Genomic DNA, 70394 nt, shown 5'->3' with positions numbered 1-70394 from the left:
TGGATGATTTCAGAGAACTATCCACAATGACTCCAAGGTCTCTTTCTTGAGTGGTAACAGCTAATTTAGACCCCATCGTTGTATCTGTATAGTTGGGATTGTGTTTTCCAATGTTGATTCTGTTTTCCACTCCTGAAAAGTCTGACTCAGCCTGGAACATTCAATTTCAGTTCCACCTGGGAGAGACTGGGAGGAGATGAACCAAGAGAGAGAGAACAAATCCAGTGCAAACACTGATCCAGTCTCTATCCCGCCCATAGGGCCCCCCTTGTTCCAGGGAAGCTTTTGGGGGGAGGGAAAGGTCTCTGTGCCCAGGACAGAGCCCCGGCTACACTCCACCCACAGGATCATTCCATTGGTGTTGGTTTTACTACGTCTGTTCCGCTGAAGTGACCCCAGTGACTGAGATGCGTTGGCAGGGTTCTGAGTGGGAGCGGAAGTGGAGTCCTGGAGTGGACACTTACTAGGAGTGGGGAGCTCACAAACTTCAGCTCGTTCTGAAAACCTCAGGTTCACCTTGAGAGCATGGTGAAGGTTCAGGCTCCCTCTGCCAGCCTTTCCTTTACATCCCACCCAATGAACGGTCCCTGCCAGAGCGGGAGTCCATTCCCTCTTGGTGTGACAGAGACTGTGACTACAGAACGGATGTCAGGACTCCTGGGTTCTGTCTGTCATCCTGCCACTCATATTCTCCGTGGCCTTGCCCAAGTCACCTTTTATCTTCTTTTACACAAAGGGCATTTCTCCTGCAGCTGCATTCCTATTAATCCTTATAAGCAAGAGAGCAGGGGGAAATTTGATGAAGAAATACCAAAGAATCTGCAACTTATGTATTAGACACAGAAATACTGCCTACATATGCCTTTGTCCCCTAACACCACGTCAGCACATTAGCAGCTTATTAGACTCATAGACTCATAGACGTTAAGGTCAGAAGGGACCATTATGATCATCTAGTCTGACCTCCTGCACAACGCAGGCCACAGAATCTCACCCATCCACTTCTATAACAAACCCCTAACCTATGTCTGAGTTATTGAAGTCCTCAAATTGTGGTTTGAAGACCTCAAGCTGCAGAGAATCCTCCAGCAAGTGACCCGTGCCCCATGCTGCAGAGGAAGGCGAAAAACCTCCAGGGCCTCTGCCAATCTGCCCTGGGGAAAATTCCTTCCCAACCCCAAATATGGTGATCAGCTAAACCCTGAGCATGTGGGCAAGACTCACCAGCCAGCACCCAGGAAAGAATTCTCTGTAGTAACTCAGATCCCACCCCATCTAACACCCCATCACAGACCACTGGGCATACTTACCTGCTGATAATCAAAGATCAATTGCCACATTAATTGCCAAAATTAGTCTATCCCATCATACCATCCCCTCCATAAACTTATCAAGCTTAGTCTTGAAGCCAGATATGTCTTTTGCCCCCACTACTCCCCTTGGAAGGCTGTTCCAGAACTTCACTCCTCTAAAGGTTAGAAACCTTCCTCTGATTTCAAGTCTAAACTTCCTAGTCTCCAGTTTATATCCATTTGTTCTTGTGTCCACATTGGTACTGAGCTTAAATAATTCATCTCCCTCTCTAATATTTATCCCTCTGATATATTTATAAAGAGCAATCATATCCCCCCTCAGCCTTCTTTTGGTTAGGCTAAACAAGCCAAGCTCTTTGAGTCTCCTTTCATAAGACAGGTTTTCCATTCCTCGGATCATCCTAGTAGCCCGTCTCTGAACCTGTTCCAGTTTGAATTCATCCTTCTTAAACATGGGAGACCAGAATTGCACACAGTATTCCAGATGAGGTCTCACCAGTGCCTTGTATAACGGTACTAACACCTCCTTATCTTTACTGGAAATACCTCGCCTGATGCATCCTAAAACCGCATTAGCTTTTTTAACGGCCATATCACATTGGTGGCTCACAGTCATCCTGTGATCAACCAATACTCCAAGGTCCTTCTCCTCCTCTGTTACTTCCAACCAATGTGTCCCCAATTTATAACTAAAATTCTTGTTATTACTCCCTAAATGCATGACCTTGCACTTTTCACTATTAAATTTCATCCTATTACTATTACTCCAGTTTACAAGGTTATACAGATCTTCCTGTATGATAGCCCGGTCTTTCTCTGTGCTAGCAATACCTCCCAGCTTTGTGTCACCTGCAAACTTTTTAGCACATTCCCACTTTTTGTGCCAAGGTCAGTAATACAAAGATTAAATAAGATTGGTCCCAAAACTGATCCCTGAGGAACTCCACTAGTAACCTCCTTCCAGCCTGACAGTTCACCTTTCAGTACGACCCGTTGTAGTCTCCCCTTTAACCAGTTCCTTCTCCACCTTTTAATTTTCATATTGATCCCCATCTTTTCCAATTTAACTAATAACTCCCCATGTGGAACCGTGTCAAATGCCTTACTGAAATCGAGGTATTGTTATACTTTACCCTAAAATATCCCAACACTCCCCCACTCTCTTCAAAGAATGGCCCAGGCGCCCCTCCATCTCGCACACTGAATGGCAGGGCACTCGGGCTGGAGGCCCTGGCTCCAGTTAACCTGATACCTTTGTTGTGGAGAAATGGCACACGTGAGCAAAGGGGGGATAATAGCATCAGCATTGCAACATTGGTATGCCCCATGGTTTTCCATAATGGCCCAGCAGTCCTAGCTGCCTAGCCCACAATGGTGGCAGACCGGTAAAAACCAAAACTGCTGGGAACCCCACCCCGTGGGGACCTTTTGTAAATATTCAAATTAATGTGATCAGTATTCCAAAATGTTGTTCTTATAAATATGTTCTTGTTTGTGTTTGTATGTATTCCGGCTCAATAAATGCCTATCCTTGTGCCAAGGCCAATTCCCTTACAGTAGCAAAAACCATTGTTAAGGGACTTTATCCCCCAGTTTGGCCTGCCGGCCTCTATTAATAGTAACCAAGGCACCCATTTCACAGGCCAAATCATGCAACAAATTGTTTGTTTGGGGTTCTGCATTAATTATGTCTCTGACATGACTCAGTCACAAGCACCTGGCTGAGGGTGTGGGGGAAGGGTGGGTGTCTGTGCCACTTGAATAGCCCCTGTCCGCAGCTGGTGCAGCCCCCCGGATCAAAGAGCACCCAGAGCGCTCAGGAAAAGCCAGGACTGTGACTTTTTTCCTGGCCATTGAATGTTTAGCCAGAGATGGGACAGTGACAGGTCAGGTATAATTGAAACAACATCCACGTCCCTTCTCTTTATTGACTGTATTGACTGGAATTCTGAGAGGGGAGCAGCCACCGATACGGCTGTTTATGTGTCCACATCCCACCGGTCCCCTGGCTTTCCATTAACATGGTCACTTTGTAAATGCTGCTGCCTTCCTTAGTCTCCTTCCCCCAGTGCCCTGTCCTCCCTCACCAGCGCCTCTCCCATTCTTCCAGGCCTTATACCCCGCCTGAACTTCTCTCCATAGAGTGGAGAATAGTAGCTCATGTTATCTTGGATATACAGATCCAGGATGTAATATGTGGCTGTTACACGTGTTTTTCGTTTCCAATGTCACCACCGCTGAAGTCAGGTGATGAATTGACCCTTCACTTGATGAACACCCTGATTATCCTTGCACGAAGGTGTTTGCTTTTCACGCTGTACACAATCGGATTAATCAGGGGAGGGACCAGCAGAGACATGTAGCCCAGGAGAATCTGAAGGAAGGGAAATGATCTCTTCCCAAATCTGTGTATCACAGACAGGCCGATCTCTGGCGTGTAGAAGAGCAGGACAGCACAGAGGTGGGAAACGCAGGTGTTCAGGGCTCTGAGGCACTCGGCATGGGACACGATGCTAAGTACTGTTTTGAGGATCATCATGTAAGAGAGGAAGATGAGCAGTGAGTCCAACCCCATTGTTAAGAGTTTAGCAAACAATCCGTAGATGCTGTTGACACTGATATCAGAACAAGCCATCTTCATGACCTCCTGGTGCAGGCAGTAGGAATGGGAGAGGACATTGGATCGACAGTAATGGAAACGATCCAGGAACAATGGCAGTGGGAGTATTATAGCCATGCCTCTTAGCACACACACCAGTCCCATCTTGGGTATTCTTGGCAGGGTTAAGATGGAAGCATATCTCAGTGGGTTACAGATAGCGATGAAGCGGTCAAAGGCCATCAACAAGAGCACGGAGGATTCAATGCATTGAAGTGAGTGGATAAAGAACAACTGTGCAAAACAGGCATCAAGGCTGATCTCCCTAGAATTAAACAAGAATACACCCAGTATTGTCGGCATGGTGGCTATTGATATACCCAGCTCTGTGGCGGCCAACATGGAAAGGAAAATGTACATGGGCTCATGGAGGCTGGGATCTGTTTTTATAATGAACAGAATGACTGAATTTCCTACTATCGAAATAACATACATGAAGCAGAAGGGGATAGAAATCCAGAGATGGAAAACTTCCTGCCCATGTTGCCCGGTCAGAAGGAACACTGCAAATTGGAATTCAGTTTCATTGAGAGATGACATAGTGTTCTGGCCAGGCCCTAGGAGTTTTCCCCTTTCCTTCCTAAAAAGAAAAAGTACAGGAGATTAGATGATATTTAAAGAAACATCTTTCTGCTCTCAGTACATGTCTAGAGATGCCCAGAAGTTCAAGGTAGATCAGCAAAAGCATACTCTTGGATTTACACCAGTGATAGGAAGGTAGGCACTGCCAGACTGGACCAGACCTGCAGTTCATCTAGCCCAGTATCCAGTGGCCAATTCCAGATGCTTCAGGGGAAGGTGGAAAAACCCCTGCAATAGGCAGCTATGAGATAACCTGCTCCTAGGAAAGTTTGCCCTTGACACCCACTAGATAGACATATTTTGTAGTGTAAATCAGGAGGCTGTATAGCCCAAAACAAGACTTTCTTTTTTTAAAAAAAATCTGTACTTCTGTAATTGAATGTTCTGGTTACCCATAGACACATCCAGTCCCTCTTTAAATCCTGCTAAGCTCTTGGCCCCATCGATATCTTGTAGCTATGAGTTAGGCAGCCTGTTTGAGAATTGTGTAATTTTAAAATTGTGACCTTCACACAGACACTCTTTCTGGCCCTCCACTTCCAAGTGTGGTCCATTGTATTTTGACATGGGGTAAACACAAGGCTAATGAATGCTGAAAACAGTCATTGTATTTATCTGTCCTGCATTGAAGCTATTTCTAAATATTTCATTGCCCCAATAACTATCCTATTTATTTTCCCCCATCCCGAGAGTCCAAATTATGCCACTACCTCTTTCTAGGACATAGGATAAATTCTTAAGGGCAGGTGTTTAATTCAATAACATTGACTTCACTCCAGATGTACCTGTGTAAATTTGATAAAAACCAACCTCTAATAACTTTCCCTGACAAAATCCTACTGGTGATACACTCTGACCCCCAAGAATCCCTCTAAGAGAAGCTTCTTTTCATCCTCACAGGACCTGCATCTTCCCTCCATGCAAGGGTCTGTAGATATTTGGCAAGATACAAGCTAACACAGTTACTTCAGTTACTTCAGCTGGGGGAGGACGGGATTGGTGACACAAATGGGTGAATACTGAACATACTGGTGTTGCACTAATGTGCCGTTGAGTGTATAAGTTACTTCAGTCATGCTCCTGTAACAGGTGATGAGCATAAATTACATACAACCACAATAACACTCCCCTTTCCTGCACCTCAGCTCTACTCTTTGCTGAAACACTGCCCAGCAGTTCTGTTCTCTCATGACTTTTTCAAAAGTGTTGTACAGGTTTTGCAGAGTTATTGTGTGCACAATCCTGGATGTAAACGTTAGAAACAGCTTCTGGTCAGTTACCAGGAGACAGTATCATACAACTGTTCATTGAACAAAGAATTAAAGCACAAGCCCATTGCAAACAGTATGTGGAGCACTTCTGAAACACTTGGCAAAGCCATTAAGCAGTAAAGTTACCACTGCTTCTTTCTGCAGAGATTCCAGCGATGCTACTGCTGGCTTTCAATATACACGCACGGCATGAAAGTTTTCTTTGTAATATTGTCTTACAATGAAAAAATTTGGTATAATATTTGCACATCTGTACTTTAGTACACACATGTCAACCACAGGCGCTGAACCCACTCAGACCTGCTCGGCAGCACAGCCAACTCACAGTGTACTGTAGCCCAGTGCCCAGTCTGTGGGTGGGAGAATCATGGGATCCTACCCTGTGAGCGGGCAGGCTACAGGGCCTGACATCTGGCACTCATAGATTAGATTGGGGGCAGAGATGTAGGTAGCCCTGTAACTCTGAGAGGTCTCTAGAGGGCAGAAATATTGGAGCCCTCAGCCAGTCAGGAAACAGAAATATGCCCTATCAGGCCACTTACCACAAAGCAACACAGCTCTGAATTCCTGCGTTCACAATCAAGCCAGAGAATAAACCCTTTGAAAATGCATTTGCTAATTAAATTTTCAGGAACAAATAAAGCAGAGGTGATTTGGGAATTGGTCACTGATATTCCGTGGGGTTTCTTCTCACTCAGCCCCTGGCAGTATCGGGCCCAGAGCACACGGCACCTTTAGAAATGGGACCCCTGGTCACTGAGTCACCCCGACAGCCCAGCTAAGTCCTCTGCCTCTGCACAGAACATCTGCAAATGGAAACAGCTCACAGCCTTTCCCCTCACTTCACATTTTAAAGATAGTGAAACCTGACAACGTACCCAATTCCTGCTAGCAGAGGAGCCGCTGACACCAGAGATCTTCACCCTAAAGAACAAGGAGTCATTGGAGAGGTTTCACAGGCAGCAGCTAGTATCTGTTCAGATAGGGAGGCAGTGTCTTTATGAAGCATGTCTGCACATTCCCCTGGGGGCCACTTGGCCATCAGGGAACCTCAGCTGCTTGGCTTCATATGCACCCGCTTTAACCCCGCCACAGCAAATGGCAAACTGCAGGACACCAAATCACAGGGGACATGGCGTGATGCTACTTAATTGGACTGCAGTGCCAGCCCTGCTGCAGGCTCTCTATTCCTGGAATTCAGGCTTGTTATCACTGTTTATATAGTGCCAATTAGTCATATGGCTACCTCAAGGGTGGACAAATGGTTCCAATGATTCTGTGAAAGCTGTGATCTTGCTGAAATAATAATAATAATAATAATAATAATAATAATAATAATATAGGATCAGATTTCTCCCTGGCAGCCCCCTATCCTGCATTACACACCCTGGGTGCAGGTCAGGGAAGTGAAGGGAGATTCTGCAAGGCCCCCCATACAGAAATTACCCTCAGATCCTTGAAGGAAGGGAGGTCCCTTCCCTTCTCCCTGAGGAATGAAAAGGGGGACCCAGAATCCAGGGATCCCCACAGTTATACACAAATCTCAGTGATCCACTGGTAGCTAGGGCCACCCACCCACAATCACTTCCATGCCCAGAGTGTAGCTATAGTGCAACCTTCATTTATGATATGAGGACGAGGCAGATGAAAAGCCTCCAATTTCTCTTGGGGATCCAGGCAGCTGCAGCTGGGCAGCATCATGGCAGCAGAGTTTTCAGAGAACAATGATTCATTTTCTATGAAAATGCTACCCAAAAAAATGAATGAAAAAGAAACATTTTTGTTTCGGTCAAAAAAATGTGTGTGTGTGTGGGACAGCAGGAGGGGAGGAAGTATGAAAACTCAGCCCAAAACTTAGATGAAAAAGAAACATTTTAATTGGGGTCAATTTTTTTGTGTAGGGATAAAAAACTGTTTTCGAGCCCAGCTGTAGCTCCAACTATGAGCCTCTGTCATTCGTGCCACAGGACCAGACCCGTAGGTGGCAGCCTAGCCCCCTATCAGCCTCCCACACTGAGCTGCCCCTGGACATCTCCTATGGTATCTACGCCAGCTCTGTAACAGAGGGATCCCCTGGAAAAGGCCAGTCTGCAGCAGCCCATCCATCAGTGGAAAAATTTAAGAACATAAAAAAGTCCATATTGGGTCACACCAATGCTCCATCTAGCCCAGTGTCCTGTCTTCTGACTGAGGACGGAGCAGATGCTTCAGAAGGAAAAAACAAAATGGGGCAATTATTGAGTCATTCACCCATTTCATCTTCTTCTACATTCGGGCAGTCAGAGGTTTAGAGACACTCAGAGCATGGGGCTGTGTCCCTGAGCATCTTGGCTAACACCTGTTGATGGGTCTATCCTCCATGAACTTATCTAATTCTTTTTTTTTTTTTGGATAGTTATACTTTTGGCCTTCAGAACATCCCCTGGCAAACAGTTCACACAGAGGCGTGTTGTGTGAAAGGGGTCACCAGTTCGAAAGTTTGAGAACCACTGCTCTACAATATATATTTTTGAGATGGGGCAATCGGAACTGCATACAGCATTCCAGATGTGGGCATACCATGGACTGATATAATGGGATTATGATCTTTTCTATTTTATTATCTATCCCTTTCCTAATGATGCCCAACATTACGTTCACTTTTTTGACTGCTGCTGCATTTTGAGTGGATGATTTCAGAGAACTATCCACCATGACTCCAAGATCTCTTTCTTCAGTGGTAACAGCTGATTTAGACTCAATCATTTTATAAGTATAGTTGGGATTATGTTTTCCAATGTGCATTATTTTTCACCTATCAACACTGAATTTCATCTGCCATTTTTTTGCCCAGTCACCCAGTTTTGCAAGATCCTTTTGTAGCTCTTCACAGTCTGTCTGGGTCTTAACTATCTTTAGTAATTTTGTGTCATCTGAAAATTTTGCCACCTCACTGATTACCCCTATTTACAGATCATAGGACTGGTCCCAGAACAGACCCCTGGAACCACAACTATTTACCTCTCTCCATTATGAAAACTCACCATTTATACCTACCATTTGTTTCCTAGAAACTCGGGGAATTAAACTCCTGTGACAAACTGCTTTCTCCTGCATCTATTAAGGGACAAATTCATCGGTCAGGGCACAGAGCAGGAGTCATAGTGGACAAGCGACTCCACATAAGCTCCCAGTGTGAAGCAAAATGGGAAATGTGACCCAAAGAGACATAGGCCTGGAAGGGACCTCCTGGGTCCGTGAGTCCAGTTCTGTGCTATGGCAGGTGTCCCCAGCATATCACCCAGTGCATAAACCTGCGTACGCAGTGTGTGAATGAGTTCTCTTCCCACAGCAGGCTGGAATGGGGAGAGACTTCAGGAGCAAACTGTATTTACGTGAACACACTTACTCTGCCTAGGCATCCAGCAGACTGACCTGTGCTGCCCAAGTGATCAACTTTGGCTGGTGCTGGCTTACAAATCACGCAGTACTGAATGCAGGGGTAGTGCAATGTTGTTATCAGTGTTGCTATCTTTACTGTATGAATAAAGGGGAGCAGGATGGCGCTTAACCTGTTCCAGATGAGGGGGCACCCTCAGCTGAAAGTCCCTGATCAAGCCTGGGACTTGAATGCTAGAGCCCTTGGAAAGGAAGAGGGGTGGGGACAGGTGTCCCAGCAAGGAGGTGTGGACTCTCCTTAAGGGTCCCCAGTCTGGTTTTTCTTGTTCCTCCCCCCTGTTCAAAGGTAGAGCAAAATAGGGTCCATTAGGAGCCCTTGTAATTTTAAGTGCTCAAATGAGAGCTGAAATGACTTGTAGTGGGACAGTGTTTCTGCCCAGCCTGCTACAAGCTGAAAATATCTAAGAGCCAACAATCACTAAGGGCTTGTCTACACTAGCAAGTTACTGTGCTTCTCGTTAGCCACTGTGGTGAAACAGAAGTTTAAGTTTTGTTGCTGCTTTGGTATATCTCATTAGAGAATAACCGCTAGTCTTGGGGTCTGTCTGCCCTATTTCTCAGCAGCAAAGAATCCTGTGGCACCTTATAGACTAACAGACGTTTTGGAGCATGAGCTTTCGTGGGTGAATACCCACTTCTCTTGCATCCGACGAAGTGGGTATTCACCCACGAAAGCTCATGCTCCAAAACGTCTCAGTCTATAAGGTGCCACAGGATTCTTTGCTGCTTTTACAGATCCAGACTAACACGGCTACCCCTCTGATACTATTTCTCAGCAGTTTGTCCTGAATTTGGTATTGGCAGTTGTGATCCACCAAAGCACGGTTACATCTACCCCGAGAGCCCAGGCTGCTGTGGGGATTCCCAGACTCTCCAACTTCTCTGGGGATGCGACCTGACGGGCAGAGACATAGGCTGGGGCTTTCTCTTGTCCCCCAAGTCCCCTGATCAGGGCAGCTGGAGGATCTGGGGCTCCTCACAGAGGCTCTGACTCCCTGATCAGCTCTTCCCAAGGGCCAGCTCTGCCTTCTGGCCTGGACTGGGGGTGGAGCCTCAGTGGACGAGGAGGAGCCTCCAAGTGGAAGAAGGGGGGCAGGAGGTGGGGTCACTGAGGGAACAGGGCTCCCGGTCTGTGTCCCGCTTTTGCCTTTTGAAAAAGCTACTCACCCTACACTGAATGTGCTGGGCTGGGATAGGAGCTCGTTGGGCCTGAGCTGAGGCTAGTTTCCACAGTTTTGCATTGCTGGGGCAGCACAAATGGAGCGGAAGGGGAGGCAACCTTGGCCTGAGTCTCTTACCAGGACTCCTGTGTGTCAGACCGTTCCTCACACATGCAGTTCTGCCCTGCCTCAGTGGGGTGTGGACTGAGCACGTCTGCTGTGTGCAAAGCCATTAACTGAGGGATTGCCTGAATAATTTCTCCTGGTACTCCTGCGTTAATCATGTTTCTGACACCACTCAGTCACAAGCACCTGGCTGAGGGCGTAGGGGAAGGGTGGGTGTCTGTGCCCCTTGAATAGCCCCTGTCCCCAGCTGGTGTAGCACCAATGGGTCATGCTGAACCCAGAGCACTCAGGAGGGGCCAGAACTGTGACAGCAGAACAGCTCTGCAGCTTTTTTCATGGCCCTTGGATGTTTAGCCAAAGACGGGACAGTGACAGATCAGGTGTAATGGGAAACAGCATCCACATCCCTTCTCTTTATTGATTATTGACAGGAATTGTGAGGTCGGAGAGGCTACTAATACCGCTCTTTATGAGCCAACATCCTACCAGTTGCCCGGCTCTCCGCAAACACAGTCACTTTGTAAATGCTACTGCCTGCCTTGGTCTCCATCTCCCAGTGCCCTGTCCTCCCTCACCAGCCTTAGACCTTGTCTGAACCTCTCTGCAGACTGAATATCGGTAACTCATGTCATCTCAGATGTAACGGTCCAGTATGGAAGAGGTGGCCCATGTTTTTCATCTCCCATGTCACTGGAGCCAGGTGGTGAACTGACCCTTCACTTGATGAACACCCTGATTATCCTCGCACGAAGGTGTTTGCTTTTCACGCTGTACACAATTGGGTTCATCAGCGGGGGGAGAAGCAGGGACATGTAGCCCAGGAGAATCTGAAGTAAGGGATAAGAGCCCTTCCCAAATCTGTGTATCACAGACAAGCTGATCTCTGGTGTGTAGAAGACCAGGAGGGCGCAGAGGTGGGAGACGCAGGTGTTCAGGGCCCTCAGGCACTCCTTGTAGGATGAGATGCTCAGCACTGTTTTGAGGATCATCACATAAGAGAGCAAGATGAGCAGCGAGTCCAACCCCATCCGAAATAGTTTAGTAAACAATCCGTAGATGCTGTTGACTGTGATATCAGAACAAGCCATCTTCATGACCTCCTGGAACAGGCAATAGGAATGCGAAAGGACATTGGCATGACAGTATGTGAACCGTTTCAGGAGAAAGGGAAGTGGAAGTATTAAGACCATCGCTCTTAGCACAGCCACCAGTCCCATCTTGGCTATTCTCGGCAGGGTTAAGATGGCAGCATATCTCAGCGGGTTATGGATCGCGATGAAGCGGTCAAAGGCCATCAACAAGAGCACAGAGGATTCAATGTATTGAAGCAAGTGGATGAAGAACAGCTGGGCTAAACAGGCGTAGAGGCTGATCTCTCTAGAGTTAAACAAGTATATGCCCAATATTGTCGGTATGGTGGTTATCGATATGCCAAGGTCTGTGATGGCCAACATGGAAAGGAAAATGTACATGGGCTCATGGAGGCTTGGATCTGTTTTTACAATGAACAGAATGAGTGAATTTCCTATTATTGAAATAACATACATGAAGCAGAAGGGGATAGAAATCCAGAGATGTGCGTCTCCAAGACTCGGTAGCCCAGTGAGAAGGAATATTACAGATTTTAATTTGGTGTCATTGACAGCTGACATAATGTACTGCAGAGGGCCAAGAAGTTCTGAAATGTCCTTACTAAAAATAAAAGAGAGAGAGAGATTAAATGATATTTAGCAAGAAATCATTCTGCTTTCAGTGCAGGTCTACAGACTCCCAGAGCTCAACTAGATAAGCAAAAACATGCTGTTGGATTTACATGGTCCTGATTAGTCAAACTGGATCAGACTTGCACTCCAACTACCCCAGTAACCAGTGGCCATTTCCAGATACTTCAGAGGAAGGTGAAAGAAGCCTTGAAATAGGCAACTATGAAATAAACTGCTCCAGGGAAAGTTTCCCCTTGACACCCACTAGTTAGACATATTTTGTGGTGTAAATCAGGAAGGTTTAGACCCTCTCCAAATTTTTTTTAAAACAATTCTCTCTACTATAATAAGACTTTCTGGTTATTCAGTCCTTCTTTGAATCCTGCTAAGCTCTTGGCCCCATTGATATCTTGTGGCTGTGATTTCCTCAGCCTGCTTGAGCACTGTATGATTTTACCGTTGTGACCTTATGTGACGTTATTGATATAAACTGGGACCATATAGAACATGGTTTGCAACCAAGGTCATGTAGTAGCACCAAATCTTAGGCAAAGTGGTTCATATAAGGTGTCTAAGACCAGGTTATGGGTTGCTGGTTATGATTATGGTTTCTGTATGTATGTATCATTTTGTAGTTGAAGTTATAAGTATTGGCTCTATACTGTCTATATTTTGTATTTGTGCTCTGCTTCTGGCTGACATCCCAGACAAGTTGGTGTTAGCTCTGCCTAGCCTGCTTGATGGCCCATTAAGGACCATCAGCTACACAATTGACCCACAGAGAGAAGGCAGACACGTCTTGTGACTCAGCAAAGTATGCAGGGACTGGCCCATGTGATTCCAGACTCCATTTTGCTGTAATTTTCCACAGTAAGAACAAAGAGGTTCTTACACCTGGAAAAGCCTATATAGGGCTGTTCCTCATCTCCATCTTGTCTTCAATCCTGCTTCTTATCTCTGGAGGGACTTTGCTACAAGCTGAAGCTCTGCACAAAGGAATGATGACCCATCCCAGCGGGGGATGTACTCCAGAAACTTGATTTGAACCTGCAGTTTACTCCATCACTGCTACAAGCCTGAACTAAGAACTTTGCCATTACTGTATGTAATTGATTCCATTTAACCAATTCTAGCTCTCATCTCTACCTTTTTCCCTTCATGAATAAACCTTTAGATTTTAGATTCTAAAGGATTGGCAACAGCGTGATTTGTGGGTAAGATCTGATGTGTATATTGACCTGGGTCTGGGGCTTGATTCTTTGGGATTGAGAGAACCTTTTTCTTTTATTGCGCTGTTGGGTTTTATAACCATTCATCCCCACGACGAGTGGGACTGGTGGTGATACTGGGAGACTGGAGTGTCTAAGGAAATTGCTTGTGTGACTTGTGGTTAGCCAGTGGAGTGAAACCGAAGTCATTTTTGTCTGGCTGGTTTGGTTTGCCTTAGAGGTGGAAAAACCCCAGCCTAGGGCTGTGACTGCCCTGTTTGAGCAATTGGTCCTGAATTGGCACTCTCAGTTGGGTCCCGCCAGAACCGCATCGTCACACCTTAGAACATACAAACATAATAGTGGCCATAGTGGGTGAGACGAAAGGTCCATCTAGCCCAGTATCCTGTCTTTGACAGTGGCTTCTGCCAGGTGCCCCACAGGGAACGAACAGAACAGGTCATCATCAAGTGATCCATCGCCCATGCATTTATGCAGTTCTCTTTTCAACCCTGCTACACCCTTCACACAGACACCCTTTCTGGCCCTGCACTTCGGAGTGTGGACTCTTGTACCATGACATGTGTGTAAATATATGGCAAGTTTATGGTGAAAATGGTCATTGTATTCATGTGTCCTGCACTGAAGCTATTTTTAAATGTCTTTTATAGCTTCATTATATGAACAGTTTTTTTCTGCGCCCCTGACAGTCCAGGTTATGCAGCTGCCTCTTTCCAGTGTATGGGATACATTTCTAGGGTCAGGTTTTTAATTCAATAAGGGTGATATCAACAGCCACCCGCCAGACTTTCATGTGTTCTGTTTGCAATATTTGTATTACACTGAATAGTTTTGGCAGAACATTCACACATCTGTACCTTAGTACACACATGTCAACCACAGGTGCTGAACCCACTCGGATCTGCTCGGCAAGCACAGTTGACACACAGTGTGCAGTAGCCCAGAGCCCAGTCTGAGGGTGGGAGAAAGGAGGGATTCCACCCCATGAGCGGGAGGGCTACAAGGCCTGACATTTGGCACTCAGAGACCAGAGAGGGGGAAGAGATACCAGTTGCCCAGTAACTGTACAAACTATAGAGCAAAAATATTCCCTCTCCGACCTGTTACCACAAAGCAATGCAGCTCTGAATTCCTGCCTTCACAATCAAACCAGAGAATAAAATCCTTGAAAATGCATTTGCTGATTAAATTTCCGGGAGCAAATAGATTTGGGAACTAGTCACTGAAATTCTTTGGGGTCTCCTGTCACTCAGCCCCTGGCAGGATCGGGCCCAGAGCACACAGCACCTGTAGATTTGGGACCCCTTGAGAAATCCTGACATGGGGCATCAGGGTGGTAACACTCCAAGCTCCAGTTTCTGTGTGACTTCAATAACCCCCTGAGCACCTTGGGCGCATGCAGGGGAGGGGTTCTCAAGCTACCTGGTGCTGCCTGTCCACCTGCCCCTGTTACTGAGTCACTCTGAAAGCCCAGCCGAGTTCGCTGCGGTGGCACAGAACATCTTCAAATTTAAACAGCTCGCAGCCTTTACCCTTCACTTCACATTGTAAAGAGAGTGAAACCTGCCAACATACCCAACTCCTGCTTGAAGGGGAGCCGATAACACCAGAGGTTTTCACCCATCAGAGAGGTTGCACAGGCAGCAGGCAGTATCTGTTCAGACAGGGAGGCGACTGTCTTTATGAAGCCTGTCTGCACATTCCCTTGGAGGCCGCTTGCCCTCAGGGAATCTCAGCTGCTTGGCTGCCTGTGCACCAGCTTTAACACCCGTCACGGCCAATGGCAAACAGCAGGAGGCCAAATCACAGGGGATGTGGGGTGATTCTACCTAATTGGACTGCAGCGCCCGCCCTGCTGCAGGCTCTATTCCTAGAATCCGAGCTTGTCATCCCTGTTCAAATGGTTTTGATTAGTCACATGGCTACTTTGAGGGTGGCTGAGTGGTAATGATGATGCCATCACCGCTGTGATCTTGCTGAAAGAAAATAAAATAGAGAAATAATATGGGGCATGATTACTTCCTGGCAGCCCCCTTTCCTGCATTACAAACCCAGGGTGCAGGGTTGCCTCAGATGGGAGTGTGCCTCGTGTGGGTGAGTTTGGCCAGTAGTCCTTGGCCAATGGTGTCACCCTGCTCCGTTCCACCCACCTGCCACTCCTGCGGTGAAGCAAGGTCCAGGTGCGGGGGTTTACCGCTCTCTCCCCACCCAGTAGCCGGAGAACGGGCCAGGGCACTGGAATAGCACCGAGTGTAGAATAGGAGTGGGGTAAGCCCAGCATCTCAGAATCACTGGGTGGCGAAGCAGAATAAGCCCCCACCCTCTGACCGCGTGCCCTGACCCCACTCCCCGGCAGCAGAGATGGGTGCAAACCCCTTCGCCCTTGACCCCATTTCCCCAGCAGGAGGAGGGCTCTAGAAGTGATGGAGAGGAAACCTCAGTTTTCCTGGCTGAGCCAAGGCCGCACAAAACTCTAATCCGCCTCAGGAAATGGGGCTCCTGAAAGCTGTTCCTCTATCTCCAGAGCAAAGCCTGTCTAACTTAGCTCGTAGTGATATGTGAGCAGGTCCAGATTAACTCTTATGGGGGCCCAGGGCTATTAGAATTTGTGGGGCCTCCTAGGCTCCAGGGTGGGGACAAAGATGAGGAGTTCACAGTGTGGGAGGGGGATGCGGGAGAGGCAGGAGGGTGGGTGCAGGAGAGGGTGAGGGCTTGTCTACACTGGCAAGTTACTGTGCTTCTCGTTAGCCACTGTGGTGAAACAGAAGTTTACGTTTTGTTGCTGCTTTGGTATATCTCATTAAAGAATAACCTCTAGTTTTGGGATTTGTCTGCCCTATTTCTCAGCCGTTTGTCCTGAATTTGGTATTGGCAGTTCTGATCCACCAAAGCACGGTTACATCTACCCCGAGAGCCCAGGCTGCTGTGGGGACTCCCAGACTCTCCAACTTCTCTGGGGATGCGACCTGACGGGCAGAGACATAGGCTGGGGCTTTCTCTTGTCCCCCAAGTCCCCTGCCCAGGGCAGCTGGAGGATCTGGGGCTCCTCACAGAGGCTCTGGCTCCCTGATCAGCTCTTTCCATGGGCCAGCTCTGCCTTCTGGCCTGGACTGGGGGTGGAGCCTCAGTGGAAGAGGAGGAGCCTCCAAGTGGAAGAAGGGGGGCAGGAGGTGGGGTCACTGAGGGAACAGGGCTCCCGGTCTGTGTCCCGCTTTTGCCTTTTGAAAAAGTGCTCACCCTACACTGAATGAGCAGGGCTAGGATGGGAGCTCGCTAGGCCTGAGCTGAGGCCAGTTTCCACAGTTTTGCATTGCTGGGGCAGCACAAATGGAGCGGAAGGGGAGGGAACCTTGGCCTGAGTCTCTTACCAGGACTCCTGTGTGTCAGACCATTCCTCACACATGCAGTTCTGCCCTGCCTCAGCGGGGAGTGGACTGAGCAGGTGTGCTGTGTGCAAAGCCATTAACTGAGGGATTGCCTGAATAATTTCTCCTGGTACTCCTGCGTTAATCATGTTTCTGACACCACTCAGTCACAAGCACCTGGCTGAGGGCATAGGGGAAGGGTGGGTGTCTGTGCCCCTTGAATAGCCCCTGTCCCCAGCTGGTGTAGCACCAATGGGTCATGCTGAACCCAGAGCACTCAGGAGGGGCCAGAACTGTGACAGCAGAACAGCTCTGCAGCTGTTTTCATGGCCCTTGGATGTTTAGCCAAAGACGGGACAGTGACAGATCAGGTGTAATGGGAAACAGCATCCACATCCCTTCTCTTTATTGATTATTAACAGGAATTGTGAGGTCGGAGAGGCTACTAATACTGCTCTTTATGAGCCAACATCCTACCAATTGCCTGGCTCTCCGCAAACACAGTCACTTTGTAAATGCTGCTGCCTGCCTTGGTCTCCATCCCCCAGTGCCCTGTCCTCCCTCACCAGCCTTAGACCTCGTCTGAACCTCTCTGCAGAGTGAATATTGGTAACTCATGTCATCTCAGATGTAACGGTCCAGTATGGAAGAGGTGGCCCATGTTTTTCATCTCCCATGTCACTGGAGCCAGGTGGTGAACTGACCCTTCACTTGATGAACACCCTGATTATCCTCGCACGAAGGTGTTTGCTTTTCACGCTGTACACAATTGGGTTCATCAGCGGGGGGAGAAGCAGGGACATGTAGCCCAGGAGAATCTGAAGTAAGGGATAAGAGCCCTTCCCAAATCTGTGTATCACAGTCAAGCTGATCTCTGGTGTGTAGAAGAGCAGGAGGGCACAGAGGTGGGAGACGCAGGTGTTCAGGGCCCTCAGGCACTCCCCTTGGGACGCGATGCTCAGCACTGTTTTGAGGATCATCACATAAGAGAGCAAGATGAGCAGCGAGTCCAACCCCATCTGAAATAGTTTAGTAAACAATCCGTAGATGCTGTTGACTGTGATATCAGAACAAGCCATGTTCATGACCTCCTGGAACAGGCAATAGGAATGCGAAAGGACATTGGCATGACAGTATCTGAACCGTTTCAGGAGAAAGGGAAGTGGAAGTATTAAGACCATCGCTCTTAGCACAGCCACCAGTCCCATCTTGGCTATTCTCGGCAGGGTTAAGATGGCAGCATATCTCAGAGGGTTATGGATCGCAATGAAGCGATCAAAGGCCATCAACAAGAGCACAGAGGATTTAATGTATTGAAGCAAGTGGATGAAGAACAGCTGGGCTAAACAGGCATCGAGGCTGATCTCCCTAGAGTTAAACAAGTATATGCCCAATATTGTTGGTATGGTGGTTATCGATATGCCAAGGTCTGTGATGGCCAACATGGAAAGGAAAATGTACATGGGCTCATGGAGGCTTGGATCTGTTTTTACAATGAACAGAACGATTGAATTTCCTATTATTGAAATAACATACATGAAGCAGAAGGGGATAGAAATCCAGAGATGTGTGTCTCCATGACTCGGTAGCCTAGTGAGAAGGAATATTACAGATTTTAATTTGGTGTCATTGACAGCTGACATAATGTACTGCAGAGGTCCAAGAAGTTCTGAAATGTCCTTACTAAAAAAAAGAGAGATTAGATGATATTTAGCAAGAAATCATTCTGCTTTCAGTGCAGGCCTACAGACTCCCAGAGCTCAAGGTAGATAAGCAAAAACATACTCTTGGATTTACATGGTCCTGATTAGTCAAACTGGATCAGACTTGCACTCCAACTACCCCAGTAACCAGTGGCCATTTCCAGATACTTCAGAGGAAGGTGGAAGAAGCCTTGAAATAGGCAACTATGAAATAAACTGCTCCAGGGAAAGTTTCCCCCTGACACCCACTAGTTAGACATATTTTGTGGTGTAAATCAGGAAGGTTTAGACCCTCTCCAAATTTTTTTTAAAACAATTCTCTCTACTATAATAGGATTTTCTGGTTATTCAGTCCTTCTTTGAATCCTGCTAAGCTCTTGGCCCCATTGATATCTTGTGGCTGTGATTTCCACAGCCTGCTTGAGCACTGTATGATTTTACCATTGTGACCTTATGTGACGTTATTGATATAAACTGGGATCATATAGAACATGGTTTGCAACCAAGGTCCTGTAGTGGCACCAAATCTTAGGTAAAGTGGGTCATATAAGGTGTCTAAGACCAGGTTATGGGTTGCTGGTTATGATTATGGTGTCTGTATGTATGTATCATTTTGTAGTTGAAGTTATAAGTATTGGCTCTGTACTGTCTATATTTTGTATTTGTGCTCTGCTTCTGGCTGACATCCCAGACAAGTTGGTGTTAGCTCTGCCTAGCCTGCTTGATGGCCCATTAAGGACCATCAACTACACAATTGAGCCATGGAGAGAAGGCAGACACGCCTTGTGACTCAGCAAAGTATGCAGGGACTGGCCCATGTGACTCCAGACTCCATTTTGCTGTAATTTTCCACAGTAAGGACAAAGAGGTTCTTACACCTGGAAAAGACTATATAAAGCTGATGCCTCTCCATCTTGTCTTCAATCGTGCTTCTTACCTCTGGAGGGACTTTGCTACAAGCTGAAGCTCTACACGAGGGACTGATGACCCATCCCTGCGGGGGATGTACTCCAGAGACTTGATTTAAACCTGCAGTTTACTCCATCACTGCTACAAGCCTGAACTAAGAACTTTGCCATTACTGTATGTAATTGATTCCATTTAACCAATTCTAGCTCTCATCTCTACCTTTTTCCCTTTATGAATAAACCTTTAGATTTTAGATTCTAAAGGATTGGCAACAACGTGATTTGTGGGTAAGATCTCATGTGTATATTGACCTGGGTCTGGGGCTTGATTCTTTGGGATCGAGAGAAACTTTTTCTTTTATTGGGGTGTTGGGTTTTCTAACCATTCAACCCCAGGACGGGTGGGACTGGTGGTGATACTGGGAGACTGGAGTGTCTAAGGAAATTGCTTGTGTGACTTGTGGTTAGCCAGTGGGGTGAAACCGAAGTCATTTTTGTCTGGCTGGTTTGGTTTGCCTTAGAGGTGGAAAAACCCCAGCCTAGGGCTGTGACTGCCCTGTTTGAGCAATTGGTCCTGATTTGGCACTCTCAGTTGGGTCCCGCCAGAACCGCATCATCACACCTTAGAACATACAAATATAATAGTGGCCATAGTGGGTGAGACGAAAGGTCCATCTAGCCCAGTATCCTGTCTTTGACAGTGGCTTCTGCCAGGTGCCCCACAGGGAACGAACAGAACAGGTCATTATCAAGTGATCCTTCGCCCATGTATTTATGCAGTTCTCTTTTCAACCCTGCTACACCCTTCACACAGACACCCTTTCTGGCCCTGCACTTCGGAGTGTGGACTCTTGTATCATGACATGTGTGTAAATATATGGCAAGTTTATGGTGAAAATGGTCATTGTATTCATGTGTCCTGCACTGAAGCTATTTTTAAATGTCTTTTATAGCTTCATTATATGAACAGTTTTTTTCTGCGCTCCTGACAGTCCAGGTTATGCAGCTGCCTCTTTCCAGCGTATGGGATACATTTCTTGGGTGAGGTTTTTAATTCAATAAGGGTGATATCAACAGCCACCCGCCAGACTTTCATGTGTTCTGTTTGCAATATTTGTATTACATTGAATAGTTTTGGCCGAACATTTACACATCTGTACCTTAGTACACACATCTCAGACACAGGTGCTGAACCCACTCGGATCTGCTCGGCAAGCACAGCTGACCCACAGTGTGCAGTAGCCCAGAGCCCAGTCTGAGGGTGGGAGAAAGGAGGGATTCCACCCCATGAGCGGGAAGGCTACAAGGCCTGACATTTGGTACTCAGAGACCAGAGAGGGGGAAGAGATACCAGTTGCCCACTAACTGTACAAACTATAGAGCAAAAATATTCCCTCTCCGACCTGTTACCACAAAGCGAGGCAGCTCTGAATTCCTGCCTTCACAATCAAGCCAGAGAATAAAATCCTTGAAAATGCATTTGCTGATTAAATTTCCGGGAGCAAATAAACCCGAATAGATTTGGGAACTAGTCACTGAAATTCTTTGGGGTCTCCTGTAACTCAGCCCCTGGCAGGACCGGCCCCAGAGCACATGGCACCTGTAGAAATGGGACCCCTTGAGAAACCCTGACTTGGGGCATCAGAGTGGTAACACTCCAAGCTCCGGTTTCTGTGTAACTTGAATAACGCACTGAGCACCTTGGGTGCATGTAGGGGAGGGGTTCCCAAACTACCTAGTGCTGCCTGTCCTCCTGCCCCTGTTACTCGGTCACTCTGAAAGCCCAGCCGAGTTCGCTGCGGTGGCACAGAACATCTTCAAATTTAAACAGCTCGCAGCCTTTACCCTTCACTTCACATTGTAAAGAGAGTGAAACCTGCCAACGTACCCAACTCCTGCTTGAAGGGGAGCCGATGACACCAGTGGTTTTCACCCCTCAGAGAGGTTGCACAGGCAGCAGGCAGTATCTGTTCAGACAGGGAGGCAACTGTCTTTATGAAGCATGTCTGCACATTTCCTTGGAGGCCACTTACCCTCAGGGAATCTCAGCTGCTTTGCTGCCTGTGCACCAGCTTTAACCCCATCATGGCCAATGGCAAACGGCAGGAAGCCAAATCACAGGGGATGTGGGATGATTCTACCTAATTGGACTGCAGCGCCCGCCCTGCTGCAGGCTCTATTCCTAGAATCCGGGCTTGTCATCACTGTTCAAATGGTTCTGATTAGTCACATGGCTACTTCGAGGGCAGCTGAGTGGTAATGATGATGCCATCACCGCTGTGATCTTGCTGAAAGAAAATAAAATAGAGTAATAATATGGGGCATGATTATCTCCTGGCAGCCCCCTTTCCTGCATTACAAACCCAGGGTGCAGGGTTGCCTCAGATGGGAGTGTGCCTCGTGTGGGTGGGTTTGGGCCAGTAGTCCTTTGCCAATGGTGTCACCCTGCTCGGTTCCACGGACCTGCCACTCCTGCGGTGAAGCAAGGTCCAGGTGCGGGGGTTTACTGCTCTCTCCCCACCCAGTAGCCGGAGAACGGGCCGGGGCACTGGAATAGGACTGAGTGTAGAATAGGAGTGGGGCAAGCCCAGCATCTCAGAATCACTGGGTGGGGGAAGCAGAATAACCCCCCACTGCCTGACCGCGTGCCCTGACCCCACTCCCCGGCAGGAGAGACGGGTGCAAACCCCTTCGCCCTTGACCCCATTTCCCCAGCAGGAGGAGGGCTCTAGAAGTGATGGAGAGGGAACCTCAGTTTTCCTGGCTGAGCCAAGGCCACACAAAACTCTAATCCGCCTCAGGAAATGGGGCTCCTGAAAGCTGTTCCTCTATCTCCAGAGCAAAGCCTGTCTAACTTAGCTCGTAGTGATATGTGAGCAGGTCCAGATTAACTCTTCTGGGGGCCCAGGGCCATTAGAATTTGTGGGGCCTCCTAGGCTCCAGGGTGGGGACAAAGATGAGGAGTTCACAGTGCGGGAGGGGGCTGCGGGAGAGGCAGGAGGGTGGGTGCAGGAGAGGGTGAGGGCTCCAGCTGTGAGTGTGGGCTCTGGGGTGGGTCTGAGGATGAGGCGTTTGGAGTGCAGGAGGGGGCTCAGGGTAGGGGGTTGGTCTGGAGGTCTGGGAGGGAGTTCGGGTTCAGGAGCAGACTGGGTATTGGGATGTGGGGCCTGGGCAGGGGACTTCAGATTGGGGTAGAGAGTTGGGGTGTGGGGCGCTGACCTGGGGCAGGTCCCGTTTGGTGCGGGGTGCAGGTGGCTTTGCGTGGCCCTGCACTTGCTTGCAGGTAAACCCCCCTGCAGCATCAGAAGGAGCTTGCTATTGTTTGCAGTGATACGTCTCTAGTTGGGAGGCGGGGGATAGCAGCTTCCTGTTGCTAATTCCCAGCTTCTGGGAAACAGAGGCTAGGGACACAACACCTTCTCATCGTGGCTAATAGCCATTGATGGATCTATCCTCCATGTATGTATGTAGGTCTTTTTTTAACCTTGTTATGTCTTGGCCTTCACAACATCCTCTGGCAAGGAGTTCCACAGGTTGACTGCGCATTGTGTGAAGAAATACTTCCTTTTATTTGTTTTAAACCTGTTGCCTATTAATTTCATTTCGAGGCCCCTAGTTTTTGTGTTATGAGAAATAGTAATCAACACTTCCTTATCTACTTTCTCTTCACCAGACATGATTTTATAGACCTCAATCATATCTCCCCTTAGTTGTGTCTTTTTCAAGAGGAAAAGTTACATTTCCAAGTTAAATTCTTGTGGAAAGCCAAGGATCTCTTGGGACCCATTCTAGTTTTCCTGTGTCTCTGAGAGCATCGTCCCATCTGTTTACCTGTTTCTTGTGCAAGGAGCCTTTGCTGAAACCTGTGTGAGCCTGGCACCGAACCATTGTTCCTCTCTGCGGCTAGTGGCAGGGGAGGGAGCAGCTGGCAGCTCAGCATGTTGTGATTACCAGGAACTCAGGGAATTAAACTCCTGTGACATCATTAAACAGGAACCCGAGAACAATTCCTATGGCAGGAGACCCAGGCATATCATCCTTTTAATAAGCCTGTGTAAGCAGGGTCTGAGTGAGTTCTCCCCTGAGAGCTATCCAAGAGGGACAGAGATTTCAGGAGCAAACTTTATTTTCATAAACACACTTACTCTGCCTAGGTATCCAGCAGATAGAGTGGTGATGCTCAAAGTGACCAGCTTTGGTTATTGCTGGGTTACAAATCACTGTAGAACTGAATGCATTGGGGGTGAAATGTTGTCAATGTTATTGTTTTTATTGTATGACTAAAGGGGAGCAGAAATGTGCTTAACCTGCCCCAAATGAGGGGTTACCCTGAGCTGAAAGTATCATGTCAAGCCAGGGGCTCGAATGCCAGATTCCTGTGAGGGTAATAGGGGTGGGGACAGGTGTCCTAGCCAGGAAGTGTGGACTTTTCCTAAGGGTCCAAGATCTGCTTTACCATGTTCCTACCCACTGTTCAAAGATAGAACTAAATAGGGTCCATTGGGAGCCTTTTGTTATTTTCAGTGATCAAAGGAGAACGGAAATCACTAATGGTGGAATGGCCTTTCTGCCTGGCCTGTTAAAAGTTGAAAATCATTAAGACCTGACAATCACTAAGAGACTGACTTTCCAAGATCAAAAGAGAGATACTGGTGGCAGCAGAAGCAGATTAACAGTCAGACAGTGGAGAGGAACTGAGTCTGGTGGGATGGCCAGCCAAAGCAAGTGCTCAGATGTCAGATCAAGCAAGGTGCCTTCTTCCCCGGGTGGGAGGTGAACTCAGACATATGCACCTCTCAACTCTGTGTCCTCTTTGACCAAGGATGACCACAGTGAGTGGGGTTAGGAGAGGGGCACAGTAAAGTAACTTTTCATTGTAGAACTCAAACATATGAGGCAAAAATCACTGCCCCACGCACTTAGGTTATGCTCTGGAGATAGAGATACAGAACTGGCCCAACTTAAATACTCTCAGGAAGCCAAGGACCCAGCTGAGTTTCCCTGTGTCTCTGAAAGCATCTTCCCCTCTGTTTCTTCTCCTCAGACCTGCCCATTACATTATGTCAGCTGTCAATGACACAAAATTAAAATCTGTAATATTCTGCTTGCCCCTTTCTTGTGGAAGCAGCCTGTGCTGAACCCCGTGTGAGCTGGGTTTCCTTACACAATGTACAGTCAACCCGTGGAATTCCTTGCCAGGGGATGTTGTGAAGGCCAAGACTATAACGGGGTTAAAAAAAAGAACTAGATAAATTCATGGAGCATAGGTCCACCAATCACTAGTAGCCAGGATGGGCAGGGATGGTGTCCCTAGCCTCTGTTTGCCAGAAGCTAGGAATGAGCGACAGGGAGCTGCCGTCCCATACCCCGCACCTAGAGCCGCGATACTGCGAGTGTCAGGAAGCTCCTTTTGTGGGGGGTGGTACATGCAGGCAAGCGCAGGGATGCGCTGAGCCACCTCCACCCCTTCACCAAATGGGATTTGCCCCCAAGGAAGCGCCCCACACCCCAACCCTCTGCCCCATCCCCGAGCCCCCTTGCACACCCTTACTCCAGCCCAGGTGCCACACCCCCAACCCCCTGCCATCTCCTGAATCCTAAGTTTCGCCCAGACTCCCACACCCACCCCAACCTCCAGCCCTGAGCCCCTTTCCATCCCTGCTGCAGCCCCCGTCCTGCTGCGGAAATGAGGTAAAAGGTGCAAGGGTTTGCACCCGTCTCTCCTGCCGGGGAGTGGGGTCAGGGCACGCGGTCAGGGGGTGGGGGCTTATTCCACTTCGCCACCCAGTGATTCTGAGATGCTGGGCTTGCCCCCACTCCTATTCTACACTCAGTGCTATTCCAGTGCCCCGGCCCGTTCTCCGGCTACTGGGTAGGGGGAGAGAGGCAATCCCCTGCATCCAGACCTCGCTTCACTGCAGGAGTGGCAGGTGGGCTGAACGGAGCAGGGTGACTCCCTTGGCCGAGGACCACTGGCTAGTCCACTATTGGCCTAAACCCGCCCCCACAAGGCACACCCCCATCTGGGGTAAGAGACCAGGGAATCAGGGCTCCGGACCGGCAGGAGAGGGATACAGCTGGGCACCAAGCTGCAGTCAGAAGTCCCAGCTGGTGGATTGGGCTTGGATGTGACTTATGTGTAATGCTGGGGAGGAGCCGGTAGTCGTGGTACATGTAGGTACCAATGACATAGGGAAGGGTAGGAGAGATGTCTTGGAAGCCAAATTTAGGCTGCTAGGGAAGAGACTGAAATCCAGGACCTCTATGGTGGCATTTTCAGAAATGCTCCCAGTTCCACGCGCAGGGCCAGGTAGGCAGGCAGAGCTTCAGAGTCTCAATGCGTGGATGAGACGATGGTGTAGAGAGGAGGGGTTCACGTTCATTAGGAACTGGGGAAACTTCTGGGATGGGAGGAGCCTATACAGGAGAGATGGGCTCCACCTAAACCAAAGTGGAACCAGACTGCTGGCACTAAATATTAAAAAGGTTGTAGAGCAGTTTTTAAACTAGGAGATGGGGGAAAGCCGACTGCTGCAGAGGAGCATGTGGATCGGACACAGACTTCTCTTAGGGGAGAGTCTGATGGTAGAGAATCTCCAGGTTATAGTCAGGAGCAGAGGACTGAAAAGTATAATGTAAGGGCCGGATCAGATGATAAACAGTCACATAAAAAAGAATCTGGCACATCAGAAAAAGGCAGGCTAATAAACAGGGACAAGTTTTTAAAGTGCTTGTACACAAATGCCAGAAGTCTAAATAATAAGATGGGTGAACTAGAGTGCCTTGTGATAAAGGAGGATATAGATATAATAGGCATTACAGAAACCTGGTGGACTGAGAGCAATCAATGGGACACAATCATTCCAGGGTACAAAATATATCGGAAGGACAGAACAGGCCGTGCGGGGGGAGGAGTGGCACTATATGTTAAAGAAAGTGTAGATTCAAATGAAGTAAAAATCTTAAGCGAATCCACAGGTTCCATAGAGTCTCTATGGATAGAAATTTCATGCTCTAGTAAAAATATAACAGTAGGGATCTATTATCGACCACCTGACCAGGACAGTAATAGTGATGATGAAATGCTAAGGGAAATTAGAGAGGCTATCAAAATTAAGAACCCAATAATAGTGGGGGATTTCAATTATCCCCATATTGACTGGGAACATTTCACTTCAGGACAAAATGCAGAGATAAAATTTCTCGATACTTTAAATGACTGCTTCATGGAGCAGCTGGTACGGGAACCCACAAGGGGAGAGGCGACTCTAGATTTAATCCTGAGTGGAGCGCAGGAGCTGGTCCAAGAGGTAACTGTAGCAGGACCGCTTGGAAATAGTGACCATAATACAATAGCATTCAACATCCCTGTGGTGGGAAGAACATCTCAACTGCCCAACACTGTGGCCTTTAATTTCAAAAGGGGGAACTATACAAAAATGAGGGGGTTAGTTAGACAAAAGTTAAAAGGTACAGTGACTAAAGTGAAATCCCTGCAAGTTGCATGGGCCCTTTTTAAAGACACCATAATAGAGGCCCAACTTCAATGTATACCCCAAATTAAGAAAAACAGTAAAAGAACTAAAAAAGAGCCACCGTGGCTTAACAACCATGTAAAAGAAGCAGTGAGAGATAAAAAGACTTCCTTTAAAAAGTGGAAGTCAAATCCTAGTGAGGCAAATAGAAAGGAGCACAAACACTGCCAACTTAAGTGCAAGAGTGTAATAAGAAAAGCCAAAGAGGAGTTTGAAGAACGGCTAGCCAAAAACTCCAAAGGTAATAACAAAATGTTTTTGAAGTACATCAGAAGCAGGAAGCCTGCTAAACAACCAGTGGGGCCCCTTGACGATCAAAATTCAAAAGGAGCGCTTAAAGATCATAAAGTCATTGCGGAGAAACTAAATGGATTCTTTGCTTCAGTCTTCACGGCTGAGGATGTTAGGGAGATTCCCAAACCTGAGCTGGCTTTTGTAGGTGTCAAATCTGAGGAACTGTCACAGATTGAAGTGTCACTACAGGAGGTTTTGGACTTAATTGATAAACTCAACATTAACAAGTCACCGGGACCAGATGGCATTCACCCAAGAGTTCTGAAAGAACTCAAATGTGAAGTTGCGGAACTATTAACTAAGGTTTGTAACCTGTCCTTTAAATCGGCTTCGGTACCCAATGACTGGAAGTTAGCTAATGTAACGCCAATATTTAAAAAGGGCTCTAGGGGTGATCCCGGCAATTACAGACCGGTAAGTCTAACATCGGTACCGGGCAAATTAGTTGAAACAATAGTAAAGAATAAAATTGTCAGACACATAGAAAAACATAAACTGTTGTGCAATAGTCAACATGGTTTCTGTAAAGGGAAATCGTGTCTTACTAATCTATTAGAGTTCTTTGAAGGGGTCAACAAACATGTGGTCAAGGGGGATCCGGTGGACATAGTGTACTTAGATTTCCAGAAAGCCTTTGACAAGGTCCCTCACCAAAGGCTCTTACGTAAATTAAGCTGTCATGGGATAAAAGGAAAGGTCCTTTCATGGATTGAGAACTGGTTAAAGGACAGGGAACAAAGGGTAGGAATTAATGGTAAATTCTCAGAATGGAGAGGGGTAACTAGTGGTGTTCCCCAAGGGTCAGTCCTAGGACCAATCCTATTCAATTTATTCATAAATGATCTGGAGAAAGGGGTAAACAGTGAGGTGGCAAAGTTTGCAGATGATACTAAACTACTCAAGATAGTTAAGACCAAAGCAGATTGTGAAGAACTTCAAAAAGATCTCACAAAACTAAGTGATTGGGCAACAAAATGGCAAATGAAATTTAATGTGGATAAATGTAAAGTAATGCACATTGGAAAAAATAACCACAACTATACATACAACATGATGGGGGCTAATTTAGCTACAACGAGTCAGGAAAAAGATCTTGGAGTTATCGTGGATAGTTCTCTGAAGATGTCCACGCAGTGTGCAGAGGCGGTCAAAAAAGCAAACAGGATGTTAGGAATCATTAAAAAGGGGATAGAGAATAAGACTGAGAATATATTATTGCCCTTATATAAATCCATGGTACGCCCACATCTCGAATACTGTGTACAGATGTGGTCTCCTCACCTCAAAAAAGATATTCTAGCACTAGAAAAGGTTCAGAAAAGAGCAACTAAAATGATTAGGGGTTTAGAGAGGGTCCCATACGAGGAAAGATTAAAGAGGCTAGGACTCTTCAGCTTGGAAAAGGGAAGACTAAGGGGGGACATGATAGAGGTATATAAAATCATGAGTGATGTTGAGAAAGTGGATAAGGAAAAGTTATTTACTTATTCCCATAATACAAGAACTAGGGGTCACCAAATGAAATTAATAGGCAGCAGGTTTAAAACAAATAAAAGGAAGTTCTTCTTCACGCAGCGCACAGTCAACTTGTGGAACTCCTTACCTGAGGAGGTTGTGAAGGCTAGGACTATAACAATGTTTAAAAGGGGACTGGATAAATTCATGGTGGCTAAGTCCATAAATGGCTATTAGCCAGGATGGGTAAGAATGGTGTCCCTAGCCTCTGTTCGTTAGAGGATGGAGATGGATGGCAAGAGAGAGATCATTTGATCATTGCCTGTTAGGTTCACTCCCTCAGGGGCACCTGGCATTGGCCACTGTCGGTAGACAGATACTGGGCTAGATGGACCTTTGGTCTGACCCGGTACGGCCTTTCTTATTTTCTTATGTTCTTATGATGCCCCCCAGGCCTACCCATGGCTACACCCCTGCTTCGACCCAGCCTTGTGTCCCAGTGTCTCTGAGCATCTTCCCGTCTGTTTGCCTCTTTCTTGTGGAAGCTGAACCCCGTGTGAGCCTAGGCCCTGTCACCATAGTGCTCTGTGCTCAGTGTGTTACACAGTCAAGGTGTGAAGCTGACCTTTGCCCTCGGACTGCTCCCTGCCAGCCAGACCATGTGAGATGAGAATCCTCTGTCTGTTCCTCCATTTTTTGCAATGGCTGCAAACGCCGGTCTGGTGACTATGCAGAAATTCCGGCATCCTTGTGACACTCCCACACTCCCCTCCAAAATCCTCCTCCTTATTCCTTGTTCCTCATGGAGAATGGAAGGGACGTCCCCTACTGGAAGGATCCAAGGGAAATTTAGGCCCTGCCAGGGAGTAATCAGGCCCCAGATTATTACTCTATTTTATTTTATTTCAGCAAGATCACAGCTGTGACGGTATCATCGTTACCACTCAGCCGCCCTCGAGGTAGCCATGTGACTAATCAGAACCATATGAACAATGATGACAAGCCTGGATTCTAGGAATAGAGCCTGCAGCAGGGCTGGTGCTGCAGTCCAATTAAGTAGCATCACCCCATGTCCCCTGTGATTTGGCCTCCTGCAGTTTGCCATTGGCTGTGATGGAGGTTAAAGCTGGTGCACACTAAGCCAAGCAGCTGAGGTTCCCTGATGGCCAAGTGGCCCCCAAGGGAATGTGCAGACATGCTTCATAAAGACAGTTGCCTTCCTATCTGAACAGACACTGCCTGCTGCCTGTGCAATCTCTTCAGTGACTCCATGTCCTTTAGGGTGAAAACCTCTGGTGTCAGCTGCTCCCCTTCTAGCAGGAATTAGGTACGTTGGCAGGTTTCACTCTCTTTACAATGTGAAGTGAAGGGTAAAGGCTGCGAGCTGTTTAAATCTGAAGATGTTCTGTGTCACCGCAGCAAACTCAGCTCTGCTGTCAGAGTGACTCTGTAACAGGGGCAGGAGGACAGGCAGCAAGGTGCTCAGGGGGTTATTCAAGTTCCACAGAAACCTGAGCTTGGAGTATGAAAAGCATGATGCCCCCAGGGGTCTCGTTTCTACAGATACTGAAGGCTCTGAGCCTGATCCTGCCAGGGGCTGAGAGAGATGAGACCCCACGGAATATCAGTGACAAGTTCTCAAATCTACTCAGGTTTATTTGCTCCTGGAAATTTAATCAGCAAATGCATTTTCAGAGCTTTTATTCTCTGGCTTGATTGTGAAGGCAGGAATTCAGAGCTGCATTACTTTGTGGTAACACGTCTGAGAGGGCATATTTTTGCTCTATAGTTACTATAGTTAAAGGGCTACTGGCATCTCTTCCCCTTCTCTGGTCTCTTGAGTGCCAAATGTCAGCCCTTGTAGCCTTGCTGCACATGGTGTGGAATCCCTCCATTCTCCCACCCTCAGACTGGACTCTGGGCTACAGCCCATTGTGGGTCAACTGTGCTGCCTAGCAGATCCGAGTGGGTTCAGCACCTGTAGTTCACATGTGTGTACTAAGGTACAGATGTGTAAATGTTAGGCCAAAACTATTCATTGTAATAGAAATATTACAAACAGATCTTTCATGCCATGCCTGTATATCGAAAGCCAGCAGCAGAGTTGTTCGAATCTCTGCAAAAAGGAGCAGGGGTAACTTTACTGCTTAATGGCTTTGGCTTTGGAAGTGCTCCACATACTGTTTGCAATGGGTTCGTGCCTTAACTCTTTGTTCAGTGGACATTTGTGTGATACTGTCTCCTGGTAACTGACTAGAAGCTGTTTCTAACACTTATATTCAGAGTCATGCACTCAATAACTCTGCAAGGCTTGTGCAAGACTTTTCAAAAAGTCATGAGTGACCAGGACTGCAGGAATGAGTTTAGCTGAGGTGCAGGAAAGAGGAGTGGTATAGTAGCTGTATGTAATTGACCCGAGTCCCCCATTACATAAGCATGGCTGAAGTAACAAAAGCTTATGCTCAAATAAATGTGTTAGTCTCTAAGATGCCACACGTACTCCTGTTCTTTTTGTACTGTCAAGTGGATATTAGTGCAACACCAGTGTTTAAAGTATTGACCATTTGTGATGCCAACACCTCCCCTGCCCAGATGAAATAACTGTCAGTGTTAGCTTGTAATTTTCCAGATCTACAGACTGTCTACATGGGCAGAGGATGCAGGTCCTGTGAGGATAAAGAGAAGCCTGTAGGTATGATCGAAGTCTCTGCATTCCATCAACATTGGCAAAGCACTTCAGCTTCTCTTGGAGGGTTTCTTGGGGGTCAGAGAATAACACCGGCAGCATTTGGTAAGGGTGGTTAATAGAGCCTGATTCTGATTGAATTTACACATGAAACTCTGGCGTGAGGCTGCTGATATCACTGTTATTGAATAAAGGACCTGACCCTAAAAATTTATCCCATAGGCTGGAAAGAGGCAGTTGCATAATCTGAACTGTCAGGAACGCACACAAAATAATTCATATAATGAAGCTATAAATCATATTTAAAATAGCAACAGTGCAGGACAGATAAATACAATGACCGTTTTCACCATGCACTTGCCATGTGTTTACACACATGACATGATACAAGGGGCCACACTCAGAAGTGCAGGGCCAGAAACGGTGTCTGTGTGAAGGGTATAACAGAGTTCAAAAGAGAACTACATACATTCATGGATGAAGGATCACTTGATGATGACCTGTTCTGCTCATCCCCTCTGGGCACCTGGCCTAAGCTCCTGTCGAAGACAGGATGCTGGGCTAGATGAACCTTTCATCTCACCCAGTATGGCCGTTCTTATGTTTGTATGTTCTAAGGTCACAATGGTAAAATCGCACAGTGCTCAAGTAGGCTGTGGAATTCACAGCCAAAAGATATCAATGGGGCCAAGAGCTTAGCAGGATTCAAAGAGGGACTGAGTAACAAGTCCAAATATACTAGAGAGGATTGTTTTAAAAATGTTTGAAAGGGGTTCTAAACTTTTCTAATTTACACCACAAAATATGTTTAACTAATGGGTGTCAGGAGGAAACTCCCTGGAGCAGGTTATCTCATTGCTGCCTAATTAGGGCTTCCTCCACCTTCCTCTGAAGCATCTGGACATGGCCACTGGTTACTGGGGCAGATGGACTGCAAGTCTGATCCAGTCTGATTAATCAGATCCATGTAAATCCTAGCGTGTGTTTTTGCTTATCTACCTTGAGCTCTGTAGGCTGTAGACTTGCACTGAGAGCAGAATGATTCCTTGCTAAATATCATATAATCTCCTCTTATTTTTCTTTTAGGAAGGATATTTCAGAACTCCTCGGACTTGCCCAGTACATTATGTCAGCTGTCAATGACACAAAATTAAAATCTGTAATATTCCTTCTCACCGGGCTACCGAGTGATGGAGACACACATCTCTGGATTACTATCCCCTTCTTCTTCATGTATGTTATTTCGATAGTAGGAAATTCAGTCATTCTGTTCATTGTAAAGACAGATCCAAGCCTCCATCAGCCCATGTACATTTTCCTTTCCATGTTGGCCATCACAGACCTTGGCATATCGATATCCACCATGCCGACGATACTGGGCATATACTTGTTTAACTCTAGGGAGATCAGCCTCGATGCCTGTTTAGCCCAGCTGTTCTTCATCCACTTGCTTCAGTGCATTGAATCCTCTGTGCTGTTGTTGATGGCCTTTGACCGCTTCATCGCGATCTATAACCCGCTGAGATATGCTGCCATCTTAACCCTGCCGAGAATAGCCAAGATGGGACTGGTGGCTGTGATAAGAGCGATGGCCATAATACTTCCACTTCCCTTTCTCCTGAAACGGTTCCAATACTGTCAAGCCAATTTCCTCTCCCATTCCTACTGTGTGCACCGGGAGGTCATGAAGATGGCTTGTTCAGATATCAGAGTCAACATCATCTATGGATTGTTTACTAAACTCTTAATAATGGGGTTGGATTCGCTGCTCATCTTCCTCTCTTATGTGATGATCCTCAAAACGGTGCTGAGCATCGCGTCCTACGAGGAGTGCCTGAGGGCCCTGAACACATGCGTCTCCCACCTCTGTGCCGTCCTGCTCTTCTACACACCTGATATTAGCTTGACTGTGATACACAGCTTTGAGAAGGACTCTTCTCCCTTACTTCAGATTCTCCTTGGATACATCTCTCTGCTTCTCCCCCCACTGATGAACCCAATTGTGTACAGTGTGAAAAGCAAACAACTTTGTGTGAAGATAATCAGGGTGTTTATCAAGTGAAGGGTCAGTTCACTACCAGGCTCCAGTGATATGGAAGACAAAAAGCATGGGCCACCTCTTCCATACTGGACCGTTACATCCAAGATGATATGAGTTACTGATATTCACTCTGTAGAGAGGTTCAGAGGAGGTCTAAGGCTGGTGAGGGAGGACAGGGATGGTGAGAGAGGACTGGGCACTGTGGGAGGGAGACCCAGGTAGGCAGCAGCATTTACAGAGTGACTTTTTGTGGAGAACCAGGGGATAGGTTGAATGTTGGACAATAAAGAGCTGTATTGTTTGCTGCTCCAACGTCACAATTCGTGTTAATAATCAATAAAGAGAAGGGATGTGGATGCTGTTTCCCATGGCCTGTCACTGTCCCTTCTCTGGCTATACATCCAAGGGCTATAAAGAAAGCTGCAGAGCTGTTCTGCTGTAGCAGGCCTGGCCCTTTCTGAGTGCTCTGGGTGCCGCATTGCCCATGGGTTCTGCACCAGTTGGGGACAGGGGCTATTCAGGGGGTCCGGTCAATCTACCCCTGCACACTCAGTCAGGTGCTAGTGACTGACTGGTGTCAGACACATGATTAACGCAGGAGTGCCAGTAATGGTCTGACACAAGAGTCCTGGGAAGAGACTCAGGCCAAGGTTCCCTCCCCTTCCACTCCATTTGTGCTGCCCTAGTAATGCAAAACAGTAGAAACTGGCCTCAGCTAAGGCCCAGTGATCTCCTATCCCAGCCCAGCACATTCAGTGTAGGGTGAGCACCTTTTCAACAGGCAAAAGCTGGACACAGGCTGGGAGCCCGGTCCCCTCTGTGACCCTGCCCCACCCCTCTTCTTCCCCACAGAGGTCCCACTCCCTGCTCCTCTTCTTCCATGGAGGCTCCACTCCCTGTCCAGGCCTGAAGCCAGAGCTGGGCCATGGAAAGAGCTGATCAGTGAGCCAGAGCCACAGTGACGAGCCTGAGATCTTCCATTTGCCCTGGGCAGGGGCTGGGGGAACAAGAGAAGTCCCTAGCCTATGTCTCTGCCCCTCAGAAATCATCCCCAGAGAAGGTAGAGAGTCTGGGAATCCCCACAGCAGCCTGGGATCCTGGGGTAGCTGTAACCATGCTTTTGTGGATCACAACTGAAAAATACCAAATTGAGGACAAACTGCTTAGAAAAAGACAGGCAGATCCCAAAACTAGTGGTTATTCTCCTATGACATATAACAAGGATGGCCACAATGAGTGGGGTGAGGTGAGGGAGCAGAGAGGGGCCCATTAAAGGAACTTTTTGTTGTAGAACTCAAGCATATGAGGTAGAGACACTGCCCCACATGCACTGTTCTGCTCACAATTTTATGTTTATGAATCCTGCTTGTGGAATTTTCCCTCATTAATATGCGATGACTTCCCTCCTTCAAGAAAAAGTTACTTTCCTACACTCAGACTTTGTGCTCGTTAGTGGAGAAGTGTTGGCTTTCAAAGGCGCCACGGGGTAGGGTGTAATTTTCCCAGTTTAGTGGATGGGGGGCTCGAGCTGCTTCTCTGTTGTGTGTTGAAAAGGAACCCCTAGAGATTGAAGGCCGCCCTGGTTGCTTCTGCCTCCACCTGGCAGAAGGCTGACATCTGTCATGCTTCATTGTAAAACCAACTGGGTTGTTTCCTCAACACTGCTCCTGTTGGGAGGCTGTTCCAGAACATCCCTCCTCCGATGGTCAGAAACCTTCTTCTCCTTTCCAGCCTCAGTTTCCTCCTCATCAGTTTGTCCCCATTTGTTCTGGTGCCAACACTGTATTTTAGCTGCAGGAGCTCATCTCCCTCCCTGGTGTTTACTCCCCTGATATATCTATAGAGCAATTGGATCCCTGCTCAGCCTGCCTTGTCTTAGGCTAAACCTGCCAAGCTCTTTCCGTCTTCTCCTAAACTAGGACCTCCATTGCCCTGACCATGCTCTGCAATTCCAGCCTGAATTCTTCTTTCTGAAATAGGAGTAACCAGCATTTTAAACAGTTGCCTACAGGAGGTCTCACCAGTGTCTGGTATAAGGATATTAATTCCTCCCTTTCTCACCTGACACATTCTAGGATCTCATGTGCCTTGTTCACAGCAGCAGGACATCAATGTCTCACAGCCATCCTGGGACTAATGCACCCAGGTCTTTCCCCTCCTTTGTTTTTTCCAACTTACCTTTGGCTAAATAAATAGGATCATAGAGAATAGAAGTAGGGAAGATTGAAAGCTGCACTGATGACAGTGTACAACTGTCACGGGATGAAATACCAGCTATTAACGGGTTCTTTAATCTAGCAGGGAAAGGTATAACAAAAAACAATGGCTGGTACCTGATGCCAAAAAATTAAATTTGGAAATGAGGCACACATTCATCATAACAAGGGTGCTTAGCCAATGGAACAAACTCCCAAGGGAGGTGGTGGATTCTACAGACACCCCCATATCAAGACTGGATGACTTCCTGGAAGAGAAATTTTAAATTAATACAAGAAATGCTTTAGTCAAACACAAGTCATTGGGCTCAATATGAAGGTAACTGGGTGAAATTATGCAGGAGGTCAGACTACATGATCTTATAATTCCATCTTTTCATTAATTCTATGAATCTATGAATCATTTCCTTTAGTGGATCGTTATCTTGGATGCAACATGAACAAGTATCATAGAATCATAGAATCATAGAATCTCAGGGTTGGAAGGGACCTCAGGAGGTCATCTAGTCCAACCCCCTGCTCAAAGCAGGACCAAACCCAAGTAAATCATCCCAGCCAGGGCTTTGTCAAGCCTGACCTTAAAAACCTCTAAGGAAGGAGATTCCACTACCTCCCTAGGTAACCCATTCCAGTTCTTCACCACCCTACTAGTGAAAAAGTTTTTCCTAATATCCAACCTAAACCTCCCCCTCTGCAACTTGAGACCATTACTCCTTGTTCTGTCATCTTCTACCACTGAGAACAGTCTAGATCCATCCTCTTTGGAACCCCCTTTCAGGTAGTTGAAAGCAGCTATCAAATCCCCCCTCATTCTTCTCTTCTGCAGACTAAACAATCCCAGTTCCCTCAGCCTCTCCTCATAAGTCATGTGCTCCAGCCCCCTAATCATTTTTGTTGCCCTCCGCTGGACTCTCTCCAATTTATCCACATCCTTCTTGTAGTGTGGGGCCCAAAACTGGACACAGTACTCCAAATGAGGCCTCACCAGTGCTGAGTAGAGGGGGATGATCACATCCCTTGATCTGCTGGAAATGCCCCTACTTATACAACCCAAAATGCCATTAGCCTTCTTGGCAACAAGGGCACACTGTTGACTCATATTCAGCTTTTCGTCCACCGTAACCCCTAGGTCCTTTTCTGCAGAACTGCTACCCAGCCATTCGGTCCCTAGTCTGTAGCAGTGCATGGGATTCTTCCGTCCTAAGTGCAGGACTCTGCACTTGTCCTTGTTGAACCTCATCATATTTCTTTTGGCCCAATCCTCTAATTTGTCTAGGTCCCTCTGTATCCTATCCCTACCCTCCAGCGTATCAACCACTCCTCCCAGTTTAGTGTCATCTGCAAACTTGCTAAGGGTGCAGTAGCTACTCTGAATGCTGATAGGTACTCAACAAGGACATTTTTTAATTTATTTTTTATATGCTGGCCAAGAAGAATCGGGAGTGTCACAATAAAACTCTGATATATGGTCTCTTTACCCTCTAAACTAGGTCCTTGCCTGTCATGACAGGTGAAGAGAAAGTAATTAGGGAAGTGTTATTTACTCTTTCACATAAGACAAGAACTAGGAGTCATGAAAATAAATTCATAGACAGCAGGTTTAAAACAAAGTATTTCTTCACACAACACCCAGTCAAACTGTGGAACTCCTTTCCTGAAGATGTTGTGTTTTCCTCCAAGCCATTAAAATGGTCTAAAAAAGAACAAGTTAGGAAGATTCATGGAGGAAAGGTCCATCAATGGCTATTAGCCACGATGGTCAAGGATGCTGTCCCTAGCCTCTGTTTGCCATAAGCTGGGAATGGACAACAGGGGATGGATCACTTGATAATTGTCTATTCTTTCAATTCCTTCTGGGGCACCTGACATTGGCCATTGTCAGAAGACAAGATACTTGGCTAGCTGTAATATCAATCTCACTCACTATGGCCATTCTTATGTTCTTATTTATCCCATTCTTAGAGTTTGGAACAACACCCCGTCTCTGCTAAGTGCTCATCACCAAGCAGATCCAACTCAGTCTCTTCCCTTTGGGTACTTGCGACCAGAGTTATATAGTCACCCACAGCCTCCTCAAAAGAAGTAGGTTTAGGAGTAAGCAGCACAAAGCATTAGAGAAATTGGTTTTAAAATAACAGACAGCTGTCACACATCTACATTCATCTATCATAGCACTGAAATCTAAGTTAGACAGGCTTTGCTCAGGAGATAGAGAAATAGAACTGGCCCAACTTAAATTCTCTCAGGAAGCCAAGGACCCAGCTTAGTTTCCCCGTGTCTCTGAGAGCATTTTCCCATCTGTTTGCCCCTTGCTTGTGGAAACAGCCTGTGCTGAAACCTGTGAGAGCTGAGTTTCCTTACACAACACACAGTCAACCCGTGGAACTCTTGCCAGGGGATGTTGTGAAGGCCAAGACTATAACAGGGTTCAAAAAAATGAGATAAATTCATGGAGGACAGGTCCATCAATGGCTATTAGCCAGGATGGGCAGGGATGGTGTCCCTAGCCTCTGTTTGCCAGAAGCTGGGAATGAGCGACAGGGACCTGCAGTCTCATACCCTGCACCTAAAGCCACGATACTGCGAGTGTCAGGAAGCTCCTTTCATGGGTGGTGGTACATGCAGGCAGGCACGGGGCCGCGCTGAGCTACCTGCACCCCTTCAGAAAATGGGATCCACCCCAGGGAAGCGCCCCACACCCCAACTCTGTGCCCCAGCTCTGAGCCTCCTCGCACACCTTTACTCCAGCCGAGGCACCTCACCCCCAACCCCCAGCCATCTCCTGACTCCTAAATCTCGCTCAGACTCCACACTCCCACCCCAACCTCCTTCCCTGAGCCCCCTCCTGCACTCCAAACGCCTCATCCTCAGACCCACCCCAGAGCCCACACCCACAGTTGGAGCCCTCACCCTCTCCTGCACCCACCCTCCTGCCTCTCCCGCAGCCGCCTCCTGCACTCTGAACCCCTCATCTTTGTCCCCACCATAGAGCCTAGGGGTCCCAACCAATTCGAATAGCTCTGGGACCCCAGAAGAATTAATCTGGTGCTGCTCATATATCACTACAAGCTAAATTACTCAGGCTTTGCCATTGATGAGCTGCCAAAATCTTAAAAACGGGTTCCCTATAAAAAGTTCTGATTTAACAACGGGTTCCCTATAAAAAGTTCTGATTTAAGGGATGTGCGACAGCATGTATTTTTTGTACCAATAGGGTTACCATATGTCCATATTTTCCCAGGAGGTGATTAAGAAGCGAAAAGCCTGACATGTCCAGGAAAATACAGATGTATTTTAACCCTACCTAAAGTTCTTTTTTAAAAAGATGGGGCTGAACTAGAAATGAGCTCCGTTTCACATGTGTGGGTGGTGATCAGGGACAGTCTCAATTTTTGGGTCTTTTTCTTATATAGGCTCCTATTACCCCTCACCCCCGTCCCGATTTTTCACACTTGCTGTCTGGTCACTCTAGGGTGTGCACATGTGTGGGTCCCAGCTGCTCCCTGCCCCCCCCTCATTAAAGCAGGTGTGCAGGGTTACTGCCCTGGGAACTGCAGGGCACCAGTGGATGTGGGGCTGGCTGCAGATAGGGGCGTGGGGCAGGGCTAGCTGGAGGCAGGGAGTGACACGGGCTGGCTGTGGGCAGGTGATGCAGACGGGCAGGCTGCGAGTGGCTGTGGGCAGGGGGTGGCTGCGGGCGGCTGTGGGCAGAGGCTGGCTGCAGGCAGGGGGTGGCTGGGGGCAGGGGGTGGCTGGGGGCAGGGGCTGGCTGGGGGCAGGGGCTGGCTGCGGGTGGCTGGGGGCAGGGGCTGGCTGGGGGTGGCTGTGGGCAGGGGCTGGCTGCGGGTGGCTGGGGGCAGGGGCTGGCTGTGGGCAGGGGCTGGCTGGGGGCAGGGGCTGGCTGCGGGTGGCTGGGGGCAGGGGCTGGCTGGGGGTCGCTGGGGGCAGGGAAGGTGGGGGAGGGGCGCAGACACTCACACGGGATGGCTGGGGGCAGGGGCAGGGGCTGGCTGGGGGCAGGGGGTGGGGCAGGGGGTGGGGGTGGGGCAGGGGCTGGCAGGGGGCAGGGGGTGGGGCAGGGGGTGGGTGGGGGCAGGGAAGGCGGGGGAGGGGCGCAGACACTCACACGGGTGGGGGCTGGGAGCAGCAGCAGCAGCAGGAGCCCCAGGGCCAGAGGTCCAAAGAGCAGCAGCAGCAACAGGGCCAGGAGGCAGCTCACAGGGCTCTCGCAGCACAGCGCAGCGCCCCCCGGCGGCCGGGAGGAGGAATTACAGGCTTCCCAGGCAGAGCCCATCAAAGCTTCCCTCGCAGGGAAGCCAGTTAACAAGTAGTTCTAAAACCGCTTCTAAATTTAACAACGGGTTCATGCGAACCGGTGCGAACCGGCTCCAGCTCACCCCTGGGCTTTGCTCTGGAGATAGAGAAGCAGAAATGACCCAATTTACATTCTTCTGGGAAGCCAGAAGGTTCCCTCTCCATCCCTTCTGCAGCCCCCTCCTGCTGCGGAAATGGGGTAAAAGGTGCAAGGGTTTGCACCCGTCTCTCCTGCCGGGGAGTGGGGTCAGGGCACGCGGTCAGAGGGTGGGGGCTTATTCCGCTTCGCCACCCAGCGATTCTGAGATGCTGGGCTTGCCCCACTGCTATTCTACACTCAGTGCTATTCCAGTGCCCCGGCCCGTTCTCCGGCTACTGGGTAGGGGGAGAGGGGCAATCCCCTGCACCTGGACCTTGCTTCACTGCAGGAGTGGCAGGTGGCCTGAACGGAGCAGGGTGACACCATTGGCCCAGGACCAGTGGCTAATCCACTATTGGCCTAAACCCGCCCCCATCTGGGGTAAGAGACCAGGGAATCAGGGCTCTGGACCGGCAGGAGAGGGATACAGCTGGGCACCAAGCTGGAGTCGGGAGTCCCAGCTGGTGGATTGGGCTTGGATGCTCAGTGGGTGCCCCCCCTCCTCCACCCCCAGCCCACCCATGGCTACAGCCCTGCTTCAACCCAGCCTTGTGTCCCTGTGTCTCCGAGCATCTTCCCGTCTGTTTGCCCCTTTCTTGTGGAAGCAGCTTGTGCTGAACCCCGTGTGAGCCTGGGCCCTGTCACCATAGTGCTCTGTGCTCAGTGTGTTACGGGGTCAAGGTGTGGAGCTGACCTTTGCCCTCAGACTTCTCTCAGGCAGCCAGACCATCTAAGATGATGCTCCTGTGTCTGTTCCTCCATTGTTCGCAATGGCTGCAAACACCAGTCTGGTGACTGTGTGGAAACTCCCAGCATCCCCGTGTCACTCCCACACTCCCCTCTGAAATCCTCCTCCTTATTCCTTGTTCCTCATGGAGAAGGGAAGGGTCCTCCCGTACTGAAAGGATCCAAAGGAAATTTCCATGTGTTTGTAATGCAGGAAAGGGGCTACCAGGGAGTAATCAGGCCCCATATTATTATTCTATTTTATTTTATTTCAGCAAGATCACAGCTGTGATGGCATCATCATCACCACGCAGCCGCCCTCGAGGGAGCCATGTGACTAATCAGCACCATTCGAACAATGATGACAAGCCCGGATTCTAGGAACAGAGCCTGCAGCAGGGCTGGTGCTGCAGTCCAATTAGGTAGCATCACCCCATGTCCCCTGTGATTAAGCGTCCTGCAGTTTGCAATAGGCTGTGACAGGGGATAGAGCTGATGCACACAAAGCCAAGCAGCTGAGGTTCCCTGATGGCCAAGTGGCCCCCAAGGGAATGTGCAGACAGGCTTCATAAACACAGTTGCCTTCATGTCTGAACAGACACTGCCTGCTGCCTGTGCAACCTCTTCAGTGACTCCTTGTCCTTTAGGGTGAAAACCTCTGGTGTCAGCTGCTCCCCTTCTAGCAGGAATTAGGTACGTTGGCAGGTTTCACTCTCTTTACAATGTGAACTGAAGGGTAAAGTCTGCGAGCTGTTTAAATCTGAAGATGTTCTGTGCCACCGCAGCAAACTCAGCTGTGCTGTCAGAGTGACTCTGTAACAGGGGCAGGAGGACAGGCAGCAAGGTGCTCAGGGGGTTATTCAAGTTCCACAGAAACCTGAGCTTGGAGTGTTAAAACACTGATGCCCCAAGTCAGGATTTCTCAAGGGGTCCCATTCCTACAGGTGCCGTGTGCTCTGGGCCCGATCCTGCAAGGGGCTGAGAGAGACGAGACCCCCACGGAATATCAGTGACAAGTTCTCAAATTTACTCAGGTTTATTTGCTCCTGGAAATATAATCAGCAAATGCATTTTCAAAGCTTTTATTCTCTGGCTTGATTGTGAAGGCAGGAATTCAGAGCTGCATTGCTTTGTGGTAACACGTCTGAGAGGGCATATTATTGCTCTATAGTTACTATAGTTACAGGGCTACTGGCATCTCTTCCCCCTCTCTGGTCTCTGAGTGCCAAATGTCAGGCCTTGTAGCCTTCTCGCTCATGGGATGAAATCCCTCCATTCTTCCACCCTCAGACTGGGCTCTGGTTACTGCACACTGTGGGTCACCTGTGCTTCCCGAGCAGGTCCGAGTGGGTTCAGCATCTGTGGTTGACATGTGTGTACTAAGGTACAGATGTGTAAATGTTAGGCCAAAACTATTCATTGTAATACAAATATTATAAACAGAACTTTCATGCCATGCCTGTATATCGAAAGCCAGCTGCAGAGTTGTTAGAATTTCTGCAGGAAGGAGCAGGGTAACTTTACTGCTTAATGGCTTTGGCTCTAGAAAGTGTTTCAGAACTGTTTGCAATGGGTTTGTGCTATTAACCCTTTGTTCGGTGGCAGGGGCGGCTGTAGCCATTTCGCCGCCCCAAGCACGGCGGCACGCCGCGGGGGGCGCTCTGTTGGTCACCAGTCCCGCGGACGTGCCTGCGGAGGCTCCACCGGAGCCGCGGGACCAGTGGATCCTCCGCAGGAACGCCTGCGGGAGGTCCACCGGAGCCGCCTGCCGCCCTCCCGGGACCGGCAAAGCGATGCCCGTGGCATGCCGCCCCAAGCACGCGCTTGGCGTGCTGGGGTCTGGAGCTGCCCCTGTTCGGTGGACATCTGTGTGATATTGTCTCCTGGTAACTGACTAGAAGCGGTTTCTAACATTTATATTCAGAGTCACGAACTCAATAACTATGCAAGGCTTGTGCAAGACTTTTCAAAAAGTCATGATTGACCAGGATTGCTGGTCTGTGCTTCAGGAAAGAGTTTAGCTGAGGTGCAGGAAAGGGGAGTGGTATAGTAGCTGTATGTAATTGACCCGAGTCCCCAATTACATGAAGTAATGAAAGCTTATGCTCAAATAAATGTGTTAGGGCTTGGCTACAGTGGAGAGTTGCAGCGCTGGTGGTGGCTTTACAGCGCCGCAACTCTCTCACCGTCCACACTTGCAAGGCACATACAGCGCGGCATCTCCCTGGCTACAACGCTGTCTGTACTCCACCTCTGCCTGGGGAATAACGACTGCAGCGCTGGTGATGCAGCGCTGGGGTGCCAGTGTAAACAGTGATTAATCTTACTACGCTGTAACTGACCTCTGGAATTTTCCCATAATGCTTTTAACTAAAGAACTCTCTTTGTTTTGTTACGATGCCTCTCTTTGTTTTGTTGTGAACTCGGGGCTCCCGGAGCTGCTTATCTAAAAAACAAACACAGCTCCAGTTTGCTGTGAATGAGGCAGGCAGGGGGATGAATGTCCACAGCCTAGTGTTTGCTTCAGGAGAGAAACAGCACGGCGGGGGGGGTGGGAGAAGGGGGAAAAGGGAGTCCGTCGGAGCAGCTGCTTATCTGGTCTGAAGACTATTTGCATTTAAGAGTGAATGAGGGGTCGGGGAAATGGTCAGAATTTGCAAGGGAGGGAGCTGACACAGTGTCGGCTCCAATAATCCACTCTCTCTCTCTCCCCCACGCTCCCTATCACACTCCACCCCACCCCCCTCTTTTGAAAAGCACGTTGCAGCCACTTGAATGCTGGGATAGCTGCCCATAATGCACCACTCCCAACACCACTGCAAATGCTGCAAATGTGGCCACACTGCAGTGCTGGTAGCTGTCAGTGCGGCCACACTCCAGCACTTTCCCTACAGCTGTAACTCCCAGCGCTGCACACCTGCAAGTGTAGCCAAGCCCTTAGTCTCTAAGGTGCCACACGTACTCCTGTTCTTTTTGTACACTCAAGTGGGTATTAGTGCAATACCAGTGTTTAAAGTATTGACCATTTGTGATGCCAGCTCCTCCGCTGCCCAGCTGAAATAACTGTCAGTGTTAGCTTGAAATTGTCAAAAAACTACAGACAGTTGCATGGGCAGAGGATGCAGGTCCTGTGAGAATAAAGAGAACCTGTATGTATGATCGAAGGCTCTGCATTCCATCAACATTGGCAAAGCACTTCAGCTTCTCTTGGAGGGTTTCTTGGGTGTCAGAAAATATCACTGGAAGCATTTGGTAAGGGTGAGTTAATAGAGCCCGGTTCTGATTGAATTTACACATGAAACTCTAGCGTGAGGCTGCTGATATCACTGTTATTGAATTAAGGACCTGACCCTAAAAATTTATCCCATAGGCTGGAAAGAGGCAGTTGCATATCCTGAACTGTCAAGGAGCGCACAAAAAATAACTCATATAATGAAGAAATAAAATACATTTAAAAATAGCAGCAGTGCAGGACAGATAAATACAATGACCGTTTTTACCATGCACTTGCCATGTGTTTACACACATGTCATGATACAAGGGGCCACACTCAGAAGTGCAGGGCCAGAAAGGGTGTCTGTGTGAAGGGTATAACAGAGTTCAAAAGAGAACTACATACATTCATGGACGAAGGATCACTTGACGATGACCTGTTCTGTTCATCCCCTCTGGGCATCTGGCCTAAGCTCCTGTCGAAGACAGGATGCTGGGCTAGATGGATCTTTCGTCTCACCCAATATGGCCACTCTTATGTTTGTATGTTCTAAGGTCACAATGGTAAAATCGCACAGTGCTCATGTAGGCTATGGAATTCACAGCCACAAGGTATAAATGGGGCCAAGAGCTTAGCAGGATAATTAGCTAATTAGGGCTTCTTACATCTTCCTCTGAAGCATCTGGACATGGCCACTGGTTACTGGGGTAAATGGAGTTCAAGTCTGATCCAATCTGACTAATCAGAACCATGTAAATCCTACAGTATGTTTTTGCTTATCTACCTTGAGCTCTGTTGACTTGCACTGAGAGCAGAATGATTTTTGCTAAATATCTTATAATCTCCTCTTATTTTTCTTTCCTCAGATCTGCCCAGTACATTATGTCAGCTGTCAATGACACAAAATTAAAATCTGTAATATTCCTTCTCACCGGGCTACCGAGTGATGGAGACACACATCTCTGGATTTCTATCCCCTTTTGCTTCATGTATGTTATTTCAATAGTAGGAAATTCAGTCATTCTGTTCATTGTAAAAACAGATTCAAGCCTCCATGAGCCCATGTACATTTTCCTTTCCATGTTGGCCATCACAGACCTTGGCATATCGATATCCACCATGCCGACGATACTGGGCATATACTTGTTTAACTCTAGGGAGATCAGCCTCGATGCCTGTTTAGCTCAGCTCTTCTTCATCCACTTGCTTCAGTGCATTGAATCCTCTTTGCTGTTGTTGATGGCCCTTGACCGCTTCATCGCGATCTATAACCCACTGAGATATGCTGCCATCTTAATCCTGCCGAGAATAGCCAAGATGGGACTTGTGGCTGTGCTAAGAGCGATGGTCATAATACTTCCACTTCCCTTTCTCCTGAAACGGTTCCAATACTGTCAAGCCAATTTCTTCTCCCATTCCTACTGTGTGCATCGGGAGGTCATGAAGATGGCTTGTTCAGATATCAGAGTCAACATCATCTATGGATTGTTTACTAAACTCTTAACAATGGGGTTGGATTCGCTGCTCATCTTCCTCTCTTATGTGATGATCTTCAAAACGGTGCTGAGTATCACATCCTATGAGGACTGCCTGAGGGCCCTGAACACCTGCATCTCCCACCTCTGTGCCGTCCTGCTCTTCTACACACCAGATATCAGCTTGACTGTGATACAGAGCTTTGAGAAGGACTCTTCTCCCTTACTTCAGATTCTCCTCGGTTACATGTCCCTGCTTCTCCCCCCGCTGATGAACCCAATTGTGTACAGCATGAAAAGCAAACATCTTCGTGTGAGGGTAATCAGGGTGTTCATCAAGTGAAGGGTCAGTTCACTACCTGGCTCCAGTGACATGGAAGACGAAAAGCATGGGCCACCTCTTCCATACTGGACCGGTACATCCAAAATGACATGAGTTACTGATCTCCACTCTGTAGATAGGTTAAGAAAGGGTCTAAGGCTGGTGAGGGAGGACAGGGATGGTGAGAGAGGACTGGGCACTGTGAGAGGGCGACCCAGGCAGGCATCAGCATTTCCAGAGTGACTTTTTGTGGAGAACCAGGGGATAGGTTGAATGTTGGACCATAAAGAGCTGTATTGTTTGCTGCTCCAACCTCACAATTCCTGTTGATAATCAATAAAGAGAAGGGATGTGGATGCTGTTTCCCATGGCCTGTCACTGTCCCTTCTCTGGCTATACATCCAAGGGCAATGAAGAAAGCTGCAGAGCTGTTCTGCTGTAGCAGGCCTGGCCATTTCTGAGTGTTCTGGGTGCAGCATTGCCCATGGGTGCTGCACCAGCTGGGGACAGGGGCTATTCAGGGGGTCCGGTCACTCAATTTTCCCCTGCACACTCAGTCAGGTGCTAGTGACTGACTGGTGTCAGACACATGATTAACGCAGGAGTGCCAGTAATGGTCTGACAACAGATTCCTGGTAAGAGACTCAGGCCAAGGTTCCCTCCCCTTGCACTCCATTTGTGCTGCCCCAGCACTGGAAAACCCTATAAACTGGCCTCAGCTCAGGCCCAGCGAGCTCCTATCCCAGCCCAGCCCATTCAGTGTAGGGTGAGCACCTTTTCAACAGGCCAAAGCTGGACACAGGACAGGCGCCCGGTCCCCTCTGTGACCCTGCCTCTACCACTCTTCTTCCCCCCGGAGGTCCCACTCCCTGCTCTTCTTCTTCCACCGAGGCTCCAGCCCCTGTCCAGGCCAGAAACCAGAGCTGGACCAAGGAAAGAGCTGATCAGGGATTCAGAGCCGCTGTGAGGAGCCCGAGATCCTCCATTTGCCCTGGTCAGGGGCTGGGGAAACAGGAGAAGTCCCTAGCCTATGTCTCTGCCCCTCAGAAATCATCCCCAGAGAAGCTCGAGAGTCTGGGAATCCCCACAGCAGCCTGGGCTCCTGGGGTAGCTGTAACCGTGCTTTTGTGGATCACAACTGAAAAATACCAAATTGAGGACAAACTTCTGAGAAAAAGGCAGACAGACCCCCAAACTGGTGGCTATTCTCCTATGACATATACCAAGGATGACCACAGTGAGTGGGGTGAGGTGAGGGAGCAGAGAGGGGCCTAGTAAAGGAACTTTTCATTGTAGAACTCAAGCATATGAGGTAGAGACACTGCCCCACATGCACTGTCCTGCTTGTGGAATTTTCCCTCATTAATATGTGATGACTTCCCTCCTTCAAGAAAAAGTTACATTCCTACACTCAGACTTTCTGCTTGTGAGTAGAGAAGTGTTGGCTTTCAAAGGCACAACGGGATAGGGTGTAATTTTCCCAGTTTAGTGGATGGGGGCTCGAGCTGCTTCTCTGTTATGTGTTGAAAAGGAACCCTAGAGATTGAAGGTCGCTCTGGTTGCTTCTGCCTCCACCTGGAAGAAGGCTGACATCTGTCATGGTTCATTGTAAAACCAACTGGGTTGTTTCCTCAACACTGCTCCTGTTGGGAGGCTGTTCCAGAACATCCCTCCTCCGATGGTCAGAAACCTTCTTCTCCTTTCCAGCCTCAGTTTCCTCCTCATCAGTTTGTCCCCATTTGTTCTTGTGTAAAAACTGTATTTTAGCTGCAGGAGCTCATCTCCCTCCCTGGTGTTTACTCCCCTGATATATCTATAGAGCAATTGGATCCCCGCTCAGCCTGCCTTGTCTTAGGCTAAACCTGCCAAGCTCCTTCCATCTTCTCCTAAACTAGGACCTCCATTGCCCTGACCATGCTCTGCAATTCCAGCCTGAATTCTTCTTTCTGGAATAGGAGTAACCAGAATTATAGACAGTTTCCTACAGGAGGTCTCACCAGTGTCTGGTATAAGGATATTAATACCTCCCTTTCTTACCTGACACATTCTAGGATCTCATGTGTCTTGTTCACAGCAGCAGGACATCAATGTCTCACAGCCATCCTGGGACTAATGCACCCAGGTCTTTCCCCTCCTTTGTTTTTTCCAACTTACCTTTGGCTAAATAAATAGGATCATAGAGAATAAAAGTAGGGAAGATTGAAAGCTGCACTGATGACAGTGTACAAGCACTTTCACAGGGATGAAATACCAGCTATTAACGGGTTCTTTAATCTAGCAGGGAAAGGTATAACAAAATCAATGGCTGGTACATGATGCCAGAAAAATTAAATTTGGAAATGAGGCACACATTCGTCATAGTAAGGGTGCTTAGCCAATGCAACAAACTCCCAAGGGAGGTGGTGGATTCTACAGACACCCCCATATCAAGACTGGATGACTTCCTGGAAGAGAAATTTTAGATTAATACAAGAAATGCTTTAGTCAAACACAAGTAATTGGGCTCAATATGAAGGTAACTGGGTGAAATTATGCAGGAGGCCAGACTACATGATCTTATAATTCCATCTTTCCATAAATTCTGTGAATCTATGAATCATTTTCTTTAGTGGATCGTTATCTTGGATGCAACAGGAACAAGTAGCTACTCTGAATGCTGATAGGTACTCAAGAAGGACATATGCTGGCCAAGAAGAATCGTGATTGTCACAATAAAACTCTGATATATGGTCTCTTTACCCTCTAAACTAGGTCCTTGCCTGTCATGACAGGTGAAGAGAAAGTAATTAGGGAAGTGTTATTTCCTCTTTCACATAACACAAGAACTAGGGGGTCATGAAAAGAATTTAATAGACAGCAGGTTTAAAACAAAGTATTTCTTCACAGAATAGCCAGTCAAACTGTGGAACTCCTTTCCAGAGGATGTTGTGATTTCCAAGCCATAAAAATGGTTCAAAAAAGAACAAGTTAGGAAGATTCATGGAGGAAAAGTCCATCAATGGCTATTAGCCACAATGGTCAAGGATGGTGTCACTAGCCTCTGTTTGCCAGAAGCTGAGAATGGACAACAGGGGATGGATCATTTGATAATTGTCTATTTTGTCCATTCCGTTTGGGGCACCTGGCATTGGCCATTGTCAGAAGACAAGATACTTGGCTAGTTGTAATATCCATCTCACTCAGTATGGCCATTCTTATGTTCTTATTTATCCCATTCTTAGAGTTTGGAACAACACCCCGTCTCTGCTAAGTGCTCATCACCAAGCAGATCCAACTCAATCTCTTCGCTTTGGGTACTTGTGACCAGAGTTATATAGTCACCTACAGCCTCCTTAAAAGAAGTGGGTTTAGGAGTAAGCAGCACAAAGCATTAGAGAAATTGGTTTTAAAATAACAGACAGCTGTCACACATCTACACTCATCTATCATAGCACTGAAATCTAAGTTAGACAGGCTTTGCTCAGGAGATAGAGAAACAGAACTGGCCCAACTTAAATTCTCTCAGGAAGCCAAGGACCCAGCTTAGTTTCCCTGTGTCTCTGAGAGCATCTTCCCATCTGTTTGCCCCTTGCTTGTGGAAGCAGCCTGTGCTGAAACCTGTGTGAGCTGGGTTTCCTTACACAACGCACAGTCAACTCGTGGAACTCTTTGCCAGGGAATGTTGTGAAGGCCAAGACTATAACAGGGTTCAAAAAAATGAGATAAATTCATGGAGGCTAGGTCCATCAATGGCTATTAGCCAGGATGGGCAGGGATGGTGTCCCTAGCCTCTGTTTGCCAGAAGCTGGGAATGAGCGACAGGGAGCTGCCGTCCCATACCCAGCACCTAAAGCCACGATACTGCGAGTGTCAGGAAGCTCCTTTCGTGGGGGGTGGTACATGCAGGCAGGCACGGGGCCACGCTGAGCTACCTGCACACCTTCAGAAAATGGGATCTACCCCAGGGAAGCGCCCCACACCCCAACCCTGTGCCCCAGCTCTGAGCCTCCTCGCACACCTTTACTCCAGCCGAGGCACCTCGCCACCAAAACCAAGCCATCTCCTGACTCCTAAGTCTCGCTCAGACTCCACACTCCCACCCCAACCTCCTTCCCTGAGCCCCCTCCTGCACTCCAAACGCCTCATCCTCAGACCCACCCCAGAGCCCACACCTAGGTTGGAGCCCTCACCCTCTCCTGCACCCACCCTCCTGCCTCAACCCGCAGCCACCTCCTGCACTCTGAACCCCTCAACTTTGTCCCCACCCTACAGCCTAGGGGGCCCCACAAATTCTAATAGCCCTGGACCCTCAGAAGAATTAATCTGGTGCTGCTCATATCTCACTACAAGCTAAATTACTCAGTCTTTGCTCTGGAGATAGAGAAGCAGAAATGACCCAATTTACATTCTTCTGGGAAGCCAAGGGGCTCTTGGGACCAGTGTTGTGGCTAGAACAGAAAAACTGGTTGGGATCAGCTTTCAGGAGCCCCAACGCCCCCTACAGGTGCAGATTAGAATTTTGTGTGGCCCTGGCTCAACCTGGAAAACTGAGGTTCCCTCTCCATCCCGTCTGTAGCCCCCCTCCTGCTATAGAAATGGGGTAAAAGGTGCTGCTTGCTCCTTAGTTAAGTCCATTCAGACTCTGTTGCTTGCAAACACCAGCCCGCTGACTGTGCTGAACCACTTGGCATCCTTGTGATGCTCCAATACTCCCCTCACTGTCAAGCCTGAGAACCCCACATTTGCCATTAAAACCAAGGGGCTGGACTTGTGGGGCATCCCAGATCCAGCTGTTACTGGAGCTGTGCTAAGGAGTCTTTTGTAAAGAAATGTCAGAGGTGTTCCTCTGTGAAACCCTGACACAGCCCTGATCTTAGGGACTCAGAGCACCTGGAATGTATTTATCCTCCCACCATCTCTGTGAGGCAGAGCTGGGCTGTTAACCACCTGAGCAGAGGCTTGGAGACAGCCAATGGCTCACCCATGATCACAGCCGACAAGGGAATTAAACATACCTGTCCTGAGTCACAGAGCAGTGCCTAGACCACAGCACCAGGCTTCCAGCCAGCTGAGTGGTGACAGGCCTGGATGGAATCTCAGCTGCTCCTGCAGAGCTCCCCCTCCCGGCCATGCTGCAGAGAGCAGGGATGGCAAAGAGCCAGTTAGGGAGGTTTGATTCTCTGGCCTGTTCTCCCCTGGCCACAGTGGCATTTAGAGCAGCCTGGGCACTGGGCTAACCTCTGCCTGACTTTAACAGCTTCCCATTGCACAGCACACTCTGGCCATGTCCGTGCGGATCAGGGCCACCACAGAGTGTCCCCTGGGGGCTTGAGGTGGCCCCGCAGGCGCCCTGCTCTTCCCTCAAGGGTCCTTTCAATGACTTTCTCTCAGGCTGGAATATTTAAAACAAGAGCTCCCTTTGAGGGGTCACATTTATTCAGTCTTCTCCAACACACAAGGTCTCCTACCGTCCAACTTGACCAGTCTGTCACCCTTGTTGCTGGTGTCTGCATTGCTTCAGACTTGCTGCAACCCCTTTTCCCATGAGCCCCTCGCCCACATCTCTTATCACTAAGTCCTGCCCTGCTGCTCCACTTCCCCTGAGGCTCCGCCTCCCGGCCACGCCAGAGCCAGGCCGTGGTAAGAGCTACTGTGATGTTTTATGTCAAAATATGACCACATAGATCACTTTCACCACCACTGTTATATATTTGCAACACACTTGTACAAAATGTGGCATGTAAGATGTCTATGAAAAGGTTCTGATTTGCCGGTTATGGTTGTGCTATCTCTATGCATGTATCAGTTTTATATTTGAAGGCAGGACTATTGTCTCTATACCTGGATTTCAGATATTTGCTACTGGGGTAACACCCACAAAGTTGTTACCCTGCAAATCTTGGAGGGACTATTCAAATTAAGGGCTCATCAAGAAACACTTAACTGACAATGGACCATGGGAGACACCCATCTGCACTGGATAGACTGTCCCTCAATTGTACTGTCCGGGTATAGGTAACGATTTCCTGCTGTGACTAAGCAAAGTTATGATGGAGATGTGATTGGCCATGTGATTCGAAACCCCAACTTGTCAGCTGCAATTTTCCACTAGCTGTGCTCAGAGTTTTATTTGAAACAATGGGGTTTCCCTGTAAAAGGTAACTCCTCCATTTTGCTTCTTTCCTGCTCAAGCCTCAGAACTATGAATTTATACTAATGGGAGCATCTAACCAATGGCCTGAGGTCCTTCCAATCATTTCTAAGCAACCAGAGACTTCTCAAACTAGCAGCTTATTTCATCACTGCTACAAATCTGAAAGAAGAATTTTTCATTTATTGTACATATTTGACTCTGTAACAGGTTGCTGGCCAGGAGGCCCGGAGCCAGGCCTCTGTTAGCCCAGCTCCAATTAAGAAGTATTAATTGGGGCTGCCTGGGTATGCCATGCCTAACTGGTGAAACAGAAGCACCTGCGGGCCTTATTGGCCAGGGGGCTATATAAAGCTGGCAGGAAGGCAGTGGGGAGGGGGGAAGTGGTGAAGAGCAAAGGAAGGGAGGAGCCACAGGCTGTGTCCCCCCACTGGCTGGAGAAGCTAACTATCCCCCAGGCTGCTGGTTTGCATCTGTCTGTAACTAGAAGGTGGTGGGAGCTGACACTTTTAATAAAAGAAGTGCTGGTGATTGCACTTGGAGGAGGTCTCTGACTGATTTGTGCGAGGGCAAGCAAAGGCCTCGTTATTGACTACTTTAACCAACTATAAGTCTTGTGGTTTTTGTTTTTTTTTGTAAATCAAGCTTTAGATTATAGCTAGCAAAGCATTGGCATCAGTGTGATTTTGGGGTAAGATCACAGTTATGTATTGACCTGTCTGTGCTGCTGGTCCTTTGGGATGATATGAACCTGTTCTTACATTAAATTGGTTCTAAAGACCCACACATGTTTCCATCTAGTGTTCTTGATGGGGATATAAGGACTGTAATATCTAAGGAAACTGCTTTTATGACTTCTTGTTAGCCAGTGTGGTGAAGCAGAAGTTTACTTTGTATTCCTGCTTCCGTACAGATCCTGGGAGAATAACTATGAGTTTTGGGGTCTGTCTGCCCTATTTCTCAGCAGTTTGTACTGAATTTGGTATCCACAGTTGTGACCCACCAAACCACAGTTACATCTACCCCAGGAGCCCAGGCTGCTGGGGGGATTCCCAGACTCTCCACCTTCTCTGGGGATGTGTCCTGAGGAGCAGAGACATAGGATGACACATTTTCTTGTCCCACCAGTCCCCTGCCCAGGGCAGCTGGAGGCTCCTCACAGAGGCTCTGGCTCCCTGATCAGCTCTTTCTATGGCCCAGCTCTGGCTTCTGGCTTGAACAGGGGATGGAGTCTGAGTGGAAGAGGAGGAGCAGGGAGTGGGGTCTCAAGGGGAAAGAAGAGGGGCAGGGGTGTTGTCACCGAGGGAACAGGGCTCCTGGCCTGTATCCCACTTTTGCCTGTTGAAAAGGTGCTCACCCTACACTGAATGGGCTGGGCTGGGGTAGGAGCTCGCAGGGCCTAAGCTGAGGCCAGTTTCAACAGTTTTGCATTGCTGGGGCAGCACAAATGAAGCAGAAGGGGAGGGAACCTTGGCCTGAGTCTCTTACCAGGACTCCTGTGTGTCAGACCGTTCCTCACACATGCAGTTCTGCCCTGTCTCAGTGGGGAGTGGACTGAGCAGGTGTGCTGTGTGCAAAGCCATTAACTGAGGGATTGCCTGAATAATTTCTCCTGGTACTCCTGCGTTAATCATGTTTCTGACACCACTCACTCACAAGCACCTGGCTGAGGGCATAGGGGAAGGATGGGTGTCTGTGCCCCTTGAATAGCCCCTGTCCCTAGCTGGTGTAGCACCCATGGGTCATGCTGAACCCAGAGCACTCAGGAGGGGCCAGAACTGTGACAGCAGAACAGCTCTGCAGCTGTTTTCATGGCCCTTGGGTGTTTAGCCAAAGACGAGACAGTGACAGGTCAGGTGTAATGGGAAACAGCATCCACATCCCTTCTCTTTATTGATTATCGACAGGAATTGTGAGGTCAGAGAGGCTACTAATACCGCTTTTTATGAGCCAACATCCTACCAATTGCCCGGCTCTCCGCAAACACAGTCACTTTATAAATGCTGCTGCCTGCCTTGGTCTCCATCCCCCAGTGCCCTGTCCTCCCTCACCAGCCTTCGAACTCGTCTGAACCTCTCTGCAGAGTGAATATCGGTAACTCATGTCATCTCAGATGTAATGGTCCAGTATGGAAGAGGTGGCCCATGTTTTTCATCTCCCATGTCAATGGAGCCAGGTGCTGAACTGACCCTTCACTTGATGAACACCCTGATTATCCTCACACGAAGGTGTTTGCTTTTCACGCTGTACACAATTGGGTTCATCAGCGGGGGGAGAAGCAGGGACATGTATCCCAGGAGAATCTGAAGTAAGGGAGAAGAGCCCTTCCCAAATCTGTGTATCACAGACAAACTGATCTCTGGTGTGAAGAAGACCAGGAGGGCGCAGAGGTGGGAAACGCAGGTGTTCAGGGCCCTCAGGCGCTCCTTGTAGGATGCAATGCTCAGCACTGTTTTGAGGATCATCACATAAGAGAGCAAGATGAGCAGCGAGTCCAACCCCATCTGGAAGAGTTTAGTAAACAATCCATAGATGCTGTTGACTGTGATATCAGAACAAGCCATGTTCATGACCTCCTGGTGCACACAGTAGGAATGGGAGAGGACATTGGCATGACAGTATCGGAACCGTTTCAGGAGAAAAGGAAGTGGAAGTATTAAGACAATCGCTCTTAGCACAGCCACCAGTCCCATCTTGGCTATTCTTGCCAGGGTTAAGATGGAAGCATATCTCAGTGGGTTATGGATCGCAATGAAGCGGTCAAAGGCCATCAACAAGAGCACAGAGGATTCAAAGTATTGAAGCAAGTGGATGAAGAAGAGCTGGGCTAAACAAGCGTCGAGGCTGATCTCCCTAGAATTAAACAAGTATATGCCCAGTATCGTCGGTATGGTGGTTATCGATATGCCAAGGTCTGTGATGGCCAACATGGAAAGGAAAATGTACATGGGCTCATGGAGGCTTGGATCTGTCTTTACAATGAACAGAATGAGTGAATTTCCTATTATTGAAATAACATACATGAAGCAGAAGGGGATAGAAATCCAGAGATGAGTGTCTCCATGACTCGGTAGCCCGGTGAGAAGGAATATTACAGATTTTAATTTGGTGTCATTGATAGCTGACATAATGTACTGCAGAGGTCCAAGAAGTTCTCAAATGTCCTTACTAAAAAAAAAAGAGAGAGAGAGATTAGATGATATTTAGCAAGCAATCATTCTGCTCTCAGTGCAGGTCTACAGACTCCCAGAGCTCAAGGTAGATAAGCAAAAACATGCTGTTGGATTTACATGGATCTGATTAGCCAGACTGGATCAGACTTGCACTCCATCTACTCCAGATACTTCAGAGGAAGGTGGAAGAAGCTCTCAAATAGGCAACTATGAGATAACCTGCTCCAGGGAAAGTTTCCTCCTGACACCCACTATTTAGACATATTTTGTGGTGTAAATCAGGAAGGTTTAGACCCTCTCCAAATTTTTTTTTAAAACAATTCTCTCTACTGTAATAGGATTTTCTGGTTATTTAGTCCCTCTTTGAATTCTGCTAAGCTCTTGGCCTCATTGATATCTTGTGGCTGTGATTTCCACAGCCTGCTTGAGCACTGTGTGATTTTACCACTGTGACCTTAGAACATACAAACATAAGAGTGGCCATACTGAGTGAGACGAAAGGTCCATCTAGCCCAGTATCCTGTCTTTGACAGTGGCTTAGGCCAGGTGCCCCACAGGGAACGAACAGAACAGGTCATCATCAAGTGATCCATCGCCCATGTATTTATGCAGTTCTCTTTTCAACCCTGCTACACCCTTCACACAGACACCCTTTCTGGCCCTGCACTTCGGAGTGTGGACTCTTGTATCATGACATGTGTGTAAATATATGGCAAGTTTATGGTGAAAATGGTCATTGTATTCATGTGTCCTGCACTGAAGCTATTTTTAAATGTCTTTTATAGCTTCATTATATGAACAGTTTTCTTCTGCACTCCTGACAGTCCAGGTTATTCAGCTGCCTCTTTCCAGCATATGGGATACATTTCTAGGGTGAGGTTTTTAATTCAATAAGGGTGACATCAACAGGCACCCGCCAGACTTTCATGTGTTCTGTTTGCAATATTTGTATTACATTGAATAGTTTTGGCATAACATTCACACATCTGTACCTTAGTACACACATTTCAGCCACAGGTGCTGAACCCACTCGGATCTCCTCGGCAAGCACAGTTGACCCACAATGGGCTGTAGCCCAGAGCCCAGTCTGAGGGTGGGAGAATGGAGGGATTCCACCCCATGAGCGGGAAGGCTACAAGGCCTGACATTTGGCACTCAGAGACCAGAGAGGGGGAAGAGATACCAGTTGCCCACTAACTGTAGTAATTATAGAGAATAAATATTCCCTCTCGGACCTGTTACCACAAAGCGAGGCAGCTCTGAATTCCTGCCTTCACAATCAAGCCAGAGAATAAAATCCTTGAAAATGCATTTGCTGATTAAATTTCCGGGAGCAAATAAACCCAAATAGATTTGGGAACTAGTCACTGAAATTCTTTGGGGTCTCCTGTAACTCAGCCCCTGGCAGGACCGGCCCCAGAGCACATGGCACCTGTAGAAATGGGACCCCTTGAGAAACCCTGACTTGGGGCATCAGGGTGGTAACACTCCAAGCTCCGGTTTCTGTGTAACTTGAATAACCCACTGAGCACCTTGGGCGCATGCAGGGGAGGGGTTCCCAATCTACCTAGTGCTGCCTGTCCTCCTGCCCCTGTTACTCGGTCACTCTGAAAGCCCAGCCGAGTTCACTGCGGTGGCACAGAACATCTTCAAATGTAAACAGCTCGCAGCCTTTACCCTTCACTTCACATTGTAAAGATAGTGAAACCTGCCAACATACCCAATTCCTGCTTGAAGGGGAGCCGATAACAGCAGTGGTTTTCACCCATCAGAGAGGTAGCACAGGCAGCAGGCAGTGTCTGTTCAGACAGGGAGGCAACTGTCTTTATGAAGCATGTCTGCACATTCCCTTGGAGGCCACTTACCCTCAGGGAATCTCAGCTGCTTGGCTGCCTGTGCACCAGCTTTAACCCCATCATGGCCAATGGCAAACAGCAGGAGGCCAAATCACAGGGGACATGGGGTGATGCTACTTAATTGGACTGCAGCACCAGCCCTGCTGCAGACTCTATTCCTAGAATCCGGGCTTGTCATCATTGTTCGAATGGTGCTGATTAGTCACATGGCTCCCTCGAGGGCAGCTGAGTGGTGATGATGATGCCATCACAGCTGTGATCTTGCTGAAATAAAATAAAATAGAATAATAATATGGGGCCTGATTACTCCCTGGCAGCCCCCTTTCCTGCATTACAAACACATGGACATTTCCTTTGGATCCTTCCAGTAGGGGAGGACCTTCCCTTCTCCATGAGGAACAAGGAATAAGGAGGAGGATTTCAGAGAGGAGCGTCGGAGTGCCACAAGGATACCGGGAGTTTCCACACACTCACCAGACCTGTGTTTGCAGCCATTGCAAACAATGGAGGAACAGACAGAGGAGCATCATCTTAGATGGTCTGGCTGCCTGAGAGAAGTCTGAGGGCAAAGGTCAGCTCCACACCTTGACCCCGTAACACACTGAGCACAGAGCACTATGGTGACAGGGCCCAGGCTCACACGGGGTTCAGCACAAGCTGCTTCCACAAGAAAGGGGCAAACAGACGGGAAGATGCTTCGAGACACAGGGACACAAGGCTGGGTTGAAGCAGGGCTGTAGCCATGGGTGGGCTGGGGGTGGAGGAGGGGGGGCACCCACTGAGCATCCAAGCCCAATCCACCAGCTGGGACTCCCGACTCCAGCTTGGTGCCCAGCTGTATCCCTCTCCTGCCGGTCCGGAGCCCTGATTCCCTGGTCTCTTACCCCAGATGGGGGTGTGCCGTGTGGGGGCGGGTTTAGGCCAGTAGTGGATTAGCCACTGATCCTGGGCCAACGATGTCACCCTGCTCCGTTCAGGCCACCAGCCACTCCTGCGGTGAAGCAACGTCCAGGTGCAGGGGATTGCCCCTCTCCCCCTACCCAGTAGCCGGAGAACGGGCCGGGGCACTGGAATAGCACTGAGTGTAGAATAGCAGTGGGGCAAGCCCAGCATCTCAGAATCGCTGGGTGGCAAAGTGGAATAAGCCCCCACCCCCTGACCGCGTGCCCTGACCCCACTCCCCGGCAGGCCAGGCAGAAAGGCCATTCCACCACAAGTGATTTCCGTTCTCCTTTGATCACTGAAAATAACAAAAGGCTCCCAATGGACCCTATTTAGCTCTATCTTTGAACAGTGGGTAGGAACATGGTAAACCAGATGTTGGACCCTTAGGAAAAGGCCATACATCCTGGCTAGGACACCTATCCCCACTCCTATTACCCTCACAGGAATCTGGCATTCCAGCCCCTGACTTGACGTGATACTGTCAGCTCAGGGTGACCCCCTCATTTGGGGCAGGTTAAGCACAGTTCTGCTCCCCTTTAGTCATACAATAAAAACGATAACATTGACAACATTTCACCCCCAATGCATTCAGTTCTACAGTGATTTGTAACCCAGCAATAACCAAAGCTGGTCACTTTGAGCATCACCACTCTATCTGCTGGATACCTAGGCAGAGTAAGTGTGTTTATGGAAATAAAGTTTGCTCCTGAAATCTCTGTCCCTCTTGGATAGCTCTCAGGGGAGAACTCACTCAGACCCTGCTTACACAGGCTTATTAAAAGGATGATATGCCTGGGTCTCCTGCCATAGGAATTGTTCTTGGGTTCCTGTTTAATGATTTCACAGGAGTTTAATTCCCTGAGTTCCTGGTAATCACAACATGCTGAGCTGCCAGCTGCTCCCTCCCCTGCCACTAGCCGCAGAGAGGAACAATGGTTCGGAGCCAGGCTCACACAGGTTTCAGCAAAGGCTCCTTGCACAAGAAACAGATAAACAGATGGGAAGATGCTCTCAGAGACACAGGAAAACTAGAATTGGTCCCAAGAGCTCCTTGGCTTTCCAAAACAATGTAACTTGGAAATGTAACTTTTCCTCTTGAAAAAGACACAACTAAGGGGAGATATGATTGAGGTCTATAAAATCATGTCTGGTGTAGAGAAAGTAGATAAGGAAGTGTTGTTTACTATTTCTCATAACAAAAAAACTAGGGGTCACAAAATGAAATTAATAGGCAACAGGTTTAAAACAAATAAAAGGAAGTATTTCTTCACACAATGCGCAGTCAACCTGTGGAACTCTTTGCCAGAGGATGTTGTGAAGGCCAAGTCATAACAAGGTTAAAGAAAGACCTACATACATACATGGAGGATAGATCCATCAATGGCTATTAGCCACGATGAGAAGGTGTTGTGTCCCTAGCCTCTATTTCCCAGAAGCTGGGAATTAGCAACAGGAAGCTGCTGTCCCCTGCCTCCCAACTAGAGACGTATCACTGCAAACAACAGCAAGCTCCTTCTGAAGCTGCAGGGGGTTTTACCTGCAAGCAAGCGCAGGGCCGCGCAAAGCCACCTGCACCCCCCCACCAAACGGGACCTGCCCCAGGCCAGCGCCCCACACCCCAACCCCCTACCCCAACCTGAAGTCCCCTGCCCAGGCCCCACATCCCAACCCCCAGGCTGCTCCTGAACCCGAACTCCCTCCCAGACCCCCAGACCAACCCCCTACCCTGAGCTCTCTCCTGCACTCCAAACATCTCAGCCTCAGACCCACCCCAGAGCCCACACTCACAGCTGGAGCCCTCACCCTCTCCTGCATCCACCCTCCTGCCTCTCCCACAGCCCCCTCCCTGCACTGTGAACTCCTCATCTTTGTCCCCACCCTGGAGCCTAGGAGGCCCCACAAATTCTAATGGCCCTGGGCCTCCAGAAGAGTTAATCTGGACCTGCTCACATATCACTACGAGCTAAGTTAGACAGGCTTTGCTCTGGAGATAGAGGAACAGCTTTCAGGAGCCCCATTTCCTGAGGCGGATTAGAGTTTTGTGCGGCCTTGGCTCAGCCAGGAAAACTGAGGTTCCCTCTCCACTACTTCTAGACCCTCCTCATGCTGGGGAAATGGGGTAAAAGGTGCAAGGGGTTTGCATCCGTCTCTCCTGCCGGGGAGTGGGGTCAGGGCACGCGGTCAGGGGCTGGGGGCTTATTCCGCTTCGCCACTCAGCGATTCTGAGATGCTGGGCTTACCCCACTCCTATTCTACACTCAGTGCTATTCCAGTGCCCCGGCCCGTTCTCCGGCTACTGGGTGGGGAGAGAGCTGTAAACCCCTGCACCTGGACCTTGCTTCACCGCAGGAGTGGCAGGTGTGTGGAACCGAGCAGGGTGACACCATTGGCCAAGGACTACTGGCCCAAACCCACCCACACGAGGCACACTCCCATCTGAGGCAACCCTGCACCCTGGGTTTGTAATGCAGGAAAGGGGGCTGCCAGGAAATAATCATGCCCCATATTATTACTCTATTTTATTTTCTTTCAGCAAGATCACAGCGGTGATGGCATCATCATTACCACTCAACTGCCCTCGAAGTAGCCATGTGACTAGGCTACTGACAGGGGATAGAGCTGATGCACACAAAGCCAATCAGCTGAGGTTCCCTGATGGCCAAGTGGCCCCCAAGGGAATGTGCAGACATGCTTCATAAACACAGTTGCCTCCCTATCTGAACTGACACTGCCTGCTGCCTGTGCAACCTCTTCAGTGACTCCTTGTCCTTTAGGGTGAAAACCTCTGGTGTCAGCGGCTCCCCTTCTAGCAGGAATTAGGTACGTTGGCAGGTTTCACTCTCTTTACAATATGTAGAGACGGGTAAAGGCTGCGAACTGTTTAAATCTGAAGATGTTCTGTGCCACCACAGCAAACTCAGCTGTGCTGTCAGAGAGACTCTGTAACAGGGGCAGGAGGACAGGCAGCAAGGTGCTCAGGGGGTTATTCAAGTTACACAGAAACCTGAGCTTGCAGCGTTAAAATACTGATGCCCCAAGTCAGGATTTCTCAAGGGGTCCCATTCCTACAGGTGCCGTCTTCTCTGGTCCCGATCCTGCAAGGGGCAGAGAGAGATGAGACCCCACGGAATATCAGTGACAAGTTCTCAAATCTACTCAGGTTTATTTGCTCCTGGAAATATAATCAGCAAATGCATTTTCAAAGCTTTTATTCTCTGGCTTGATTGTGAAGGCAGGAATTCAGAGCTGCATTACTTTGTGGTAACATGTCCAAGAGGGCATATTTTTGCTCTATAGTTACTATAGTTGCAGGGCTACTGGCATCTCTTCCCCCTCTCTGGTCTCTGAGTGCCAAAAATGTCAGGCCTTGTAACCTTCCCACTCATGGGATGAAATCCCTCCATTCTCCCACCCTCAGACTGGGCTCTGGTTACTGCACACTGTGGGTCAACTGTGCTTCCTGAGTAGGTCCGAGTGGGTTCAGCATCTGTGGTTGACATGTGTGTACTAAGGTACAGATGTGTAAATGTTAGGCCAAAACTATTCATTGTAATACAAATATTATAAACAGAACTTTCATGCCATGCCTGTATATCGAAAGCCAGCTGCAGAGTTGTTAGAATTTCTGCAGGAAGGAGCAGGGTAACTTTACTGCTTAATGGCTTTGGCTCTAGAAAGTGTTTCAGAACTGTTTGCAATGGGTTTGTGCTATTAACCCTTTGTTCGGTGGCAGGGGCGGCTGTAGCCATTTCGCCGCCCCAAGCACGGCGGCACGCCGCGGGGGGCGCTCTGTTGGTCACCAGTCCCGCGGACGTGCCTGCGGAGGCTCCACCGGAGCCGCGGGACCAGTGGATCCTCCGCAGGAAAGCCTGCGGGAGGTCCACCGGAGCCGCCTGCCGCCCTCCCGGGACCGGCAAAGCGACGCCCGCGGCATGCCGCCCCAAGCACGCGCTTGGCGTGCTGGGGTCTGGAGCTTCCCCTGTTCGGTGGACATCTGTGTGGTACTGTCTCCTGGTAACTGACTAGAAGCGGTTTCTAACATTTATATTCAGAGTCGTGCACTCAATAACTATGCAAGGCTTGTGCAAGACTTTTCAAAAAGTCATGATTGACCAAGTCTGCTGGTCTGTGCTTCAGGAAAGAGTTTAGCTGAGGTGCAGGAAAGGGGAGTGGTATAGTAGCTGTATGTAATTGACCCGAGTCCCCAATTACATGAAGTAATGAAAGCTTATGCTCAAATAAATGTGTTAGGGCTTGGCTACACTGGAGAGTTGCAGCGCTGGTGGTGGCTTTACAGCGCCGCAACTCTCTCACCGTCCACACTTGCAAAGCACATACAGCGCGGCATCTCCCTGGCTACAACGCTGGCTGTACTCCACCTCTGCCTGGGGAATAACGACTGCAGCGCTGGTGATGCAGCGCTGGGGTGCCTGTGTAAACAGTGATTAATCTTACTACACTGTAACTGACCTCCGGAATTTTCCCATAATGCTTTTAACTAAAGAACTCTCTTTGTTTTGTTACGATGCCTCTCTTTGTTTTGTTGTGAACTCGGGGCTCCCGGAGCTGCTTATCTAAAAAACAAACACAGCTCCAGTTTGCTGTGAATAAGGCAGGCAGGGGGATGAATGTCCACAGCCTAGTGTTTGCTTCAGGAGAGAAACAGCACGGCGGGGGGGGGTGGGAGAAGGGGGAAAAGGGAGTCCGTCGGAGCAGCTGCATATCTGGTCTGAAGACTATTTGCATTTAAGAGTGAATGAGGGGTCGGGGAAATGGTCAGAATTTGCAAGGGAGGGAGCTGACACAGTGTCGGCTCCAATAATCCACTCTCTCTCTCTCTCCCCCACGCTCTCTGTCACACTCCACCCCACCCCCCTCTTTTGAAAAGCACGTTGCAGCCACTTGAATCCTGGGATAGCTGCCCATAATGCACCACTCCCAACATCACTGCAAATGCTGCAAATGTGGCCACAGTGCAGTGCTGGTAGCTGTCAGTGCGGCCACACTCCAGCACTTTCCCTACAGCTGTAACTCCCAGCGCTGCACATCTGCAAGTGTAGCCAAGCCCTTAGTCTCTAAGGTGCCACACGTACTCCTGTTCTTTTTGTACACTCAAGTGGGTATTAGTGCAATACCAGTGTTTAAAGTATTGACCATTTGTGATGCCAGCTCCTCCGCTGCCCAGCTGAAATAACTGTCAGTGTTAGCTTTAAATTGTCCAAATATCTACAGACAGTTGCATGGGCAGAGGATGCAGGTCCTGTGAGAATAAAGAGAACCTGTATGTATGATCGAAGGCTCTGCATTCCATCAACATTGGCAAAGCACTTCAGCTTCTCTTGGAGGGTTTCTTGGGTGTCAGAAAATATCACTGGAAGCATTTGGTAAGGGTGAGTTAATAGAGCCCGGTTCTGATTGAATTTACACATGAAACTCTAGCGTGAGGCTGCTGATATCACTGTTATTGAATTAAGGACCTGACCCTAAAAATTTATCCCATAGGCTGGAAAGAGGCAGTTGCATATCCTGAACTGTCAAGGAGCGCACAAAAAATAACTCATATAATGAAGAAATAAAATACATTTATAAATAGCAGCAGTGCAGGACAGATAAATACAATGATCGTTTTTACCATGCACTTGCCATGTGTTTACACACATGTCATGATACACGGGGCCACACTCAGAAGTACAGGGCCAGAAAGGGTGTCTGTGTGAAGGGTATAACAGAGTTCAAAAGGGAACTACATACATTCATGGACGAAGGATCACTTGATTATGACCTGTTCTGTTCATCCCCTCTGGGCATCTGGCCTAAGCTACTGTTGAAGACAGGATGCTGGGCTAGATGGACCTTTCGTCTCACCCAGTATGGCCACTCTTATGTTTGTATGTTCTAAGGTCACAATGGTAAAATCGCACAGTGATCATGTAGGCTGTGGAATTCACAGCCACAAGGTATCAACGGGGCCAAGAGCTTAGCAGGATAATTAGCTAATTAGGGCTTCTTACACCTTCCTCTGAAGCATCTGGACATGGCCACTGGTTATTGGGCTAGATGGAGTTCAAGTCTGATCCAATCTGACTAATCAGAACCATGTAAATCCTACAGTATGTTTTTGCTTATCTAGCTTGAGCTCTGTAGACTTGCACTGAGAGCAGAATGATTTCTTGCTAAATATCTTATAATCTCCTCTTATTTTTCTTCTAGGAAGGACATTTCATAACTCCTCAGATCTGCCCAGTACATTATGTCAGCTGTCAATGACACAAAATTAAAATCTGTAATATTCCTTCTCACCGGGCTACCGAGTGATGGAGACACACATCTCTGGATTTCTATGCCCTTCTGCTTCATGTATGTTATTTCAATAGTAGGAAATTCAGTCATTCTGTTCATTGTAAAAACAGATCCAAGCCTCCATCAGCCCATGTACATTTTCCTTTCCATGTTGGCCATCACAGACCTTGGCATATCGATATCCACTATGCCGACAATACTGGGCATATACTTGTTTAACTCTAGGGAGATCAGCCTCGATGCCTGTTTAGCTCAGCTCTTCTTCATCCACTTGCTTCAGTGCATTGAATCCTCTGTGCTGTTGTTGATGGCCCTTGACCGCTTCATCGCGATCTATAACCCGCTGAGATATGCTGCCATCTTAATCCTGCCGAGAATAGCCAAGATGGGACTTGTGGCTGTGCTAAGAGCGATGGTCATAATACTTCCACTTCCCTTTCTCCTGAAACGGTTCCAATACTGTCAAGCCAATTTCTTCTCCCATTCCTACTGTGTGCACCGGGAGGTCATGAAGATGGCTTGTTCAGATATCAGAGTCAACATCATCTATGGATTGTTTACTAAACTCTTAACAATGGGGTTGGATTCGCTGCTCATCTTCCTCTCTTATGTGATGATCTTCAAAACGGTGCTGAGTATCACATCCTATGAGGACTGCCTGAGGGCCCTGAACACCTGCATCTCCCACCTCTGTGCCGTCCTGCTCTTCTACACACCAGATATCAGCTTGACTGTGATACACAGCTTTGAGAAGGACTCTTCTCCCTTACTTCAGATTCTCCTCGGTTACATGTCCCTGCTTCTCCCCCCGCTGATTAACCCAATTGTGTACAGCATGAAAAGCAAACATCTTCATGTGAGGGTAATCAGGGTGTTCATCAAGTGATGGGTCAGTTCACTACCTGGCTCCAGTGACATGGAAGACGAAAAGCATGGACCACCTCTTCCATACTGGACCGGTACATCCAAATTGACATGAGTTACTGATCTCCACTCTTTAGATAGGTTAAGAAAGGGTCTAAGGCTGGTGAGGGAGGACTGGGCACTGTGAGAGGGCGACCCAGGCAGGCATCAGCATTTACAGTGAGACTTTTTGTGGAGAGCCAGGGGATAGGTTGAATGCTGTTTCCCATGGCCTGTCACTGTCCCTTCTCTGGCTATACATCCAAGGGCTATGAAGATAGCTGCAGAGCTGTTCTGCTGTAGCAGGCCTGGCCCTTTCTGAGTGCTCTGGGTGCCACATTGCCCATGGGTTCTGCACCAGCTGGGGACAGGGGCTATTCAGGGGGTCCGGTCACTCAATCTTCCCCTGCACACTCAGTCAGGTACTAGTGACTGACTGGTGTCAGACACATGATTATCGCAGGAGTGCCAGTAATGGTCTGACACAAGAGTCCTGGGAAGAGACTCAGGCCAAGGTTCCCTCCCCTTCAGCTCCATTTGTGCTGCCCCAGCACTGCAAAACCATATAAACTGGCCTCAGCTCAGGCCCAGCGAGCTCCTATCCCAGCCCAGCCCATTCAGTGTAGTGTGAGCGCCTATTCAACAGGCAAAAACGGGACACAGGCTGGGAGCCCGGTCCCCTCTGTGACCCTGCCCCACCCCTCTTCTTCCCCCCGGAGGTCCCACTCCCTGCTCTTCTTCTTCCACCGAGGCTCCAGCCCCTGTCCAGGCCAGAAACCAGAGCTGGACCAAGGAAAGAGCTGATCAGGGAGTCAGAGCTAAACCTGCCAAGCTCCTTCAGTCTTCTCGTAAACCAGGACCTCCATTGCCCTGACCATGCTCTGCAATTCCAGCCTGAATTCTTCTTTCTGGAATAGGAGTAACCAGAATTTTACACATTTTCCTATAGGAGGTCTCACCAGTGTCTGGTATAAGGATATTAATACCTCCCTTTCTTACCTGACACATTCTAGGATCTCATTTGCCTTGTTCACAGCAGCAGCACATTCACGTCTCACAGTCATTGTTGGACTGAATAATGAACCCAAGTCTTTCCCCTCCTTATTTTTTCCAACTTAACCTTGGCTATATAAATAGGATTGTAGAGAATAGAAGTAGGGAAGATTGAAAGCTGCACTGATGACAGTGTACAAGCACTTTCATAGGGATGAAATACCAGCTATTAACAGGTTCTTTAATCTAGCAGGGAAAGATATAACAAAAACCAGTGGCTGGTAACTGAAGCAAGAAAAAATTAATTTGGAATGAGGCACACATTCATCATAGCAAGGGGGCTTAACCAGTGGAACCAGTGGAGAGGTGGTGGGTTCTACAGGCACGCCCATATCAAGACTGAATGGCTTCTTGGAAGATAAATTTTAGATTAATACAAGAAATGCTTTAGTCAAACACAAGTAATTGGGCTCAATATGAAGGTAACTGGGTGAAATTATGCAGGAGGTCAGACTACATGATCTTATAATTCCATCTTTCCATAAATTCTATGAAACTATGAATCATTTCCTTGAGTGGATCGTTATCTTCAATGCAACATGAACAAGTAGCTACACTGAATTCAGATAGGCATTCAATAAGGATGTATGCCGGCCAAGAAGAATCAGGATTGTGACAATAAAACTCTGATATATAGTCTCTTTACCCTCTAAACTAGGTCCTTGCCTGTCATGACAGGTGAAGAGAAAGTAATTAGGGAAGTGTTATTTCCTCTTTCTCATAACTCAAGAACTAGGGGTCATGAAAAGATTAGCCAGGATGGTCAGGCATGGTGTCCCTAGCCTCTCAACAGGGGATGGATCACTTGATAATTGTCTATTCTTTCAAATCCTTCTGGGTCACCTGGCATTGGCCATTGTCAGAAGACAAGATACTTGGCTAGATGTAATATCCAGCTCACTCAGTATGGCCATTCTTATGTTCTTATTTATCCCACTCTTAGAGTTTGGAACAACACCCCGTCTCTGCTAAGTGCTCACCACCAAGCAGATCCAACTCAGTCTCTTCCCTTTGGGTACTTGCGACCAGAGTTATATAGTCACCCACAGCCTCCTCAAAAGAAGTAGGTTTAGGAGTAAGCAGCACAAAACATTAGAGAAATTGGTTATAAAATACCAGGCAGCTGTCACACATCTACACTCATCTATCATATCACTGAAATCTAAGTTAGACAGGCTTTGCTCAGGAGATAGGGAAACAGAACTGGCCCAGCTTAAATTCTATCAGGAAGCCAAGGAACTCTTGGGACCCCAGCTTAGTTTCCCCGTGTCTCTGGGAACATCTTCCCATCTCTTTGCCCCTTGTGGAAGCAGCCTGTGCTGAAACCTGTGTGAGCCTGGGCGAGTCACCGTAGTGCTCAGCCATGTCCATGTTACAGGGCCAAGGTGTGAAGCTGCCCTCTGCACTCAGACTGCTTTAACTTGTGCTGCTTGCTCCTCAGTTATGTCCATTTAGACTCCGTTGCTTGCAAACACCAGCCTGCTGACTGTGCTTAACCACTTGGCATCCTTGTGATGCTCCAATACTCCCCTCACTGTCAAGCCTGAGAACCCCACATTTGCCATTAAAACCAAGGGGCTGGACTCGTGGGGCATCCCAGATCCAGCTGTTACAGGAGCTGTAGTAAGGAGTCTTTTGTAAAGAAACGTCAGAGGTGTTCCTCTGTGAAACCCTGAGACAGCCCTGATCTTAGGGACTCAGAGTATCTGAGCACCTGGAATCTATTTATCCTCCCACCATCTCTGCGAGGCAGAGCTGGGCTGTTAACCACCTGAGCAGAGGCTTGGAGACAGCCAATGGCTCACCCATGATCACAGCCAACAAGGGAATTAAACATACCTGTCCTGAGTCACAGAGCAGTGCCCAGACCACAGCACCAGGCTTCCAGCCAGCTGAGTGGTGACAGGCCTGGATGGAATCTCGGCTGCTCCTGCAGAGCTCCCCGTCCCGGCCATGCTGCAGAGAGCAGGCATGGCAAAGAGCCAGTTAGGGAGGTTTGATTCTCTGGCCTGTTCTCCCCTTGCCACAGCGGCGTTTAGAGCAGCCTGGGCACTGGGCTAACCTCTGCCTGACTTTAACAGCTTCCCATTGCACAGCACACTCTGGCCATGTCCGTGCGGATCAGGGCAACCACAGAGTTTCCCCTGGGGGCTTGAGGTGGCCCGGCAGGCACCCTGCTCTTCCCTCAAGGGTCCTTTCAATGACTTACTCTCAGGCTGGAATATTTAAAACAAGAGCTCCCTTTGCGGTGTCACATTTATTCAGTCTTCTCCAACACACAAGGTCTCCTGCCGTCCAACTTGACCAGTCTGTCACCCTTGTTGCTGGTGTCTGCATTGCTTCAGACTTGCTGCAACCCCTTTTCCCATGAGCCCCTCGCCCCCATCTCTTATCACTAGGCCCTGCCCCGTGCTGCTCCACTTCCCCTGAGGCTCCGCCTCCCGGCCACGCCAGAGCCAGGCCGTGGTAAGAGCTACTGTGATGTTTTATGTCAAAATATGACCATAGACATCACTTTCACCACCACTGTTATATATTTGCAACACACTTGTACAAAATGTGGCATGTAAGATGTCTATGAAAAGGTTCTGATTTACCGGTTATGGTTGTGCTATCTCTATGCATGTATCAGTTTTATATTTGAAGGCAGGACTATTGTCTCTATACCTGGATTTCAGATATATGCTACTGGGGTAACACCCACAAAGTTGTTACCCTGCAAATCTTGGAGGGACTATTCAAATTAAGGGCTCATCAAGAAACACTTAACTGACAATGGACCATGGGAGACACCGATCTGCACTGGATAGACTGTCCCTCAATTGTACTGTCCGGGTATAGGTAACGATTTCCTGCTGTGACTAAGCAAAGTTATGATGGAGATGTGATTGGCCATATGATTCTAAACCCCAACTTGTCAGCTGCAATTTTCCACTAGCCGTGCTGAGAGTTTTATTTGAAACTATGGGATATCCCTGTAAAAGGAAACTCCTCCATTTTGCTTCTTTCCTGCTCAAGCCTCAGAACTATGAATTTATACTAATGGGAGCATCTAACCAATGGCCCGAGGTTCTTCCAATCATTTTTAAGCAACCAGAGACTTATCAAACTAGCAGCTTATTTCATCACTGCTACAAATCTGAAAGAAGAATTTTTCATTTATTGTACATATTTGACTCTGTAACAGGTTGCTGGCCAGGTGGCCCGGAGCCAGGCCTCTGTTAGCCCAGCTCCAATTAAGAAGTATTAATTGGGGCTGGCTGGGTATGCCATGCCTACCTGGTGAAACAGAAGCACCTACGGGCCTTATTGGCCAGGGGGCTATATAAAGCTGGCAGGAAGGCAGTGGGGAGGGGGGAAGTGGTGAAGAGCAAGGGAAGGGAGGAGCCACAGGCTGTGCGTCCCCACTGGCTGGAGAAGCTAACTATCCCCCAGGCTGCTGGTTTGCATCTGTCTGTAACTAGAAGGTGGTGGGAGCTGACACTGTTAATAAAAGAAGCGCTGGTGATTGCACTTGGAGGAGGTCTCTGACTGATTTGTGCGAGGGCAAGCAAAGGCCTCGTTATTGACTCCTTTAACCAACTATAAGTCTTGTGTTTTTTTGTTTTTTTTTGTAAATCAAGCTTTAGATTAGAGTTACCAAAGCATTGGCATCAGTGTGATTTTGGGGTAAGATCACAGTTATGTATTGACCTGTCTGTGCTGCTGGTCCTTTGGGATGATATGAACCTGTTCTTACATTAAATTGGTTCTAAAGACCCACACATCTTCCATCTAGTGTTCTTGATGGGGATATAAGGACTGGAATATCTAAGGAAACTGCTTTTATGACTTCTTGTTAGCCAGTGTGGTGAAGCAGAAGTTTACTTTGTATTCCTGCTTCCGTACATCTCCTGGGAGAATAACCATGAGTTTTGGGGTCTATCTGCCCTATTTCTCAGCAGGTTGTCCTGAATTTGGTATCCACACTTGTGACCCACCAAAGCACGGTTACATCTACCCCAGGAGCCCAGGCTGCTGTGGGGATTCCCAGACTCTCCACCTCCTCTGGGGATGTGTCCTGAGGGGCAGAGACCTAGGCTGGGGCATTTTCTTGTCCCACCAGTCCCCTGCCCAGGGCAGCTGGAGGCTCCTCACAGAGGCTCTGGCTCCCTGATCAG

General features: G+C 48.3%; 7 protein-coding genes across 8 annotated transcripts; 3 read left to right on the top strand and 4 right to left on the bottom strand.

Moving 5' to 3' along the window:
- Positions 1-3576: 3576 nt before the first annotated feature.
- On the bottom strand, positions 3577-4512 carry LOC123356078 (olfactory receptor 51G2-like). The gene has a single exon (XM_044999054.1). It carries the CDS (start codon positions 4510-4512, stop codon positions 3577-3579), a length of 936 nt encoding a protein of 311 aa, XP_044854989.1.
- Positions 4513-11154: 6642 nt separating this feature from the next.
- On the bottom strand, positions 11155-12232 carry LOC123359104 (olfactory receptor 51G2-like). Its single transcript, XM_045001049.1, has one exon. It carries the CDS (start codon positions 12199-12201, stop codon positions 11266-11268), a length of 936 nt encoding a protein of 311 aa, XP_044856984.1. The 5' UTR covers positions 12202-12232; the 3' UTR covers positions 11155-11265.
- A 5162-nt stretch (positions 12233-17394) lies between these two features.
- On the bottom strand, positions 17395-21690 carry LOC123361658 (olfactory receptor 51G2-like). 2 transcript variants are annotated; one of them, XM_045001710.1, is made up of 2 exons: positions 21599-21690; positions 17395-18436 (listed from the first exon to the last, which is right to left on the bottom strand). In XM_045001710.1, exon 2 carries the CDS (start codon positions 18382-18384, stop codon positions 17554-17556), a length of 831 nt encoding a protein of 276 aa, XP_044857645.1. In that variant the 5' UTR covers positions 18385-18436; positions 21599-21690; the 3' UTR covers positions 17395-17553. The 2 variants fall into 2 exon arrangements, with proteins under 2 accessions (XP_044857645.1, XP_044857644.1); XM_045001709.1 differs by lacking the exon at positions 21599-21690 and having other exon boundaries at positions 17395-18489.
- A 10863-nt stretch (positions 21691-32553) lies between these two features.
- On the top strand, positions 32554-33489 carry LOC123366583 (olfactory receptor 51G2-like). Its single transcript, XM_045010195.1, has one exon. It carries the CDS (start codon positions 32554-32556, stop codon positions 33487-33489), a length of 936 nt encoding a protein of 311 aa, XP_044866130.1.
- An 11470-nt stretch (positions 33490-44959) lies between these two features.
- LOC123353530 (olfactory receptor 51G2-like) lies at positions 44960-45895 on the top strand. The gene has a single exon (XM_044994664.1). The coding sequence runs from the start codon at positions 44960-44962 to the stop codon at positions 45893-45895; it is 936 nt and encodes a 311-aa protein (XP_044850599.1).
- Positions 45896-54196: 8301 nt separating this feature from the next.
- On the bottom strand, positions 54197-55132 carry LOC123353520 (olfactory receptor 51G2-like). The gene has a single exon (XM_044994652.1). It carries the CDS (start codon positions 55130-55132, stop codon positions 54197-54199), a length of 936 nt encoding a protein of 311 aa, XP_044850587.1.
- A 9096-nt stretch (positions 55133-64228) lies between these two features.
- On the top strand, positions 64229-65164 carry LOC123360294 (olfactory receptor 51G2-like). The gene has a single exon (XM_045001198.1). It carries the CDS (start codon positions 64229-64231, stop codon positions 65162-65164), a length of 936 nt encoding a protein of 311 aa, XP_044857133.1.
- Positions 65165-70394: the final 5230 nt, after the last annotated feature.

Source organism: Mauremys mutica, chromosome 1 (assembly GCF_020497125.1).
Source record: "Mauremys mutica isolate MM-2020 ecotype Southern chromosome 1, ASM2049712v1, whole genome shotgun sequence".
NCBI classification, from domain to species: domain Eukaryota; kingdom Metazoa; phylum Chordata; order Testudines; family Geoemydidae; genus Mauremys; species Mauremys mutica.
Note: the sequence above shows the minus strand (reverse complement) of the source record. Positions and strands in the feature narration are given on the sequence as shown.

Coding starts and splice junctions, on each gene's coding strand:
- LOC123361658 (XM_045001709.1), bottom strand. CDS start 18,489: ATGTCAGCTGTCAATGACACCAAATTAAAATCTGTAATATTCCTTCTC.
- LOC123359104 (XM_045001049.1), bottom strand. CDS start 12,201: ATGTCAGCTGTCAATGACACCAAATTAAAATCTGTAATATTCCTTCTC.
- LOC123353520 (XM_044994652.1), bottom strand. CDS start 55,132: ATGTCAGCTATCAATGACACCAAATTAAAATCTGTAATATTCCTTCTC.
- LOC123366583 (XM_045010195.1), top strand. CDS start 32,554: ATGTCAGCTGTCAATGACACAAAATTAAAATCTGTAATATTCCTTCTC.
- LOC123360294 (XM_045001198.1), top strand. CDS start 64,229: ATGTCAGCTGTCAATGACACAAAATTAAAATCTGTAATATTCCTTCTC.
- LOC123353530 (XM_044994664.1), top strand. CDS start 44,960: ATGTCAGCTGTCAATGACACAAAATTAAAATCTGTAATATTCCTTCTC.
- LOC123356078 (XM_044999054.1), bottom strand. CDS start 4,512: ATGTCATCTCTCAATGAAACTGAATTCCAATTTGCAGTGTTCCTTCTG.